The sequence below is a fragment of the Colossoma macropomum genome, unplaced genomic scaffold, assembly GCF_904425465.1.
Source record: "Colossoma macropomum unplaced genomic scaffold, Colossoma_macropomum, whole genome shotgun sequence".
Lineage (NCBI taxonomy): Eukaryota > Metazoa > Chordata > Actinopteri > Characiformes > Serrasalmidae > Colossoma > Colossoma macropomum.
Genome location: NW_023494805.1, coordinates 20,634,186 through 20,706,274, shown reverse-complemented (window position 1 = coordinate 20,706,274; position 72,089 = coordinate 20,634,186). Strand labels below are relative to the sequence as shown.

Genomic DNA, 72,089 nt, shown 5'->3' with positions numbered 1-72,089 from the left:
TTATTCTCCAGTGATGCCCCTGGTTAACACTGGTGTGTCATGAGAAATCATGTGACCTCCACACAACCTCCAGAGAATTCTGCCTACTTTCACGGTTCTGTTGCACAATGGAAATGGACACAGATACTAGAGCAAGGTACAGAAAGCTCTGGATTTGGATTAGTAAGCGTACTGCACTGCTCCATGGATAAATGCCTTAAGATAAATTTTTTGTTGTCAGTTGTTTTGATTTGAAACATATTCTAGGGATGAACCTTCCTGTGTCCTGTTTGTACATCAGTACCCCCTAGAAAATGTCTCAATCCCCAGTCAGTTTGCTACCTATGGAAAAAGGAGTTGATCTGAGACACATCCTCGCTTCTCACACATACTGATTTCTCTCCTATCTGCCTCTCTTGCACCTCTCTGCTCCTACCGTTAAAAAAGCTTCCTTTTTCATATCAGTGCTGCTTCTCATACAGCTGCCCTCCAAGGCACTATCTCTGGAGAACCACATATGGAAATTTCCTTGACTTAAGATCAAAGTTACAAGTTGTGAGGATCTTTTGACATGACGATAAATGTTTCACATGTTTCACATGTGATGTGATATGATCTCTCTCTCTGTTGCCCCCTCTCAATGTGCATACTCTCCCCTGTTTCAATATTGCCTCTGATCCAGCAGCCCTATGGAAATAAACTCAGCTTAAGATCATAGAGAAGCTTTAAGTTCCTATTAAAATCAAAAGCCAGAACCAAAGACATGTTTGAAATGCTAAAAGCAAATGAGACGCGTGTGCTTAAGCGTGCCTTCGGTCACATAAAATGTATGGTGCTACGTGTATGGTCATACATGAAAATGGATTCTACATGCAATGCTCGAGAGTTTATTGGATAATTTAACTGTGTAGTCAAAAAGCAAAGTGCATTTGTGAACACAGCATACATGGGCTCTAATTCTCACAAAGCACCATTGCACCATGCATGTTCAAGAAAATCACATCTCCAAGGTGAAATACATGGCTATTCTAGAAATAGCAAGCGCGCCTTGTTTTGTGTTGTGCCACACTATCAAGCCTTAAAATGTGTTGACATGGAAAAAATGACTGACAGGCTGAATTTCTACTGGGAAAACCTAGTTAGGAAACTGGTGGTGCTATGTGTTGGACTTGTAATGGAGTGCAGGCAGCAATTATGGCGACATGCAAGTTGACGATCAGTCAATAACTGTGACAGAAATCAATTTGGTTAAAAGAAAATCCATCACAATTACTGAGCTCCCTACACTGCACATTATTTTGAAAAGGTCATTCATGTAAGGAGATGGGGTTGTAAGAAAATTGATATATGCTATGGCCTTTTGCTAGCCTACATTTTAATATGTAAAGCTAATAACAACTGGCTCCTTGACTCGTTGGGTTTGTTTGACCACAGTGGCTTGAGGGGAATGACATGGGGCTTTTCAGTGGCTGAAACATGGAACTCATTCATTGAACCAGCCTTAATGGTGTGGAGAGCGAAGCGGCACTCAGAGAGACATTCCTTTCTTGTAATAATGTCCACAGCATCTGACTCAAACACAATAAAAAAATCTCGTAGAGGAGGAATTGGATGCCAAAGCTTGCCTTGATTTGAAAAAGAATACCTCTGAATGTCTATCCAAGAAATAAAACAAGGCACTCGTTCCAAAGGCTGCTTTCTAAAAATACTTGTGGCGTGAGTTGACTGTGGGCTGACGTCTTGGCCCTTCACACACGCTGTCCATCCTGAGAATCTTAAGACACTCAACCCAGTAATCAGTCTGAAAGTGTCTGTAAACAAGTGTGTAGACAAGTCTGTAAACAACCGGCTCCCTCGTGACTCAAGCAAGAGAGTTAGATCTGGAGCTGTCCTTCAGATAGCAAACATCAGGTACTGCAAAGCCCCTCAATCAAATGACAATCACTAGAGGACTGTTAGTGTTCAGTGTCGTAATTATAGTGTTTTGATCCTTGTGTACACAAAAGCAGACACACATTGTCCTTACATAGCTCTGTTTTTTCATAAATTTTCTTAAAGGAGTGGTTTCCTATAGAGTTGTCAGAACCCAGCAGTTGGACTTTCATTGCTGTTATTTTAATCGTTTCATATTGACAGTGGTTAGGTGACTTTGTGATTTCATTCTTTCGAGTCTGTACTCCAAAGCATGCATGTCTGCAAGGTTGCCTCGAGATGTTTGACTGTAGTTTGATGTGCAAGCTTGCTCCTGAACAAAAAAATATCAGTACAGACCCACTCATAAAAAATAAATGTTTTTAGTTTAAAAGAAAAAAAAAAAACTTAGACCCAAGCTTTAAACAGAAAGACAGGTTCAGGACATTCTTAAGCTTTGTATTTAATGATGACATGAACAGTGCACAACAGTTACTCCACTCGCTGACGTCTTCTGCCTTCGGCAGAGAACATCTAAGGCATTGTGTTCTTTCCAGCATGAAGGAAACGAATTTCCTTTCATTTAAGATAAACGAGACGTCTACTGCTTATAAACACTTATTTATGACCCCACATAACTGTATTTAAATTGCATTGAAAAATAGTGTTGTGTGTGAACCAAACCATTTACTATATTGATTGAGGATCTGTTTTCGGAGCAACAGGCCTGCTGGTCAATATTACCTTTCCTTCTCCAATGCAGTGGGCAAGGCTCCAAATTAGCCGCACTAAACATGTTTATTTTTTGCCCTCCAAATTATTCAGCAGGTGTGCGCTGTGCAGTGAGCCCTTTAGCATACTGTGCGAAACAAGCTGTTTCAATATTGACAGCAAATGACATCAGGAGGCCTGACAGACTATCTATTATTCAAGCCTCTATACGTCTTGGCAGATTGAGGGTGGGGTCGGACGCGCATCTCAATCTTTCCTGCCAAAACGAGCGATGACGAATGTTGGCGGCCATTTGGTGTATAAAGCAGCGGTCAAAGTGCTTCAGCGAGTGTCACGGAAGCTGTGGAAAAAACACATTTAAAAATAAGCACTATTTGCCCACACTGCCACTCTTTCCCTTGAAATCTTTACGGAAAAGAAAAAGAAGAAAAAAAAAAACCTCCCTTAATGTATCAAAAAGACTCTTCATGCGGGTGGCTGAAGTAGTGCATCACCACTTGAAGTCCTCTCAGCTCTATGAGGGAGGCTCTAATAGGCAACATGAATCTGTGAGTTTGCTCAAGCCCATGCTGGCCCGCTGTTCATTCGGCATCATTAATGCAATCTCCCTCAAGCCCCGGGGAATCAAGCAGCAAGCCTCTCTTAATGAGTTTTAATAAAGACTGTATGGCTTGATGTGTTACTGTACCTTTAAATAATTCTGCCCCATTGCCTTTTTGAACTTGCGTGATTTTTTTCCCTTCTTGTCCCAGAGGACGGCTCAAAAATTTCCATATGAGTGCAGACGCTTGACTCACACATATGTACTTAACCTCACACACTAAAAGTCTGCCTCTGAAGAAGAGGGTAGAGGTAGGTGTGTTAAAATGTACAATAGCAGCAGCCATCTTGAAGCCTGAATTTTGACCACTTTTTATAGATAACAGTACACTATATGGCCAGACCCATTGCTAACAGGTGTATAAATCAAGCACAAAACACCCATTTCACTCATTACAACATGAGTGAAATAGGTGTTCCAAACTGTCTCTGGAAGCACTATCAGCACAAGAACTGTACATCAAGAGCTTCAAGAAATGGGTTTCCATGGCCTGGTCCCCTTATAGGAATGATAGTCAGGTGTCCACATACTTTTGGCCATAGAGTGTGTTATAGTGTCGGAAATGACATGAGCAAGCCTGGTTAAAATGACTTAACACCTTCATGCAATTTGAAGAGTGTGTGATGATTTTGCAATTTAATTTAAAGTCAAAATGGTCACTGAGTACAATTTATTAATTTTTTTGTGTCTGAAAAAAAATGCAGAAAACATATTTAAAAGAAAATTACAAAGAAACCATATCAAATATTTAATTTTAGCATGTCCACGCTTTGTCTTTATTACAGATTGCATTCTTCCATTTTTTTTGTTACAAGGAAATCAGAGAAGCAACGATATTTTTCCACACTTCCTTCAGTCTTAGAAATTGGTTGCATTCCCAATTATAAATTCAGACTTATCAGTCCATAAAATCACTTCACATCTCAGATGTCCATTTTCAATGTTATAATGCAACTTTTCTTCTTTTTCTTCTATTTCATTTTCTTACTACTTACTTCTTGGCAGCTACACATCTTTTCAGGCACATAGTGTTACTGTCTTCTCACAGTGGAAGGATGGACAGAAACATGGATTTTTTTTAGAACTTAAGCAAGAGCAGAGGTTGATGTGAAGCTTTATTTTCTGTCTTTCTAACATCAAAACTTACGTTAGATGGGGCAGTTTTGGTGGTTTACCAGGTCTTGCATGGTTGTTTTTCCCCCCACTTATTTACCTTTGACTTTTCCCTTCCTTATGGAAGTGGATTATCTAATATATTTCCAGAAATATCTCCTTTAGTCAGTTGAGATGCACATGAGAAAGAAATTTGAAGGCAGCTGAGGTGTGTTTGGATAGTTGCTTGTGTGAATGTTATTGTTTCTTTGAAGGGGAACATAATGTCAGTGACTCTTTTAGGAACATTTTTTTTGGATACAGCTGTATCTGTAAGGTTTTAAGATTGGAAGGGTAGAAGAGTTAAAGTGAAAGTAGGGTGCAAAGAATGGACAAATAAATTACTGATAGGTTCGAAATCTACTTAGTTAGTAAATACATGTTTCCTGCTTTTTTTGGACACTGAAACTTTGGAAAAAATATACTTAAAGGCCGACTTGACTAGAAATTAAATAAATGAGTAGGCGGCCTCTGACTTTTGCACAGCCTTGTAGCTCCAGTCCAAAACTAAAGAAGCAAACTTCAGACACCAAACATGTCTTGGCTGTTTGATTACATTTGGGGTAAGGGTGAAAATTGTGTAAATTGGATTTCTGTCTGAACCATCTCCTTAACACTCCTCCTCCATTTTTGCCAATTAAAAAGCTGCCATTTGATGCAGTCAATCATTACGACCATGGCTAGGTCATCAGGGCCATCTGTGCTTTGCTCTGCTCCAAATGATTCCCAACCCAAAAAAAAGAAAGACACACTCCTCAAGAAACCCCTTACTTGCTCTCAAAGGCTCCTCTGAGTCCCAACTTCACTGACCTCATGAAAAATCCAACAGGGGTACCCTATTAAGAGCAGCGTGTTTAATATTTGCAAAAATGTCAAGCAAGAAGGAGAAAAAAAATCTGAGATAGGTCTTTCAGAATTAGCCAAATGCTACTCAGTGCGCCTTTGGTTTTCATTATTAGTCGCTGAGGGGGAAGCTCATTGTCAGTAGCTTTGCCCAATTGTGCTGCTTCTTATGAAATATTCCCTTTTTGAATGATTTACCACACGTTTCTAGTATGTACTCCATTTCTTTATGCAGTAGTGGTGCATATATGCTATACATCTTATGGAATATCAATGCTATATGCACACATAACAATGAAATTGCTCTGCAGACATCAAGCATATTCAGTTTCATTTGGAATGAACTTGTATAAATGCAGGAAATTATCTCCTGGCTTTTACCTTCTGAAGCTGCTAAATGTGTGTTCTTCAAAGAGCGTCTCTGTGTAAAATTTGTTGATAATTAGCCTCATTTGCAGCCAGCCTAGTTCACTTAGTTTTTTTTTTTCTTGTTCTTTCCTTAAGTCCACTGGCTAGTCTAGGCCTATTGAATAAATGTGACTTTTACCTTTAGTGCATTTGACTTTAAAAATTGCAGAAAGGTTAAAGAAATGATGATTTTGGTGTATAAAATATGAGCAGATTTGTAGTGGAATATGAATATTGTTGCCTAACTTGCAGAATAATGCATTGTTAAGTAAAGTGGAAGAATGAAAAAGGCTGAAAAGTTGGATAGCTTGGTTGGATAACAATGACATTCAAAGCGTGTCTGCTGAAACTCTTTACACATTCTACAACGATTTTTAGAGTTGAATTAAATTAGTTACATAACATTAGATCTACACATTATCTACTCCCACCCAAATCACAGACCCATATGAAACTGTATTTATTCAAGTTAGATCTCCAGCATCTAGATAGGGTGGGAGATATGGCAGAAATACCTGAAGACATCTTCATGACACACAAAACTTGCCACAATGTTTTGTTTTTCTGAGCTTTGCTAACAAGTTGGAACAGACACAAGGCACTAGTAAAAACAGTAGTGCCAAAGAATGCTGAAATACTACACACTAGCCCCTTCCACACATGCACTTTCACAAGAGAGTTTAATGCTAATTAATCACAAAGGGTTAAGTGTGAATGGAAGTTGGAGTGGAAATCCCAGTAAGACTGAGGCAATTTACCTGCTTGAGACCCAGAACAATTACCGGGAAATTACTGAGAGGGCTCATGTGTGAAAAGAAGCTGATAAATTACCAAGAAACTCAATGATGTCTTGATTACAGCCGTCAAAACGTAACATTTCTGTGGCACTTTTGTTTTCATAGTTAACTTTTCAGTTTTTGCAAGTGAAAAATGTGACAGGGAGTGTATTTTGTACATGATTCTACTAATAGTGCCTGAGAGAAACAGAAAAAACTTACCTCTGCATGTCCATGGTTGGCTAAGCGGAACATTTGTTTTGGGTTTTCTTTTTACACTCGCATCAGTTTTTGGGATGTCAAAAAATGTCAAGGGAGTGTAAGACGCTGAAAGACATAAATCCTGAACAGTACTAGTAAGGTATGCTGGTAATGTACTGGGAATTGAGTGTAAAAATGCAGTGATTTTTGTTACTTTTAACTTAAGAAACAGGAGAAAGAAAATCTAAACACTTTTAGCTGTTGTTTACAGGCCGTGTACAATTGGTCTAAATCCCTTTCATAAATTAAGCACGCAGTCGGCCAGTGTTATTCTGACGATATCTGCTATGTGCACAAGAAAGCTTATGCAGCTGTATGCAAATATTTGAGCACCAGCAATCAAATTAAATGTTCTATTGATTTTGAAACTGAGTTAATACATCCTCTACAAGGAACGACCAGAATATGCCATGTGTTGCTCATTTTGGTACTTCTATTTACTAGCTGAATTGAACATATTAGGAAAAAATCAAACATATAAAATATGTCTTAACTTTTGTACAGGCCACATGTCATATGTTAAATTCAGCAAATAAACAGTGACTATGTATCAAAATGTGCAGAAATGTGTTGTCTGTAAAGGATGTGTGCTTATTTTCACTTAGAAGATCAACATGTAAGGAGCAAGGGGGCCCAAACTTTTGCAAACGTTTGTAATCATGTAATTTTATCACAATAACAGAAACATATTCTCACATTGTCCCACCCCTACATCCAGATACGATTACTGACAAAATACTCTGGACTGGACAGAGTCTGAGCCTTTCCTCTGACATTTCTAGTTATTCAGCAACCTTCCCTGTATTGGCAAATCTCATGTTTCAATCCATTGTTGGACGAATAATTTATGGAGCATGAATTCCACCTTGCTCCTGTGCAGCCGTGGTGAAAGGAGGTAGGGAAGGATAGGTAACGTCCTTTTCTTCATAAGGAATGAGATTTGGCTTGTATTCTAACTGCTGCTCTAAAGCTTCTGGGGCACACAGTAGGCCTATATCGACTTTTCACCCTTTATCTGAGTGTTCAAATACAACCTCTATACAACAAGATGTCTAGCAGCGGGCTCACTGTATCACAGCAGCACTAACGGCCTCGACTTTGAATGACGGCCTAACTACCAGCAGCTTGAGTGGCCTTTTGAAATCCAGTCATGAAGTGCTACTTCCAACATTTCATATGCTACTGCAGAGACTGACATGGACTGTCTCGGGCTTTATACTGCAGTCTGCAAGGCTCATAGAAAATTAACCACAGCAGAGATTATTTGACAACCAAACATTTTCAGCCATCAATTATGTGTACATCCTTTGGGCCAAAAAGAAGAAAACAGGCTATATCTTTACTGATTAGTAGCAAATTGGTAATGTCCTACAAATATCCTTTCATATTAGCTGTGATTGCTCAGAGTCCATCAGCCTGGGCTCATTATCCCTCCTGCATGTCTGTAAGCTACCTAAAGGAGTCCTCCCTACTGACCACGTCACTTGGCTTACTGTGTCCCAAGAGATTACAAAACGCGGGAGATTTACACAGAGACAAATGAAGCCACAAAAAAGGACTCTCAGCTGGAATCCATTATAATTACTCTTCCTCCTCAGCCCCGGAGAGCCACAGCGCTGGGGGAACTTGCCAATTCAAAGTGGTTTGCTCTGTGGGGGGAAATTTCGAAGTCCTTTACCTGACCTTTCGTGTTTGTTGCGTTTGTACTTCAAGCACCAACGGCAGCTTATTTTAAGCTGTTTGAGTGCATGAATAAATCGAGTGTGGCAGAGATACATGAGAGAGAGAGAGAGAGAGAGAGAGAGAGAGAGAGGACGGACGATGGGGGAGTTTCTGAATTCCTGAACACGAGTTAAACAACAATTTCAGCAGCCATTTGCTCGCTCTCCAAACAGCGGTGGGGCTGGAAGAACGCCACGAGTGAGTTTACGCTTGACTCCTGTGCCTCGCTGTCATTCGCGATTTTTCCATCAGGGAGCTTCCGTATCTCAGAGAACGCGTGATTGGGCTGATTGTTCTCCATCTGCTGAGATGAAGAAGGCTGCCTTTTGAAACAGCAGTGCCAAGCAGTGACGACTGACGCTTCGCCTTCGTTTTCTGTTTTTGTTGATTCGCCCACAGACACACAGTTTAATATGTCATCTGTCATAACAAAATCTTACATATCCGAAATGAAACATTCTTACCTTGAATGAACGTACGCGAGATTTTATTCTAAATACGTTTGTGTCATTTCATAGCGGTCCATTCATCACAGTGTAAAAGGCTGCTGACATTTTAAAACAGATTAAAACAAATGTAATATGCCTTTTTCTTTTGACTGATCTATCGAATCCAGCTTTACACTGTATGGGAGGCAAATCCAGCCAAAAAACAAATTAAAATTAAAACAATAAAATGTAAATGCAAACCTCTTTTTGCCATTTCTTTTTCCAAACATCTGCGCAAATATCCTGACAAAATTGAAAATGAAATGAAACACCTACATTTGCAATTTCATTTTTCACACGAGCCATTTGTGACAAAAATAAAAATAAATGTAAAACAGCTGTTTGTCATTTAATTTTAGTCGTTATTCTGGTATTTCATGGTCAAATCTAAAATGAAAAGCTAATATAGAAAAGAACATCCAAGCTTCACTTTACGTGTCAAAACTAAAATCAAAATGCAGTGTTTATGTTCTTATTTCTTTTTCACAGCAATCGGCTGCAGATCTGACAAAATGAAAATGAAAATGCAAAATGGATAAATCAACAGCAAAGTGACAGTTTGTGTTTCAGTTTTCGGCGTCGACGCATTTAAGTGTCAGAATGAAAAGGCAAATGCAAACGAACATAAGCGCCACCTGCTGGACATTTACTTTACATTTTCCACTTTTCGTTTTCTTTTTCAAACTGACCAACATGCAAATATATGTTAATTAGCACTGGGCGGGGCTACGGGGTACATTTTAGGACATCCTTAGACCTCCGAGTCAGAACGGCATCTTTCCTCGTCATGACTCAGATCTCGTGAAACTGAACGTCAGCACAAACGGCCTCAGAGAAATGGTATCAGACCAAACGCAGGCCTGGTCGAGCATATAGTGGTTCGTATAACTTAGAAAACTATTATGTATCTCGATATAAATGCCAGTATAATATTTCCAGTTTTTTTCTGACGGAGTTTGTGCTGCCGTTCAGTTTCACCAGATCTGAGTCATAACGATGGTTAATCGTTTAGCTTGAGGAATGATGCCGTTCTGACTCGGAGGTCTAAGGATGTCCTATAATGTACCCCGTAGCCCCGCCCAGTGCTAATTAACATATATTTGCATGTTGGTCAGTTTGAAAAAGAAAACGAAAAGTGGAAAATGTAAAGTAAATGTCCAGCAGGTGGCGCTGATGTTCGTTTGCATTTGCCTTTTCATTCTGACACTTAAAGCGCGTCGACGCCGAAAACTGAAACACAAACTGTCACTTTGCTGTTGATTTATCCATTTTGCATTTTCATTTTGTCAGATCTGCAGCCGATTGCTGTGAAAAAGAAATAAGAACATAAACACTGCATTTTGATTTTAGTTTTGACACATATTCTGCATTTCATGAAGAAAAGCCAAAACCAAAGTGAAGCTTGGACTTTCTTTTCTCTATTAGCTTTTTCATTTTAGATTTGGCCATGAAATACCAGAATAACGACTAAAATTAAATGACAAACAGCTGTTTTACATTTATTTTTATTTTTGTCACAAATGGCTCGTGCTCATGTGCAAAATGAAATCGCAAATGTAGGTGTTTCATTTCATTTTCAATTTTGGCAGGATATTTGCGCAGATGTTTGGAAAAAGAAATGGCAAAAAGAGGTTTGCATTTACATTTTATTGTTTTAATTTTAATTTTTTTTTGGCTGGATTTGCCTCCCATATACACTGCAGTTCATCATAAAACATTGTACAGTAGGGTTGTAACAACTGGTTGGTGGATAAGTCGATAAGCCGTTGATGTTGATTATGGGATAAAGTGGCCCGTTTACTTCACTCTGTAATATTCAGAGGGTGGACATAATCATTCTGACAGATTGCAGTTCACCCAGGCCCGGCATCAGGCAATGCCCTACTGACCAATCTTCATGCCCCACTAAACCCCCTACATTTATTCATGCTTTTATAGCGACAGGCGGCAAAAAACAAAGTCAAACTAAAGTTCGTGCTCGCTACTATAGGATAAAAGGTTATCGATTAACAAAGGAGGTTGCATGCATCACTTTCTATTGGCTGCATTTTAGATGCAGACAGATTTACTAAATGGGTAGACTCTTGGTGATTTGCTTTGTAAACAGGGGTGGTCTTTGCACTAGGCAAAGGTAGGCAGCCGCCTAGGGCCCCCTTGATCTAAGGGCCCCATAAAAATGCAAATTAGACATAGTGTATGAGTTTATGTTCAGTAACTTATTCCGGAATATATACATTTTACAATAGCTGTTATTTGGGACCTTAGTTATTGTTTACAATGTTTATTTTATTATTTTGGAAATTTGTGAAAGTAAAACCATGTCCATGTCATGGAAAAATACATTTCATATTTTTGGAAAGAAAAGACATTTTGTAGTTTGTAAACATTGTGAAGGTTGGTTAAAACATTCCATTCACACCCCATCTCCAGATAGGCTCATACACCCCCAGCAAAGCCCAGCATTTGGACAGGGGCCAAAATGATGTTGTAAAAAGCTGTTGTCCAATAAGCGTTGATCTTTGCACAACTAAAACAGCGTGGATTTGAATCTGCCATTAACTCGTACTGAAGCCCAGTGTAGCAAAAATAACTGTGAAAAGCTGATGCATTAAGCATACAGCTATGGCCTAACATGCTGTGTTTGGGTTGAAGAGGAAAACTATATTCTAATGAAATTTAGCTAGCTGCTATGGAAAAAAAGAGTCAACTCAATTAACTCCTTTAGGTACTGTTAGGTAATGTTAGCAAAATAATATACAGACCTCCCATTGTCCATTTGAGTTACTAAATGCATCTACTGAAGGCTGACTTAAATACCAGGTTGCTAGGTTAAACAATGGATATACATAGATGCACATTTGTATGAATATTCTGTGGACTGAACACTGAGACAGTATTATAGTATTGTACATGTACATACATTATAGTACAGTGGACCAATCGCAGTAAGAGGGAGGTCTCAGAACGAATGACGGAGTGATTAGGACCAATCACAGTCAAAATAAACGACACAGTGATTAGGAGTTCTGTTTAGAAAGCAGCCATAACGAACTCTAACCACAGCAACGTTTTGGCCAAAAATGTGTTTTTCTTTTTAGTGTTCTGCCAGTTTTAGGTGTGATACAGACTTGTTTTGTTGAAATTTTAAGAGAAGCCCTGCGTTACATGTACGTAGTCTTGCATGTAGCAACATTCATATACTCCTTAACAACCTCATAATTCAGAGGATCCAGTGACATTTCAGGGAAAATGTAGGGATGGCAAAACGTATTAGCTTTGGAGCATTTTTGTTTACCACAGGATGCAACAGAAGCAATTTTGTAAAAATCATCATTTATTTTTCCCCTGCAGAGGAAACCAGCTTAGGCAGCTTAGGGCATGATGAACATGTACAGAACAAAAAATGCAAAAAATCAGGGCAGATACATACTTAAAGGGCATTTTGCTCTAGAGGTAGTAAAATCCTCAGAATGTGAAATAAAGATTTGCCAGGTTGAGTGTGTGTATGCATGTTGAGAGGGATGTGTGTATGTGTTTGGAGAATTAATGAGAACATCTGCGTGCAAGCCTGTCGATGTCGGCAAACGGCAGTATAGCAAATGGCATTTCGTCAGCAGACGGTGAGCTTTCACTGAAAGGTGGGCCTGCAGCACAGCAGGGCGGAGGCTATGCATCATTAACAAAGAGTGATAAGCGAATTGGCAGTATTCAACAACACCAAAGCCTGGTCTCTGCTTTCCTTCAGCATGCAGGATATAGTCTGAAATAACACTCAGTGTCCTGGACGTGTGGACCCAAGCCCAGGAGATCAGCATGCTGCTGTTGTAGACAAGGCATCAGCCCTCAGCAGAAAATTCAAGCTGTATTTGGAAATCCAATGCTGGAGATATTGTAAGATATGCACTGTGTGCTGCCTCAATTCAGTAGGTCTGAAGAGGAAAGACAGCGTGATGGAACAAGGCTACCCCCTACTGGAACATTCCCTCGCTCTCGGAGTCTGGAACATTTTGGAGTCATGGACAATATGCTACTGTTTCAATGTCCTGTCTTTATTGTTTGTATAAAATAAATGAGTACAGAAAACACTATAGCAATAGACAAACATACTATAAGTGTGAATGATAGCATTTTCAGGGATGTCCAGTTCAGTGTAGCTGGTGTCCGGCACAGTTTCTGATTTCCTTGCTCAGACACGCCTACTAAACCTGATAAAGAACGGCTGATGAACTAAAGCCCTCCAGGACCAGAACTGGACACCACTTGCGCTTTTAATCTTGACAGCATACATAACATTGATCTGATGGACATGTTGGAGGTTGTTCAGTTGCCTCTGTAAGACTTTCTCATACAGCTGCTGTGTAATTCTTTTATGAAATTGGGTCACACTTCTACTGCTCAGAAGCAATCACCAACAGCAAACACTGAAAATGGACAGTGACCGCTAGAAACCCACCACAGTCTCTTTCCTCCTTTTACAAACAGAGCTTAACAGGCATGAGTTACTCTGGAAGATGGAGCAGAATGGAACGGTCAGGGTTGTTTGTCCTCTCTGCTGTCCACACTAGGCCAGACCACAAAGATGTGGTATGGCCTCAGCTCCTCCTCTGACACAAAATCAGGAGCATGGCTCATGAGGTCATAACCTTTGAACGATTTGGGGAAGGCAATAACGTCCCTGATACTTGGAGCCCCCACGATGATGGACACCAGACGGTCTAGCCCTGAAGGAGAAGAATAAATCTAATTTAGAAATACTGACACAGAAACACTCACAGTCCTTTTACTGTTCATGATCTTATTTTCAAACTAGTGTTGAAATGTGCATGAGCAGCCAAAAAAAAAAAGTAACATCGTTTTCGGTCAGATGCTTTACTAAGGGCATGTTCTTAAGCTCAAATGCACACCGGGACAATCTCACTCAAGTCCTCGAACAGTCACAGTCCTGCCAAGTAATCTTCATCGGACAATCAATTTTTGCCCAGAGCATGACCGGTGCCGGCTGATATGAGGAGATAACTTTAGAAAGTCTTTCAGTCACTGCAGCCCTGCTATGACCTTGTTTTTTTCAGACTGATGGATCTGCAGTGTCTGAGGGTAGCAGGTGTCATGGTCTGAGCTTACCTAATGCGATCCCACCATGAGGAGGGGCTCCAGAGTCCAGCGCTTCCAACAGGTGTGAGAGGAGAGATGGATCTTCCTGTAAGCACAAAGCACAGTGGTCAATCCGCGGGTCATAAAACAGAAAATGAACTCTTCTAGAGATGGGCATGGTTATTTGAATATATGGTATTTTTACTCTTTTTCTAAATGTTTTTGACTTAGTGTGCAACATAGAGCCACAGAGAATGTAGCGATACAAGCAGCTCATCTTGCATCTTACCTTAAACTAGAAATCAAAACTGACCTTTTTTACCTTGTTAGTCTCCGTGAATACAGTGTCACCATACGATATGAATAAAGATAAAATTAGTAATACTGTTTACTGGGTTGGTGGCTAGAATGTCAAGAGCACGCTGAGGAAGGCAGTGTGCTGAAACGCACTTCAGCTTTTTTCTGTGAGCTTAATCAATATTCTGTAAATTTTACAGGTGCTGTCCAATTTTCTTCTACCTATTTTTTTTGGATTTACCACTTTATAAGCATCTTTTTATGAGAAGGGTAACCTGTTCAACTGTTACCAGTAGTTAATGTCCCTAGTCATTTTAAGCATGATTCACTCTATATCATTTAAAAACAAAATGTTTGTTTTCCAGTAATCTTCCAACAAAATGTAATGACTTTTCCTCACCTCTAAAACGTATTCTGATTTCTGATTACATCATAGTGCACCAGCAGGCATGCAAAATAATATCCTGTTTCCCCACCAAACTACCTACCATAAAGTGAAAATACTCAGCTAGCTCTGAGGCCCTCCCTAAAACTGTATTTCACTTGAAAATACGCATTGGTCTTAAAGGAAAACGCAGTGTGATTTCATCATCATGCTGGCTTTAAGGGAACATCTAAATGAAGCTACACACAAGGAAAAATTTCAAACCAAATTATGAAAATTCAAACAGCATAAGCTGGGCAAGTTATTGTTCTGTAGGCCAACTGCAAGCTTAATGCTAAACCTTATGTGTTTTTTATTCATTAAACTCTAAAATACTTTCCCGATGGAAGAGTACCCCACAGCTTTGGTTCAAAAAGCACTGCAACAGAGCTGCCACTATACAGCCTTGAAAGATCAAACCGCATAAACCTGCAGTCCCACTTTAAAGGAAACAAAACAGACTAAAGTCCCTAAAATAGCTTTGCCGTGTGGGAACAAATCTCAAGGTACTGTGTAGGCACGTATAAAAGCACTAAGCTGTAATGTTCCTTTTGCCCAGCTCTCAGCAACTAAAGCCATTGTTTAAGCATTAAATATAGCCTAGCGGGTTACCACAGCGACGGAGCTGTGAGCTGATTGAAGGGAGTGGGGGTGTTAAGTGAGAGAAGCGCTCAGATGAAGTACTGGAAAACACTGCTCTAGGAAACTGTGGCCAGTGAACAGCCATAAGGGATACTCAACAGCCAGAGTGCACTTATGAACTTATTTTTTTCCATTGCAGATACTTTACTTTGAGGATGTTCTCCAAGACGTAGAGCTGCTGGCCTGAATTGTGGATGCGGATGGAGCCTCCACCAATCTCACAGCCATTCAGCACCAGGTCGTAGTGTTGGCCACGGACCTGAGGAAGTAGTTGAGGATAAAATAGAAGGATCAGCATAAATGTAATTCAAAAAGGAAGCGCAAAGGTTTTGCCTCGCCTCGGGCAAAAACGGGTACCGGTGCTGACCACTGCAAAGTGGTGTCAGATGGGCACTGAAAGCACCGGCAAAAGGCTGCTGTATTGTTCTCAATTTCTCTCCCTCTCCCCTCAAGGAATGTGATGATGATATGAGTCAGAAGATTCAGCTTTAGATTTATGAAAACAGTTCTCCCTGCAAACTCTCCTGGTTACAGGACCATAACACATAATGATGAGGGACGTGACTGGAGTATGCATGTAGCGGATCAAAGCACTGAAGTGCACAGACAGACCTTGCTGGGCTGGGTGTAGAGCAGATGGGTGTCCTCTGGAACAGGGGCAGTAAATGGGTGGTGGGCAGACTCCAACTGTGCTGGATCATCTTCTTTGGGCAAGAAAAGAGGGAAGTCTACCACCCACAAGAAATGAAAGACCGAAGGGTCACGAACAGGCATGCCATAGCCCTCCAGCAGCTCAGCAGACTGCAGTCTCAGCTTCCCTAGAAGGGTGCGCTGTCAAGGGACAAAATAGACAAAACAGCATGGAGTCGATGCCACATATGGTCATTGGCTTTATTTGGCCTTATAATAACACAAAAACACTGAGCTCATTTTGTGTATCTGCTTCATACCTGCACTTACTGGCAATTTTATCAAACATTATTCATATATGTGCACTTTGTAGATTTAGTTATGGACTATACCCCATCAGTTGCTGTGCAATTTTTGCCCTGCCCATCAACAGAAAATGACCACCACTGACCAGATACTATTTGGGCAGTCAGTAAATATAAAAAATTTGCACTTATATGGTACTGTGCAAAAGTCAGATACCGGCTTTCATTTATTTAATTTCCAATCAAAACAGCCATTAAGTACAATTTAATATTTTTTCAGAAAATATTTCTGAAGCAATTAAATAATCCACTTGCATAAAAAGGGGAAAATAAGTTAAAAATAGGAATTTCCAAAAATGTTCAAAAATATAAAAAAATTGTCACCATTGGATTAAAAACATCAGATAAACTTAAACCTTTCAATCTTTAAGAGAAAATCAAGCTCTGTTCTAGTCTAAAAAAAATCCACAGGTGTTCCTGTCCATCTTTCCATTGTGAGCAAAGTCTGAATGGATGTGTAGCCGTCAAGAAGCCATTACTGAGAAAAAGAAATATGCAAATAAAGATAATTTGCACATTAAACAAAGAAGCTGCTGGTGTTCTCAGGACAATGGACTGACCACCTCAGAGCCCAGACCTCAGCATCAGAAGAGAGTTTCTCTGAGAAGCAGAAAATGCAACTAGCTTCTAAGACTGAAACTGAAAGCATGTCTCCCAAAAATATTTTTTCCTTAAGCTGAAAAACCTGCATTTAATGGCTGTTTGGACTAGAAATTAAAGAGGACCTTTTATTGAGATTATGCACATTTTCGGTGTTCATAAATTTATTTTTGGGGTCTACTACAATAGATTTACATATTCCAGAAACACATTTTCTCATACTATACATCTCTAGTCACCCTCTATCTGAAATGCTTTGTGAGAGCTCCTGTGTCTCTAAGCCCCCCTCCTGATGTGTACTCTGATTGGTCACATCACCCACTCTGTTCTGACTGGTCAGCCACCAGAGCGGTTGAAAGCAGTAGAAGCATCCTGCTACAAGTCTCACCCCTGTCTTGAAGTTAGCAGACAGACCCTTCTCTCCTGAGCAGCTGTAAACACTGCTGTGACTATTCTTACAATGGCGTTGATTCCACCGAATCAGTTTGAGCCAGAGTCTGATCCTGAAAGTCAGAACAAATTCTTTCTGGCCTCCAGTAGTTGCTGTGCATAGTGTGAGGGTATGCCAAGCTTGCCGGTAGGTGGCCAATAAGGATTGTGTCAAGAGATTCCGTCGTCTTGTAACATAGGAAAAGGGCTGGAATTCCAACTTCTATCAGGCAGCTGAAAAAAGTTTCCATGGGAGAGAGTTACACTCTCTGGTGTGTACTTTGGGCTTTGTAACTTTTCTGTTTACATGCACAAAAAGCTATGTAGCACTCTAAAGGAAAGGGAAAACCGGAAAAGCACAATAGGTCCTTGTTAAACAAACAACTCACAGTACTGTATGTGGCAGGTGTTTTTCAAAAAACTGTATATCCATATACCTAATAAACCAGCAATTAGTATAGTGTAATTGTAATATAATACTCATTCTGTCGATTAGATGGGCCCAAATGTCAAATACCAAACTGAAGGCATATATGAAATTATCTAATTATGTGTTACGGAAAAAAACCCCCCAAAAAAAAATACGTTTTCAAATGAGTGAAATGCCATCATAACAGCATTTTCAACCTTGGAATACTTGTGCCAAGGGACCATATCACCATAAGACTGTGCTACAGCCCTACGCACCAGGGTATCCTTATAATTGCTTCAAATAAAGAAAAGAACCGGATGACAAAACAGTTTAGTTTCACTAATGCTGTTTTAACAGGGGGACGCCAGTAGAAATATTAACCTTGTACATGAGCAATGTTCTCAAAAGGAGGTCAACATAATTGGCTTCCTGGTGCTAAGGTATAAGAAAACAACAATATTATTTACTGGTAGTAGGTAATAAGAATGTTTCATGTGTCCATGTAAAACTCTTATAATGTAATGGTCAGGGTAACACTTTTGCTGCTCTCGTCCCATCGGGATATGAGGTCATCTACCAAATATATTTTCAAATATGGTACAATTATGGTTACTTGGTACACCTTTACCATAAAAAGCAAAAGATTTTGGGAAAACTCCTCTCCGGTTTCCCAGAGGTATGTGCTTTGCACAGTGGCATTGTAATTCCTTCCACAGCCTCCAATCACAGAGGCTGCCACTGATCCTCAGCCATTGCCACAGATCTGTGCTTTGTGACTAAACAGTTAGCTTGCCCGGCGCCAAGCACACCATCTGCACCAGCTCTGAGCGAGAGAAAAACACTTTCAAAAGAAAGCGATTGGATAATGTCAGCTTTTACCTTCCATCAGATTTCTGCCTCTCTTAGTCATCAGTCATTCAGGGGTGGATGTGCCTTTGTGAACTAACTGAAATGACAGGCCGGCAGTTGAGGTCAAGAGGATGTTTTGGTAGAAACCGGGAGTTTTAGTTATTTTGCCTCATAGCTTCAGCTGGATCACATCGTATCAATAAGCAACTCTTGATGAGTCCAGTGTTTGTGCAGAATAGTTCCTCCATCAGTATTGTCAGAGAGCAGATACAATCTTTCAGTTCTAAAGAACGGTTGATGGGTAGGAAGCTCTATAGAACCGCTGACAGTATAGGTAGTTCTGCAGAACTGTTGACGGGATAGTTTTATGCCATGGTCAATCATGGCCAACTGTAAAAAATTCTATTAAGTGAAACAAAGTCCTTTAACATATTGTAGTAAGCCATAAGCCATATTTTTATGGGGCCATATAAAATAAACATTTTTCTTATTTTTCCCTTATAACATTTTGGGGTTTTATGCAGCAAAACCAACAGTAACTCATTTTTACATTACTGTGTCCTCAACCTGAATTAGAATTCACAGAATGCTACTATGCCTTTAAAATTAATATATGTAAATGGCCTCTGTTCTGATTAGCTGACCCCTTCACAAGTGCCCTGTAATGTGTCTTGTTTCAAAAGCATTATATGTAAATGTGTTTGTGTTATGTCACAACCATGTGGAATTCAAAATGTGCTGTTTTTGCAGCTTCCATTCCATATGTGGGCTGTATAGACAGGAAAAGTAAATGGGATGTTCTGAAACTTTAACAATGTGTACATAATTAAAAAAACAAAAGCAGGGTAATTTTTCCATTAAATTAGTATTTGAAGTCCAGCAGCTGTATGACATATTTTGTGGAGCACTAACGGGCAGATGACATGTTTCTCTGAGCACTAATGAAACTAAATCGGCTTATGTCAGTGTGATGAGTGTGTGTGGTCTAGTTCAGGTGCTACGCACCACCCGCTCCTGGGCTCCAGCAGCGATGAGCAGCAGGTCTCCAGTGTTAGCGTGAGTCGTCTGCAGCAGGTGCTGCCTGGCCGTGTCCGACATCAGCCGGCTGAGAGGAGACTTCCACGAGCCGTCTGCCCTGACCAGCACGCTGCTCACCTCCTACACAGCACAGGACAGAGACACAGTTCTCAGCCACTGCAGCCAGCAGGCCATACTTAATCACAGCAAACCCAGGGCAGTGACACACAAAGCCTCCTACAACAGTGGTTTGCAACTCCAGTCCTGGGGACCCCCTGCCCTGCACAGTTTCAACTATTCCCTGCCTCAACACACCTGATCCAGCCCATCAGCTAATTATCAAGCCCTTCATGAACTGGATCAGGTGCAATGAAGCAGAGAATACCTGATATACCTGCAGGGCAGCAGGTCTCCAAGATGAAGCCCTATGGTAAAACATACAACACACAACACACAACACACTGCACACTAGGGATGGGCAATCTGACAATATGTTAACATTACTGTGATAAATGACAATAGAGTATATCATGGGTATCATACGGGTAAATTTTTTTTACAAGTGCATTTAGTGATTTACTTACGGCAAACCATTGCAAAACAGTGGTATACCCACTCATAAACATAAATGATGACTGATGTGCTATTAATGTAGGATACCACATTTGCAAAAACTTGCAAAGTTTTTTTTTTCTATGTGCCAAAGTGTTTTTTTTTTTTATCTTGCACAAACAGTTCTTAAACTGAACATGAAACACAGAGCATCTTTTATACTAATAGACTGCTCTTTCTTGGAGAAACAGAGAACGCGTTACTTTACTTTGTGAACAGCGCACTTGATAAGTCGACATAAAGCGCAGAAATGAAACGAGACAGCGCATCTTTGTATGACTCACTTCAGACAGAAATGCCAGGGGCACTGAGTGAATAAGATGAAACAGACACTAGAGTCGTTCCGTGTCAAATCACTGGGGCTCCATGCCGCCCATCACAGATCCCGGAGCCGCAACATAAAAAAGTATCAAAGATGCACTTAATATTTCCGTATTTAAGATGCTGAAGTTAGTTAGACTTAGTCACGCAAGTTTGATTAGTCATTTGAGAGATTCACTTATTTTGATTTAAGAAAAAAAACTTCTAAAATGCTTTCAAAGGCTGCACTGGTAATGTACAGATTACACTGGCACAAGCTTATTCTGTCCACTGCCAACTTGGCTTACTGTTCTATTCTACAAGGTTCACTGTCGCCCCACTCACTCTGTAAAAATAGATGCTGTTAAACATGCACTCATGTCTGAATTCTTATTGAGCAAATAAAGTTTAATTCAGTGTTGAAGAGGCTTTGAGTGATTATGAAGCATTTTGGAATTGAACTAAGGTTCATCCAAATTTAGATCATGGATCACAGCTGCAAAATCACTGCATATAAAATCCTCTCAAATCCAAAAGACTGGTGTCTATTCCAAATGCACAATTTGTTTTATACTATATAAATATATATAAACTTTTCCACCAAATTTATCAACATTCTACCTCTGACTTTCTTCCTTTGTTTTGCTCAAGATCTGTGGCAAATGTTGCCAAAACCTCCTCTCTTCACCTTATTTGACATTAATCAATACCTTCAGTTTTGCACATGAATAACCCATTACACCAGGGATATCCATGTTTGCTCCTGGAGATCTACTGCCTAACCTTGTTTAGCTCAAAGTCTAAATGGACACATTAAAAGGTGCCTGAAGATCCTGAGGAGAAACACCAATACGGAACTTTAGGCTAGATAACTATAACCAATAATAACCACTTTCTTGTGGCCAATTCTGATAACAGAAGATATTGAATAGCTGGATGAGGCCCGACTTAGAATTTCAGGGCTGATAACCACAAATGATAATTAAAACTTTCTTGTGGCCAGTACTGATAACAATATTGCATGTATTATCTCACACTACGAGACAAACCAATTATTGTTAGCATTTAGAATCTGTTAGCATTTACATATTTAGCACATCTTTTGTCACATTTTATATACAGTACTGTGCAAAAGTCTTAGGGACCTAAGCAAATTTTTAAAACCATTTAATTGGACAATAAATGTGTTTTTGCTTGAAAAAACACCACATAACATTAGAATAAGTGCTGTAAAAGGTAACAAGAATTTCTTGCTTATAAAAAAAAGTAGTCTTATGAGCCTATTAGAAATACCGAAGTCTGTTGTCAGATTTCCCCCTACAGCCATTGCATATATTTGTTAAATTCCAGCCACAGCATGATTTTATTTCATGAAGAACTGATTCGCCAAATGATAACTTCAAATAATACTGGGCTTCCTTGATGATAGGTTTGGAAATAGTTAAGCAAACACAATGACATACATAAAATTCGAGTATTAAATGTTGTTTGTACTAATATTAATGTTTTTCTCAGCAAAAAAGGCTTACTGCCCAGCTTTTAAATATAATTTTCTCAGATGCTATAAGCCCTTGCACTAAATCTATGTATATGTTTTTCTATGTATATTTAAATGAAGCCTTTTTGAAGGCTTCCTACTTTATCTTTTTGGAATCATTGAAAAGCTATGCAAGGTTTATTATTGTTCACCTAAGGAATCTTCTTGGGCCAAGAGACTTTATCTTACAATCTAGGGAGTCTTCCCCAGGCCAGATGTTATCCAGTATGTAATCTATTTCATTAGGTTTGAAAATAACAGAAATGCTCACCATTAGTGGCTGCATGTGTGCCAAGCACAAATGGGATATCAGTTTATTGAGTGTTGATTCTGATAGGGAATGATAATAAATCAATTTTCCCATTTATCAGTGAATGATATATAAGCCGTCCTGCATGTGTCATACACTTGACAGATTAGGTTTGAAACTAAACAATGCATTAGTCGATTCTCCACAAGCAGACTTTGCACTATATATTCCCTAAACATCTTCAACGTGGCATTAGCAGCCCCCCCCCAACCCCCTGTATAATTACCATCTCATTACCAACAGATAATTACAAAAGGAGGAATCATTATCACCTATTAATTAATTATTCAACAAAACAGGCCATGGACTACAAATTACTGGCGCACGTTTGTCATTTGTGTGTGCGTAATGGAGACGAAGAGATGCGATGAATTTATCATTCTTTTTCAAACCACGCACGAGGGGCCTCTACTATGGGTTGAGACTCGGCCCTGTAGTGAGGTCTACCATTGCCTGGGGGTAAGTACACCGTATGCTGTGCCTGACGCTTTTACCTCACTATAATCCTGCCTTATGGATTACCTTTCAGATAAATATTTCATGAGAGCTGTCTGTATCTCTGCTGCTGTGTGCATTCTAAGTGCTGGTGATGCTTCTGTAATGGAGAGAGAGAGATGGAAGATAGAAATAAGGAATGAGGGAGACGGAGGGAGAGAGAGAAGGAGGAAAAAGGGGAACTTACCTGGTTGAATTGAGTCTTGGCTGCTTGCTGCAGTAACTCCACGTCCTTGCCCTTCAAGTGCTTCTGAAAATGCAAATACCACATGCAAATCAGTTTCAAGCAAAGCTCCTGTGTTTACTCTCATGTGTCACTTACAAAATGTGGAGATTCATGGCAGTTTTTGTAAATGTTTGTAAGATGTCTAAGAGAATGCATTTACATTAGCACCATCTTAACACTGCAGAAATCCTTGCATGTATAAGTTTGCAAAACAGTGTACACTGATCCCTGTATGATTCAAAACTGGCAATATTTAAATATATTTATAATTTAGATACACTAAATTCTGTTTCAGCAAAATATATAAAATATACAATGAAGCAGCAGCAAGCCTTTAAAGAGACCAAAAACAAATCAAAAACACTCTCAAAAAAGATATGAAACTACCACTGGGATGGTACCATCAAAGGTATTTTTTTAAAATAGGTTATTTTAAAAAAGTACAAATATGCACCTTTCTCCTGGGAAGGTGAATGTAGCGTACCTCTAAAACATCTTGAGAACATCGGTTGTACCTTTAAGGATACATTTACATTGTTTGTACCTTAATTAACAAAAAAAGTGTCTGAATAATATTCTTTTTCTCTGAATTTTAAGCTATACTGTGCAAATGTCAGAGACCACCCTTCATTTATTTAATTTCCAGTCAAAACATCCATTAAGTACAAGTTATTTAATTTTCAGAAGATATTTCTGGAGAGATTACATATCATATAATCCAGAAAGGGGAAAGTCGGCGAAAAATAAATGAAAAATAGGACAAACGAAAATTTTTAATCATTTTTTGAAACTGGTTGAAAAAATGATTAAAAGAAATAGAGAAAATGGGACTCAACAATCATGCAAGATCTTGTAGACCACCAAAACCTTCACCCTCAGATGAACAGTACCTAAAACTTTCATCTATGAATGATCAAGAGAAAATGATCTTTGAGAGAGAGGAGAAAATCAACCTCCACTTTTGCTTCAGATCTGAAAAAATCCACAGGTGTTTCTGTTCATCCTTCCACTGTGAGAAGACAAATCAATGCTATGGAACTGAAAAGACATGTAGCTGCAAAGAAGCTGTAAAAAAGGCAAAGGGTGGACACACTAAACACTGAAAAATTATTTTATATTTCATAATTTTGTAATTTTCTGCTTTTTTCCCTCCACACATTTGTAATGGCTGTTTTGATAGGAAAGCAAATAAATAATAAATGAAGGGTGGTCTCTGACTTTTGCACCATACTTTATCTACGGACCCCCTGTTGAAGAGCATTCACATAGTGGCTGGAAATAATTCGAATAGGTATGGGATGACTCAGCTTTTGAGGAGAAAAAGTGAGAGCAGAGGTCTCATCTTCTACTCACAGCTCCTTCTGAAACACAGATGGCCTGGACACAGCCACCTGGCTGGATGATGGCTTCCCTGATGAACTCAATCTGTGTGTCCTGGAATGTCTCTGTGACATCCACCAGCTATACATACAGAAGCAAGGGCTTTGTCAGTCTACAAATTTATACAATAATGGACCTTCTGAACACTTTGAGAATCAGAAACAAAGACAATTCACATTGTAGACACATGAGGACACATTTCAGCTTTACCATCACTGCACGACTGGCTACCTGTTTCTTTTAGAATTAATTGCAAAAGTGTTTTACTGCTTTTATTGGGGTAGAACCTTCATAAATATCAGAAATCCTAGTAGACTATGTTCCAGATCAAATTTTAGCTTGTCGAACATTCGAAGAATTAAGACTGGTGAAGCAGCTCAGTGGTGTAACTAGGGTCTTACAGGTTCCAGTGCAAAAGTGCTGGATTGGCCTCCTGAAACTATAAATGGTTTGTTTGCTCGTTATTACTACGTCTCCACCAAACTATCCAAGAGTCTTGTTTAGCTCCCAAATGATGGCACATCTTGAGTTCAAATTTAACTCCCTGCTGCCCTCTTAAGGTGTTATAGCACCAGGAAGAAGTTATGTTAGCCAACTTTTGTTTCCGTAAGACCCATTATGTTTCTCAATAAATGTGTTTTCAGCTTTCTTTTATTTTTTTTCTTGTTCAAGTCCAACAAAGCCAATTTAGGGGGTGGGGTGGAAACCCCTGTGCTATGGCCAGCGGTGCTATTTCCCTACTTGCACTGCTGATAGTTATACCACTAAAGCAGCTTTCTGCTACTGTGCACCAACTCTTTACTTGTTGATATTTGTCAGACACCCATCATTACTAGTTTGTGTAAAGTGCAGCTGAAAACACATGTATTCAATTTCTTAGCATTTGCTGTTCATTTAATATTTCCACATACAATCTTAAATATTCTTATTTACACACACCAAGAATGTACATTTGTATGTATTAAAGGGCCTTTTTACTTATTTGTTCATCCACTTGAGGAGCTCACTACTGAAAAGCAAATGTACCTTCATTCCAAATCGAGTGTCAGGTTTGTCTACACCGTAATCCCTCATGGCCTCCTCATAGGTCATGCAGGGGAAGGGGATGCTGAGCGGCTCTTTGTCTTCAGGCCAGGAATACTGCAGCAAGCCCTCAATCAAAGCCCTGATTCCGGCCTGCTCCACGAAGGACATCTCAATGTCCACCTGCGTAGGCAGACACGGAGATGTTATAGAGGCAGACGAGGCTGACTGAGGTCTAGGCTTTTCTGCCTTTTTTTCATTCTGACTGAGTTTCCTGAGAAGCCTATTAGCAGGGCGAGCAGCGTGTGTGGGCGGCAGAGAGAGACACATCATTAAAAGCCAACTTGGCATTCATCGGCATCCAGGTCAAACTCCATTCCGTTGTGCACTCTCAAACTCTCCGAACGGCTGATCTTGCTGTTTGTCACATCCTTACCTGTGTGAATTCAGGCTGTCTGTCGGGTTTGGAGCCTTCGTCTCTGTAGCAGCGTGCCAGCTGAAAGTATCTGAGATTACAGCAGTCAAAAAGACAAATACGTGTAAGCGTGTGTGTGGGTGTGCGTCAGTCCTGTAACCTCTTTAAGTCAGACATCTCAGACTAAATCTAAATGCTCCTTTAAGAGGGCCAGGGAAATGAACAAGCAGCAATGTTTGCATGACCCACTTCAGATAAAAGCGTTGATGGCTGTTTGACTATGACAAAAAATGTGAAAGTTATTCAGGTTATAGCCCACTGAAGCAGGTCTATTCTTACCGATCTAGACCTGCCACCATCAGAAGCTGTTTGAACTGCTGCGGGCTCTGCGGGAGACAGTAAAACTTCCCTGCTTCTCCAGACGGCACCACAAACTCTTTGGCGCCCTGAGAAATAGAGTGACAGCTGAATTTGAATACAGCCTTAATGCCTCTCAAATGCTACAGACTATCCAATACATATTACAACATTAAAAAGAAATGAGATCTTAGAGGAACGCATAATTGTTTGAGAGACAATATAATGTGCCCTGCAGCATAAATGTAAATAAACTGAAAAACTATGACAGAATATATAGTCTATACTATATAATAAAGTCTACACACAAAGTGAGTACATCATATTTAAACCAACCAGATACAGTATCAGTCTTTCTTCTAGACTTTATTTAGAAGTTTTTTTACTTCATGAGATCCCACCTACAGCATTACATTTACTATTTATATTTTTCTTAAAAACAAATTTCAAGCACTTAAGAACAAGATTTAAATCAAACTATATTTTTAAAAAATATATATACAGTCAGCTGTGTACTATATACGGTACTCAGTTAACCATTCTGGGTGCCAGTTTTCAAATACTGAAATCACTATTGGGTATTAATTTATTGCAGAAAGTAAGGGAGAAAATATACAACCAACAATCCAGTGAAACACCTTTATGTTTTAACATGGCTGTGCAGTGCAGCAGTTTTGCTCGTATTAGCAATTAAGTATGTATATTATACTTTGCTACAACATACCACAAGTTCTTTAATGTAAGCAAATTGCCAAGGATGTGTTGACAAAGACATGCTGTTTAAGTCAACCTTAAATCAAAACTGACCAGACTTTGTGTTCTCGTAATCTTTGATCGAAGTGTATTGAATTTTGCCTTTTTATTTTAAATAATATCACATTCACGTTCCCCCTCCCACTACCCCTGCCTATTATTGATTTAAATGCTCAGCTAATTTAAAGAACCTCCCGTTCACTCAGAAATTCATTACAGTATAAAAGGAAAATACGTTATGATTTCCAATTCAGGCTGATTTTATGTACAAAACAGAGCAAGTGAGTCTGTAATAAGGCTAACTATTCTAGCTGGCACAGAACTAAAAACAATGGGCTTCATTAACCAACCATTCGTGAGAAGAATTTTCTTTTTAAAACCCACTTACACAGTTTTCACGAAGTTTCTGACATTCACCACTGTTTTCTTATTTGGGATTTGTTTTTAGGTAAGAACAGAATCTACTCACACTCAAGAGCACAAAGGTGCAAATAATTCTGTGGCTTAAGAACGTGTCATGAATCTGACACAGACTTTTTCTTAGGACCTTTCTCAAGAACAACTTTAAGAAAAAACTTAGGAAGATATTGGTCAAACAGGCCCATTAAAAAATATTTCTCTGCCCACAGTGTTACCACGACCAACTAATATGTTGGCACATCATCCACTGATGAGAAAACAAATCTCACCATGGAACACGGTCATTAACTGGTGCAAATGGTGACACGCTGGCCCCACGCACTGCTCACCCCTTACTAGTAGCCTTAGCTCAGGGGTCGGCAACCGAAATGTTAAGAAGAGCCATTTTGTCCTTTCAACAGAAATGAAACCGTGGGAGCCACAACATTTTATGTCCGTTTTACCATCTCGGCTGTAAATATGTCTCAGTACGTACTGATGTGCTAGTACAGGCTAAAAATATAAACAAAAACACATACTTACTTTGCTCTGCTTTAACCTTTAAGTCAGCTGTAGCCGCTTTTCTCCCATCTCAGTCAGGAAAGTTTTCCGCGAAAGTAGAGTATCTTGTAATTGTCTCTTAATGTTTGACTTTTTACAAGGCTGAAGCCGCTTCTCATTCACCAGGTTCTTGTTCGAATCGTCCCGTTCCACCTTAAATGGTGCCTGAGGAGCCAGAATGTACTGCTGCGCCATTTAAGGTGGAACGGGACAATTCGAAAGAGAAACTAGCTTTAGCTTTCTCGTTGCAGATTAAACGTATCAGTTCGTCTTAAATCTTTCTCTTTGCCGTTTCTTTAGCTACAAGCTAGATGAGACTGTTATCTCAGTTGCTGTGTGACCAGCAGCCTGCGCGTCAGTCATCAGCACTAAAGGTCGATGAATTAGCAGTTATGCTAACTCCAGTGTTAGTTCTGCTGTGGAGCCACAACAGGGCAGTAAAAGGGCCACGTGTTGCCGACCCCTGGCTTAGCTAAAATGGAAAAAACATTTTCCTAAAAGACTATAACTAATTGTACTCCGTAGAGTCAGGGTCACGATTAGAATTTTGGAGCTAAAGTGTTGCTGAAGTTTAACAAAGGACTCTGAATGTCATGTCTGTACATATCTTGCTGAAATGTTTAAATTGGAGCACTTTTATTTCAACAGTTGACAGTGCTTTGCACAAAACTGTTTGGTTTGTATGCGTTTATTTTTGTTGATTTTTGTTAGGAAACATCTGGAATGATTGACTTTGCTTTTACTTAGTCTACATTTTTGTTGGATTTGATTGCTGGTTACATTTACACTGACTTTTTGGTGATCTTTTTGTATATTGCAGCTTTTCAATTATACGTTTCTTTCTGGCACCTGATTAAATGCAGTGTCTTGTTCACACTTTCAGTTGGGCTTGTTTGGTGTGTCAGGTGGAGATTCACAAACATTCTGACAATCACGTTTTGAAAGTAGGTAAAAAGTAGTGCACTACTTTTCAAAAAGTAGCTAAAAAAGTAGCCACTACTTTTTCTGGAAAAGTAGCTAAATTGTAGCTGGCTACAAATTTGGGGAAAGTAGCTAGAGAGTACCTAGCTACTAATTTTTCAGTAGCTATCCCAACCCTGCCTGTTACCCTATCAGACTACCGGTTCAATCCGCAGTGACCTATTTTCCTTGGCTATTTGTGAATAATAAAACATGTTTGCTTGATTTGTATGATATTTGCTTCCCAGCACCAGCTTATCAGTTTATGGTTTTGTGTATTATGAGTAAGAACTATTATACATTAAAATTAGACAAAAATCTTGTTTCTTTTTCTTCGGTATATAATATCAAAATTAGTCACAATGCACATTCCTAGTACTGTAACTGTATACATACTGATATTTTAGAAGGGTTCCTATCTGACTTTTAATAGCATCAGTTTAACGGATCAGATCAATTAAACAGGAAGAGAGGAAACTTACCCCTGGAGTCCTTTTAAACAATGTTGGGGTCTCCACATCTACAAATCCTACAATAAAATGAATAAAATAATTTTATTGATGATTCCATTATGTACTCTACATCCCAAATTCAAACGTAGACTGAAGAATGAAGAGTTTTGCACCTACCATGCAAATTGCAAAGGTACTCTCTCATTTTCATCACAAGCTGTGATCGCAGTCTCAGATTGTATTGCATTTGAGATGAGCGAAGGTCAAGATACCTATATTGCATCCGGAGAGCCTCAGATTTCTGCCAAGAGAAAACACAAACAGCTTTAGATGCATCAGGATCGGATCATGTTGTAGCAACATGCTCAAGCACATTTCCCCAAGGATTTAAATCAATACCAAACTTCTACAGATTAAAAAGTCTACAACTTTTGTTTTTCAATAACTCTCTGCAGCAGAAACGCAGAATCACATTGTATTGTAGAACACTGCAGTGAAACGCACAAGCTGCATGCTAATGAGAAAACGTTGAATGCTAATTCCCCATAAACATTAAAGGACACAAAGGAAAGTTTTCAGAAAACGTATAAAATGTGCTTCCATTGTAATATACAAGGATATTACAAATCTTACCTTGACAAAGTCTTTAATCTCAAAAGGCAATTTCCGGCAGGTGTTCAGCACTTCCATGCTCTCAGCACACACTTCAATTTCTCCTGTGGACATGTTCTGAAATTCAGGACAACACATGCAATAGTCGGCTTCGCAAAAGCTTGTCATTTTTGGTTGGCTTGGTACTTTATGCTTAAGAATGTTGAAAATGGGTCTGTGTTCCAGGGCTGTGCAATTATGTTAAAACTGACAACCGTGATTATTTTTGACAGATACTGTACTTCTGAGTATTAATTTCATTTCATTGCAGATTAGTAACACTTGGGTGCACCGTAAGAGCGCATTCTGTTGGAAATGTGATATTTTAGACAGTACTGATACACACTGTGGTACAGGAACATAGTGTGCCTGACCACCAGTTACTGGTAGCTGTGTTGTCATCTGTTCACAAGCTCTGAGTTATTAGGTTAAATGTCCCCTGGTTAAGACAACATTATTGATAATGAAAACTACTATTAAAATTGCAGCACTGGTGACTTGAAAATTACACTCTTTTAAATTGTGACTTAAAAACTAATGTAAATGATATTAAAATGAACAATATTTCAGCCCTAAGCCCATAAGACAGACCTTATTTTCCTGGCCAGCTGGACGAGGCCTGACCCTTCCTTTGATCATGACGACCGACTCAACAGATAACCTGCAGAAAGCATTCTTCAGTTCTTGCTTGGACTGAAATAAAGGAAAAACAAAGAGCTCAGGCTGAGGACATCCAGCAGCTTTACAGATGACAATTATTTAAAAATATGATTAATTTGATGCAATAAACGTAAAATAAAGAGTGCTGTGCTGCTACCTCATCCTGTGGGATAAGAACTTGCACCAATCCACTGAAGTCCCTCAAAATCACAAACAGATCCTGTCTGGTATTTCAAAAGGAAAAAAAGAAACTACTTCATATGCCAACATAATTTTAAAGCAAAAGTTCACAGAAATATCAGCCAAAACATGTTGGGTGCCTGATTCATAAAGCTACACTCTGTAAGTTTTGGGAATTTGGAGACCTCTCTGGTGGAAATGTGTAATTGCACGAATGTGCAGAAGAACATTTTGTGACATGGGTTGTGTTTCAGACCCCCACAAGCAAATTAATTTGTGTGTGAGCGCCTTAAAAGAGTTTTCAAAGAGAAATCCAACAAAACTTGGTGAAGGACGTGTCAAAAAGCATTAAGTAACGGATTCCAATACTTAAAAAAGGAATGTATTCAGAAGACATTTAGAATACACTTACAATACATCTTGGTAAGCCAGATGGATTTTTTTTCCCTTAATTCATACTGTTCCTCATTTTCACTGGATGGTAGTTTTCTTCATGTAATTATTTTGTTAATATGTTTCTTGAAAAAAATCTTTATCATTTAAAAAAGAAGTAAGAGATTTTAAGATTATTCACCACCTGCTTCAGTCTACTGCTGCTCCCACAATCCCCTGAACAGATGTCCAGTACAATACCAATGCTAAACTTATCACTAGCAAACATGTCCACTCCTGAGAAGATTATTAGTTTGATCATACCTTTGAGCTCAGTAACACTGACACTTATAACTGATCATCACACTGATTTATCAGTTTACTCAGGCTTTAGTACGAACTTCAGTGTTTGTGAGGAAGTCGTTATTTGAGGTCCTCTTTAGAGCTCATCTAACAAGCATATTTACTACATGTTTTGCGCTGATTCTAAAAAAAAATCATAAACAAGTTTTCATGGTGTTTCTTTTGAATATTGTGTGTTTTGTTTATTTAGTAAGCATTCTAAAATATTCTCCTAAAATGTAAAAAGTGGCTGTGTTTTGACTACGGTCTTTACAAAATGTAACTTGAACTGAATACAGATACTTAATTTCTGTGTTCTAAATACATTGTATTCCATGTCATCCCAACCCTAAACATGATACTGGTTGATATTTTTCCCTACCCGCTGGTGCACAGTGACATAATCAAAAGTCAGAATACGTTTGCAAGGCTTTGATGAAAGATTTCAAGAAAACATGAATTTCGTCTTTTAAATGTTATTGCACAATGACGCCTGGTTAACATAACAGGGACATAAACTAGTCAATTCTGAATTCATGTTGACTTGAAACAGCAACTTATCAAACCTCAGGTACTGAACCCATCCGCACAACGTGACCTCCTCTCCTATATGACTGGAACGCAGCTCTCCACATGTGTGACTTCGTATGGACAAACTGCTTTGTCCTACAAATCAGACAGTGACATTCTTCAGCAACACTGAGAAGCTTTAATAGTACAAAACAGTGTTGATTTTTGTGTTTAGTTACCTGAAGTGAAACTGGCAGCATGTCTGAAGGATGTAGTGGTGCTGAAAGGCGGAGCTTTTGAAGAATAAATCTGCTGCGTGGATACAAATAAAGCTCTCCTGTTTAACACACACGGTCTGTGGCGTGGATGTCGAAAAATGTGACGAGCTGCTCTCAGCAGTAAAAATGTATGTTTATGTGTCATTATCGAAAGATGTTAGTGTGCGATTAGAGAGAAAGATCGTGCTATCACTGTACACGAAGGTAAACATTTAGGTATCGTCATTTACTTACAATGCTTGACCAGTTGTCAGCAAAATTTATTCTAGCGCTTAACTTCCTTATAGCTCAGAGAGGGAAGAACCGCCTAAACTGACCACGAATATGAAAAAAGTTGACAATTATACAGTTGTAAAGCACTGTAAGCCACAGTGACATGTAATTAAATGACAGCTAACAGAGAGAGCTATAACTCAGTGTTTGAATGAAAGAGCCCGAGTCAGTCAGCTAGACTCCACCACCAGCACGGTCACCTTCCATTTCCACATTCTCTCTTAGCCCTTTTAGCCAAAGCCTGCGACGTGTGTGTCCGTATTCACAACATTTAACGTCAGAGATGAATAACCAGCTTACTCAAATAAGATATCAGGTCAAGTGCGACGAGGTGTTCTAATTTAACAACAGAAAACATACACACATACGAAAACTTCTGCATCCACACGCTGAACGGGCGCGTTTACCGTGTCATTCTCGGACTCGACTAATCACTCTCAGATTTAATCGAGCCTTTACCATTCTGACATCAATACGAAAGCGGCTAAATCCACCCATCTTTCAAAAAGTCTGTATTACTCGGTCATCGAAATGTAAACAAAGTTATTCAGTGTGCTTTGACGTGGCTTACTAACTCAATGATTTCTTTATAATGGTGTTGACATGAAGCAGGGATTGTGATATCTACAATGCAAATATAGTCATTTTGTTTAATTATTATTATTTTTTTTATTTAAAAAGCCATTTTATTTGCGACCCGAAAGGATCGTTGAACCTGCGTGTGTCGTCTGTGATTTTATATGTATTGATAATAACGGTGAACATAGTGGTAAATCTGAAAAAAGTTTCTTTGGATAACTTTTTTGCCTTGACACCCTGTATTTTTTTCTCTCAAAAAAACAAAAAAAAACATCTTAATGATTACATCTTAATGATTTTTGCAGACATTTAGACACATCGATGGAATGCCCCTTTAATAATAATAACAGGTTTATATATATTGTTCCTTTCACAATCGCAAAAGCGCTTTAGAATAAGTACAGTAATTTTAACAACAAAAAAGAGAAACAAACTAAGGCAGTGGAAAAAGAAAAGTGTTGCTTAAAGAGGACAGTCTTCACAAGATATTTAATAAAAGGACAAAGACGGTTCGATTTGGGATGGGGAAATCCACGGTTTAGAGTTAACAGTAACGAGTAAGACAATGTAGTCAATATACATAAATATATTTATGTTGAAATATTAAATTTAGTTCATTTGAAAACAAGTCCCTGACTGAAATCGCTGTCAAATGTTTTCAGCTCTTGATTAGTTCTCCTAGCTGGCTGCATGATGGGAACGCGGGCTGTTCAAATCAGGTCATCTCCTCGGCGGCGCGCGGTCGGTCATGGAGGGACAAAACAGGTAGACTTTCTTTTACTTATTTCATTTAATACACTTTATATGGATGGAGTGCAACGCACTGTACGCGATTTAGGTGTCGTTCCGCAGAAATTAGAGGGTTATGTGTTGAAGTTGTAGCTAGTGTTTTGCTTTGTGTGGCTAGTTAGCATTGTGCTAACGTTAACTGGTTGACCGGAGATTCGCGAAGACTAGCTTCAGCATTAACAACCATGAGAGTAGAGTAACCAGAGCAATATACTTTTATCTCCGCCATTGATATAATATGCAAATTATGAATTGAGTCCATTATGCGTATATTTTATGCTACGTGCCGTTTACAGTGGTAATTAGCTAATACACGAAGCGCTCTGTTTTCACAACTGATGAACTAACGTTAGCGTTCAAGAAACGCTGTGCTTTATGGCGACTGTAAAATGGGCACATTTTTCTGCTTTGCACAGTGTTGTGAATACCCCAGCACACAGGCCTGTTACAAGAAGAAGCAAGAGTTACGGGCGAAGCTGTGTGGAGCCTCCGTCCCTTTTCTGGCAGACCCCGGGCCACTTAACCACCCTCGGCCACAGGATTCCAACCAGCAGAAGGGCTGCTAAGTCCCGTAATATTACTGTAAGCAGTTTCCATGTATATTTCATTTATGGTTTCCTTATAATGGAAATAACACCACTACCATTACTAATAACCATCGTTAAAGGGATGCACTGATGTGGGAACTGTGAGCTTATACTGATACATGTTTTATATACACACCTGCCAGTGTCTATATACACATTTTTTAAATGTGAAACTATTAACCATTTGGGAGTATTAGCGCTAAAAGCAAAATAAAGCACTTATTTCTACAAATAAAATGTGTTAATTATTTAAAAGCATACATTTTAGCATAGCAACCTAGCGTCATTTAAACATTGTTGTTCCCAAATGCAATAAATAATTCAATATTTAATGAAAAAAAAGGTGTGATGCTGGTAATTTTTTAAGCAACTATCGTGCATTCTTAATTTATATAGCCTCTTTATCAAACTCGCAACAGATAAAAGAAAAAAAAAAAAGTGAATGATCTATAGCATGGGTTACCAATCCTGGTCCTTGAGTTTTACCTTCCTCCTGAGAACCTGTCCAACCTATCAGATGCAAGTGGGAACTAAACTGCAGGAAAGTAGATCTACAGGAGAAAAGTTGGTGACCTCTGCGCTGTGAGGTAAATCAGGGGTACGCATCTCCAGTCCTAGAGGGCCGTTGTCCTACTCAAAACACTCCCACTAAACATGGCAATTAACAGATTAATTGAACCAGGAGTGACTGAACAGGGAAATCACAAAACTGTGCTGGCCTTTGGCCCTCCAGGACCAGAGTTGTGCACACCTGAGGCAGTTTTAAGTAATGAGGAAAGCCAACACTGGTACATTTAAATGGAAGTATAGTCACACAGAGAATTTCATAGTTTGTGGGGCATGACACATTGATTGACCTACCGAGGATACAAATGAGGCTGTAGTAAGGAAGGAGCTTGGTTTAAGATGTTTTTTGTTTGTTTGTTTCATATTGAACAACTAATGTTATTTTGTTTGAACCTCATATCTTCACAGACTAAGGTTGACCCAGAGCAAGTAGCTCTTTTGATCAAAAATGAATGGAAGCTGTCCTATGTCACCCCTCTGTACCGATTTCGACACACGCAGCTGAAACTGTACTCCAAGCACCTTGCTGCTTTCATCATAGCAGAGAAACAGCAGGGTGTTGCAGTTGAAGTTGGACTAGAGGCTGGTTTTAAGGTCACGTTCTCCGCTGTTCTTGGAATGGCTGAGACAGAGGAGGATGCTGAAACTGTTTTCATGCATGTGAGTTTGGCCACAAAAATACAGTATGAACTTCAGTGAAATGTTGGGAGGCATGCTAGGCGTGTAAATTTCTGACCTCATAATTTTATTTGATTAGGAAACAATTTAGTACATTTAAAATTTCTCAAATTTCAACACAATTTGAGTTGGTTTGATGCTGAATTATAGAATACGCTGAATGCACAAATGTGACTAAACCAGACTGTATATATGTAAAATGCTGACATTTGAAAATAGCTTTGGAATTTTATTTTGACTGTTAGCAAATTAGTGTTATGATTGAAGCTGAATGGATGTCGATCTGCTTTCTCTCCTTTATATCCCAGATACATTCTAAGCCTTTATTTGCAGCGGATACTCCAAAGGCAGTGTGGCGTGGTTGGCTGACATGTGTTAACGGTGATCCAGAGTACCTGAGGTCGCTGCCACCTGACTTTGTTAGCTTGCCCTTGTTTTGCAGCAGTGGGCCGGAATACCTTACAACTCTTGTCAAGTCCTGGTTCGAGAGGACGTTCGACTGTAATTTTGGCTCACTGTGTCTAAATTCCACCACACTAAATTGGCTTGCTGCTTTGTGGACTGGCTGCCATCCCAGCAGTAATATCAGATACTTAAAGTTGGCCTGGAACATGCCCTCTCAGCCACCTTTGGACATTGCATACACAGTCAACCCGCAGGACGCCTGGGAACTATGGAATAGCATTCATACAGAGGACAGCGCAGATGACCAAATCAATATTGAGGAGGTCCAGCGTTTTATGAATGGGCTGGAGATTCACTTCTTCAGACATTTTAAAATCTACCTTTCTGCCGGGACTCTCACAAAGGTCTCTACTGCCCTTGGTTCAGCACATCATGATGGGAAAATAAAGGTAATTTGCAGTTATTTTGCTAATATAAGCAGTTATGTTGTTAGGAATTCACAATCGGTCATTTTTAGTCCAGATACTACCCCTTAAAATACTCTTACTCCTTACTGATGCCACATTGAAGGTGGTAAGTGTTACTGCTGAGTGGCAAAAAATTTATCTTATCATGGTACTATAATACATCTTCTTAGTTTTGGTAAACCCTGTCATTTTGATAGCATTTTTATTTTTAAAATATCAAACTTATAATTATCAATTATGATTTCTATTGAACATTTCACACATTGAATTGTATTAAATCCATTCAACGGGGCTAATTATGCTGTTTTTGTGATGTAATCTTTGGCGAAAATGATAGAAAGATGGAGGCTGGGGGTGAAAATGTTGGAGTATTCCTTTGATGTAATTCAAGGTAGTGATTTGAAAACTACAAATATTTCATTCATTGTGTTTAATAAACATATGAGAGTGCATGGAATACTGTTGTTTATGCAGTCCAGACTTGTATGACTGTATGCCTGAGATCGAAGTCCTAATGAGAGACACCAGTGACAATAACTTTGGTTGGGACTTTTCTTTTTCAGATTGGCAGCAGTGACTACATCACCACCTTACTGACCCTGCTAACGGAATGTGCCCTCATGAAAACACCTGTTTGAGTTGTTTTATTTTGTTCTATATCTGTGAATAGTTTATTTTACTGAATAAATAGTGCATACAATTTTGTATACATCCTAAACTGCAAATCTTAAGTTTTGTATTTATTTTTGTTTTTCTCAGTCATAAATATGTAACTGCTCTTTTATTTAAAATAGGTAAAGCCTTAATGCACAGAACATAAAACTTGGAATGAACTGTATCTGGATGGGCCTTGTATGGGATTCTGCTGATGAGGACATGAAATATTACAACATAAGTGTTCTACACTCAAAATCAAGACTGGCAACTGTAAAGTCCTAAATGCATGTAAATCATGTGCTTGCAATTATTTTAGAAAGCCCAGGAATGTATTTACGCTTGCTGTTTAATTCTTTCACTTTTTAATGCTGCACATCTGCCCTTTTAACATGTACATTTATAGTTAACATTTACTCATTTATTTTTCATAGTATGTACATATCTTGTGTTTGTTAACTTCAGGCTACAGGCAAATTAGACCTTAATTCATTTGCAGTGACAGTAATTGAGTATTCATTATTTCATTATTAGACAGGGGAAATCACTTTTTTTTTTAATCAGTCACTGTAAATTGTTTGATATAACATTGCTTTTAAGACAACACTTTATTCTGTGACATGCTGAGTAGTGTCTCATTTCTTTGTTTTATTTTTGCCATCTATTTGTTGATTAAAATAAATGAAATGTATGTGAACATTCCTCAAATCCTTTAAAACAAGGCTAAAACCAAGACAATTGTATGCTCAACCTTCTCACATCAAGATTCATTCAATTTCAGTAACATCTGTAAAAATATTTCATATCTACAAACCCAAATCCAAAAAGGTTTGGACAGTATGTGAAATGCACATAGAAACAGAAAGCAGTGATGCGTAAATTCTGTTTGACCAGTATTAAATTGAAAATGGTACAAAAATACATTTGTTTTACCATATGAACAACAATTGTTTAAATATAATTTGATGTCTATGACACATTCCAAAGAAGTTGGGACAAGAGCATGTTAACTACTGTATTACATCATCTTTTCTTTTAACAGCACTTAATAGTGAAATAATCGTGGACGTTCCTGAAAAAGTGTCTAAAAGGCAGCATTTTGCTGCTGTTGGGAAAAACCTTGTACCTCCAAAATGGTAACTTTACAAGAGAAGGAAAATAACACTTTGCTTTTAATAAACGTCAATGTAACCAGACTTGTTTCTAAGTAATTCTGGGCAATGTAAAGGGCAACAGGCATTTTCAAATATGTCAAAAACTGAAAAATGGAAGATACAAGGTTTTGTTCTGACAGCATGCTCCAAAATGTGTGAAGCATTAATGGCTTTTTCACAAATATGGTAAAAATCTGGATGGTCTGTTTCTTCTTTAATGCAGAGCCTGCAATGTCCATTATTTCAATAAACAATTTGAAAGACTGACTTGTCAAACCACAATACATGTTTCACTATGCATCAATCCATTTCAAATGAGCCTGAGCCCAGGGAAGTCAGAGCGTTTCTGGAAACTGTTAATGTTTGGCTTCCAGTGTGCATAGCACAGTCTTAACTTGCATTTGTGGGTACAGCGACAGACAGTGTTTATTGACAATGGTTTGTCAAAGTATTCCCAAGCCCATGTGGTGATATCCATCGGAGAAATATGCTGGTTTTCAGTGCAGTGCCATCTGAGGTGTTGAAAGGTCACAGGCATTCATTTTGTGGTTTTTGGCTTTGTACTTTCTACACAGAGATTTCTTTGGATTCCCTGAATCTTTTGATGATGCATAGAAAGTGAAATACCTAAAATCCTTGCAGTCCATGCAATTTTTAAACTGCTGGAATTTTGCAGGATGCATTTTTCTGAGCTTTAACACATCTTTGCCCAGCCCTTTCCTTTTTTATATCTAAGCATTATTACATCACCTGTTTAAGATGTTCTTGAACATTTCAGTCTTAAAATAGTCTTAATTGTCCCTGCCCCAGTTCTTTTGGAACATGTTGCAGGCATCAATTTTAAAATGAACACGTAATTATATTAAGAAAAAACAAAAAAAAACCACAATGAAGTTGATAAGGTAAAACATTACATATCTTAATACTGTTGTCATTCAAATATAGATCAAAGTAGATTTACAAATCGCTGCTGTTTTTGTTTTTATTTGCATATAACAACTTTTTGGAATTGGGTTTGTATGTAAATACTTTCATGATAAAACAGAACCGTTCTATCACCTTAACCCCTTTTCCACAAGCAGAGTATGACAGTTTAACAGATCAAAATGCATTGCATCCCTTTTATTTAGTTAGTCTCAACATTTAGATGCAAAGTGTGCAGGCCAACACTGAAAACTGTTTGTTCTTAATGTCTCAAAAAACTGCCTACGGTCCACTGCTTAAGAAACTTGCAATCTAAATGCATAATAACCTTTTTAAAAGTTGACATGTCCGTGTTTAAAACAGTGACCGTACTTCCTTCTAAAAGAACTTGTCTTGGGTTAAAGTGCACAGACTGAATCAGTGATGCATCCTGTGGAATAAATGCAAACAGCAAAACAGCTTACTGATGCAGAGGACTTCATTAATTTGCAGTGTCTAAAGACAGGCTTGTATGTCCCATCTACTACAATTCCATGAGCACCACTGTACAAAAAAAAGCATGCATCACTGGATCAGTGGGGCCAAATTATGGCAGGTGGGAAAATATTTTAGAAAAAGGAAGAAAAAGAAAAAAAGTATCACAGTGCATCCAATTCGTAAGATTAAAACACCATTCAGACAATCTACTATTCATATGAACAGGTGGCTGTGACGCCAACTCTCCCAACTTCAGGTCACCATTAGGAGTTTCAAATGCGATGCAAAAGTCAAACAACTGGACTGGCAGTACAGATCCTTCCAGAGAAGTGTATCCTTAAATGCAACCATTGCTTCTATTGGTAACAGGGGTGGCACTGCAGGGACAGAGCTTCTCTGTTTTATCTCTTGAACAGACACTGGCCTTTGGCTAGCGGTAGGTACTATGGTAAGAACGATGAACTGTAGCCCTACAGATCAAAGTCTTCACAGATCAGCTCCACACAAGAGTGGCAGATGGATATCCTTGGCTTAGCGATCTCAATGACTTGAGATGTAATAGTCTTACATATGTAGTCTTTTTTCATTCATGAATCACAATGTGTCAATGAGAGGCACAAGCTATGGTGAGGCATCTATGGGGGGCTGAGGGATGGTGGAGTGTATTACCATATATGTGATTCACAGTGAGTCATTTTAATCACCCCAACCCCACCTCCTAATCTCCTGTAGTTCATTCCACCATAGAGCCTGAAAAAAGAAAGAAAAACCGATTAGTTATAGTTCTCAGCTGGTAATCCTTTTAAATGTTTCACATTTATCTAATTACCTCCATGTGTTAGCATCAGGGTCATAGACTTCTATTGTTTTTAAGTAGGTAGTGCCATCAAATCCCCCTACTGCCATCAACTGGCCATTCACAACAGCTAAACCAACCTAGAACATGAACGTCAAAAATATATACAGTGAACATACTGAGGTCTTAAGCACGAGGCAAGTTTGGACCAAACTGCAGGAGAGCCAAGCTTACCCCACTCCGTCTGGACGTCATGGCGACCACAGGAGACCACTGATTGGTTCTGGGGTTGTATCTCTCGGCGCTGCTCAGTTCTGTGGTGTCGTCCCGGCCACCCACCGAGTAAATCATGTCTTGATAGACAGCGCAGCCCAGGTGTTTCCGCCGTGTGCCCATAGGTGCCACCGTGTGCCAGCGGTTCTCCTGAGGGTTATACCTCTCCACTACAGGCACCAAGAACAGTGGAAAAACAATGTTTCTTTTAGAAAGACAGTCTTTTCTGTGTTCCCACATGTTTCATATATTATTTACAGTCACATGCAAAATCTTGAACAGCACTTGTCCAATTACTTGTTATGTTGCTTTTCTAAGTGAAAATAATCAGTTAAACACATCCTCTACAGAGAACAGATTTTAGTGCACAATTTCTATTTATTTGCTGAGTTTACCACATTGAAAAAAATACATAAAATGTGCTATAACTTAGCACAGGCCACATTAAGATGTATTTTTACTTTTTTCCTCAATATGTTAAAGTCAGCAAACAAACAGTAAGTATGCATTAAAATGTGCAGAAGTGTGTTGTCTACAGAGGATGTGTACTTGTTTTCATGTAGAAATAAGTTTAGTCTTATTTAAATTATTGTTCTAATTATTTTAATTAAATTATTTAATTATTTCCTTTTGGTTTTTATTAACGCTTCTTATTTGTTTAACCTTTTTACTGTTATTACAGTAAATCTATGTTCTTTATTTTTATGCTTTTTGACCATAAATTGTTTTGCTTAAACTATTTTGCGAATTTCTTAAAATGAACTGCAAAGTACATACATTTTCACATATGAAGGACACTGAATAAATACAGTTTATATTATTAGTATATTCGATTACATGACAATCTTGATTCTTCAAAACACCTACAGAAACACGACAGGAACGGTGATTGGTCAGAGTGCTCTCAGCTAGGGGTGGGATATGGCAAAAATGTTATGTCACAATACTTCATTTTCAAGACATGATATATATCACAATATTTAGTTTTTCTGATTTAATAATTTAAAACAGACAAAATAGCACCTGTAGTGCCACATATAAACATACTATAAGAATAATAATAGTTCTACCAGTGTTTTTTATTCAATGTTTTTCAAACTCCACTTTTTTTCAAAATCCACTTAAACAGGCCTAATTATGCTTACTTTGTGATAAAACATGGAGTTAGTCAGTATCCACTATATGTTTACAAAAGCGTATTGTGGCATATCACGATAATGATAAAAAATCTTTCTCTTGCCCACCCCTACACACAGCCCATAATTTGCAATGGCCAATATCGTTAACAAATGATATAATGTGCAGCCCTAATACTGAGCAAAACCTAATTATAATCATGTCATAGGAAGCAGAATGCAAAATGTAACCACTGTGATGGGTACTTTGCTATGCTGTAAATGAAGTGTACCTGTATTTAAGGGGGACGTGCCATCTGAGCCTCCAACTGCATAGAGAAATCCTCCCAGAACTGCTACTGCCACTCCTAAACGGCGGGTGCTCATGGAGGCCACCCGGGTCCATTTGTTCTCCTTAGGGTCATACCTGTGCAGCAGAGCAGAACTTTACCATTCATCTGTAATAAACACTCTGAACCCTCAAATCACTGTGAGTTCAGAATACGACAAATGAGACACCATTCTAAAATACATATGCATGTACACATATACCCATTTATTTGCAATCTTATTGCTCTACCAACCTTTCTACTATGTTGAGACATGAGACGCCATCCTGCCCACCAACAGCATACAGATAACCGCCTAACACGGCTACACCCACACTGGTCCTGCATGTACTAGTGGGCGCCACATCACTGCTCCACTGGTTAGTCTTAGGGTCATACCTGAAAGGAACCAGCAGATGGCAGCATTGAGGTGGCTTTCTAATGAAACATTCGAGAACAATATTATGGACCGTATTAAACTGCAATAGTTGGCTGGGACATCTGTACATTTCATTTACAACATATTCACTAATGTTGTTTAGGCCCTTTAATGGTAAACAAACTAAACAACTACTCCAAAAGCAACCTCTCTTATACAAACTCTGTTAAAAAGTTCAAACCAAATCACTGATTATTTGTTTATCCTCCCATGAGTCTCCTCTAATTTAATGACATTTCATTTGAGGAAGATCTGACACAAACTTGGCACAACTCAGATTAAATAAGACAAATGATTTTATCTGGGTGTACATAAATCCAGTTCTCACCTCTCCACACTGTTCAGGTAGGACGAGCCATCGTGTCCACCAACAGCATATAGCAGATCGTCCAGGACACTGACACCCACTCCACAACGCCGCTTGCTCATTGATGCCACCATTCTCCACTCATTGGTCTGGGGGTCGTAGCGCTCCACACTTGAAATGGCATCGCCACTACACCATCCTCCTACTAAGAGATTCACACAAACGTACAAACACAGATCACATGGCTCACTAAATGCAGTAATGTACTGATAAAAGCGTGAACAGTTTGAGCTTCAGCAGATTCAATACAAAACAAAACAGTGTGGCTTTTGTTTATTAATCACAATTCAGCTGAGGAGGAATCACCTACCAGCAAACAGGACTTCTCCACAGCGGATAGGCTTGCGTGGTCGGGTGCGAGGTCCTTGCATGAGGGGGCGCTCTTGAGGAAGGAGAAGATAGTTCTTTGCCTCATCCACCAGGTCCCTACAAAGGAATAATAACACATTAATTTATTTTATTTCTTAATTGCCACATATGGTTACTTGCAGTCCTGGTGAAGTCATCGATGATGTGCACTCCAAGTTCCTTGATGTGTACATCAATGATGACCTCAGGTTCCTTGATTTGCACATCACTGATAAACTCACCTCCCAATTACATCTTCACAACATTTTACAGGAGGACAACAGAGAGCCTCCTGACCAGCAGTCTCACTGTCTGGTACAGTAATTGCCCTATCTCAGATTACAGAACCCAACAATGGATTGTGAACACTGTTGGCCAGAAAGTTTGTGTGTCACATGAAGGTCATATGTTGCATAGCTCTGGAATGAAACGTTTGAATAACAGTTGGCTGAGTGTGTACACACCTACATTCCTCATCACTCTTGATTAGTGGATCTGAACCCACCGTTCCCACCAGGAACTTGGGGCTCAGAAGAGGAAGACGGACATGCTGGAGGACCTGTATGTGTAGTGAGAAAAAAATAATGAAAATGTAAAGATCATATTGTGAACCAGCAGACCAGCCAAGACATGACTGGTGTCTAAGGTTTTTCATTAGTTTCGCTGAGGATAATGTGAATAACTTGTTTATGTGGTACCTATCATGGTATAGCCCTATTCAGAGAGAATTAGTTTTCCATGAGGAGGTGGGGTAATGCAATTTTTACCAGCACTTCTCAGCGATTTTAGTGTCTTCCCGATGTGCCATGTCAGTTATTTTCATGGACCACCTGCTCCTTCATCAATAAAGATTCGATCACATTTTACTCAGGATAAAGCGACCAGTAAAAAATAACCACAGGTCCACAGAACCCAGTCCTGGAGAGCCACAGCACTGCATCACAGTTTAGCAATCGACCTCATTAAACACTCCTGATTTAACTCTTTGGCTAATTTAGCAAGGTCTTTATTAGTTGATCTTAACATGTTAGAAGAGATAAAATGCTTATCTCTGCAGAACTTTGGCCTGCCAGGAGTATACTACAGAAAATAAATTGCAAGAACTTTGACAGACTTTGAATTAAGCATAGCTGCAGACACAGTCCCACACTATGAATGTTGTGAGGTAGTACTGAGTAAAATGATGCTGATAATATATGTGAATATGTAGAACATTGAAAAACCTCTATAAACAGCACAAGTGAGAGTGTAACAGTTGTGCAAGCGACCTGGGGGAGCTGTGGCCGGCGTTCTTGGATGCTGTATTTGACCCAGGCCATGACGGCATTAAACACCTGCTCCTCACTGCGCACATTCAGCTCGTCACTTGAGATGATGTCAATCAGCTGATTGGCTGGGAGCAGCATAAACTCCTCACTCTCCATCACCTGGGATTAAATAAACAGAGAGGGACTTTGGTAAAAAAGTTAAATCTAACTTGGAATAAAAAGGACTTTGTGACCAATCCCTAGTGACGGAGTCATTTGGCAGAAGAGGGGCATAAATTACCTATTTATGTAACTCACAATATGTTTTTTGAAGTTGTAAAACTTATGCTAATACTGATCTTGCCATGTTCTCATATCTAACACTCTGTATATATCAAACTAGGGCTGAACAATTTAAGAAGGTCTTTCAAGAAGACGAGCACATTCATTTTTTCCGACTTTGTCTTAAACACTCAAAGCCTACCAGTTCCCACACAGCCTACCAGGATTATTTTCCCACTTAAAAATTGTTAAGACAATGGTGAATAATGTAGGATATAATTAAAATGATAACTCTTGCGATTTTAAATAATTAATAATTAAATAATTGTTAAGCCCTACATCTAACAATCCATAATCCACCAGATTGATAGGCTAGCATTGGACACTGTAAGATCTGACTGGAACACTTGTTCTACTTCTACCATAATTCCATCAGACGTGGCCAAGAGGGGAGGGTGTATTCCTGTTTTGAGTCTTTGTTCCTCTCAAACTATGTTTATATGTACACCAATGGTTCAATATTAAACTGCTAGTCTAAACTAAGACAAGATCCTGTAAACAGCGCAGTTCGAATGTCACGGCACAAATAACGTCTTAGTTGACCTAAGCTTAGTCTGATTCAAACATGTGGTTCAGGCTGTCGGTAGCCAGACTATTAGAGGTTGTACAAATAAATGCTTACAGAACATGTGCAAGCAGAGGAAGAATTCTGTTCGTTCACAAGTGCCTCGCCACTTTAGAGGCGCGTCAGTCTACAACTCAATATGCAAATGAACCTATAAAGCAGTTTTGTAACATCTAGAGAAGAGTTACTTAATTTCTCCAATATAAACTATAGTAAATGAAAACAGCAGACTACAGGGAAAGCTCCAAAGATCAGTAGCACAACTTGGGAAGATAACCTGACTCCAGAGAACAGATTCAAACAGATTCCTTGGAGTTAAAAATAACACAGGGTTGCGCTGTCATCCATGAAACATGAAGCTAACGAAAAAAAGGGAGACACATAATACAGTTTATGACCAGGGAGCATGGCTAAATTTAGCACAGGGGATACCGCACTCCACTTATTCTTACTCACGCTGAGACTGGTAACCAACATACAAGTCACAGTAAGGCTTGAGACCTACAGATTGCATTATCTAACCTTTAGTATTACTTAACAGATAACAGTCCTTTAACATCATCATGATCACTAACAAGGCATGGCAAGCTAAACAGAAGGTATAGAAAACAAAGCAATTGTGTATATATGAGGGTGTGTGAGACTGTGGGAACGATATCGAAAAGATAAGACTAGGCAACACATTGTACCAAGCTTATGAGAGGATCAGCACCAAGCTAAGAATAAACCTCATAATTCACTATGATTCGATTATTTTGTTACAGTGCGCAACTATTTTAAAAGCACACAAATGCATATAAAGTATTTGCACAGTATTGGAATATAGACATTAATAATCAATTTTTTTATTATTATTTTTTTACAATTTAACATTTGAAAATAGCCTGAGAATTTTATACTGACCAAACAATAAGCATACCATACAATGAGATGTCCAAAAAACATGCATCTCCAGTTTTCTCACTTTTTATTTTTCTGCATCATTAGAGCACAGCAGCTTCTTTTCACATTGTGTCAAAACTTGAACCAATATAAATGGCCCAAATTACAAAACAGGACAGCAAAGTAATATTTTATTGATAATGAACTAAATATAATCAACTGTCAAACTGATGCAGTCTAATCACCACCTTCAGATTAATATATCACTATTGATCTGTATTTTTACACCGCTATGCTATCTTTCAGAACCAGTATCAAGAGAGCAACACTAAGGAAGTGAAGCCTCTGCAATTTTACCATGCTGGAAAACACACTATTGAAATATGTTGCTTCTTCTATCTACTAAGGATGTGCATTTCAGCTAGGGGTGAGGAATAATGTCAATATTTTATCATTATCGTGATAAAGTATGCCACAGTGCACTTTTCTGAGCATATTATCAATATCTTCAGTACTGAAAGAACACATCCTGACGTGGGAGTGGGTGGCTTACCTCCTGAAAGTTATGCTGGGTGAATTTGTCTGCAATGCGCAGCAGCTCTCGGCAGGAGTGTGTGTCGGCAAAGGCCCGGATGCCCAAGCAGTTGGAGGGGTCGAGCTGGCGCTTGAGGAACTCGCAGCAGGCCTCCTGAATCTCAGCCAGCTGAAGCAGGCAGGCAGCGGGCAGTAGGGTCTGTACGTTACCCTCCTCCACGGTCACCTGCGCACCACAAACACATGGGTTAGTCCTCACAGTACACTAATTCCACTAACACATACTAGAGTAAGTAGCACACTCATCTACAAAGTAAATGGAAAATCTGCCTGTTAACACAGAGATTCCAAACTTTATGCTCCAAAAAGAAAGTACACAAAGATTTGTAGTGAAAGCAACATTTCAGTGAAATATTAAAAATTCACACAATTTTACCTCAAAAGTAATCCATGAGCAAAACATATTTGGTGAGAAAAGTACAGACAAGATTCAACCTTCAAGAAGGCTGAAGACAACTGTTTTTAGCTACGCTACATTCTTTCATAGATTTTAAAGGGTTCACATCATGTACAAACAAACAAATTTTCCTCTCTTTTTAGAAATGAAAGAGGTTGATGTAATATGTAAACACTGTTGAAGTGCAGTCCACATATGGAATGTTTTGAATTCACTGTTTCTATAGTTATGAAAACCAAGATATTTACACATATCCACCTATTCAGCCTATAGCAGTTTAGCCCTGCCCATTTATGCTGAAGTTATAAGGAGTGTTTCAGCTCAAACTGCTTTTTAAAGGAGGTGTGATATAGGGCAGTCAATCAGAATAGATCTCATTTACATATACCACAGTAACAACAATTCTAAGAGAAAAACAGAGATCGGAAATGGTCATATAAAAATGAATTCTGACTATTTTTGGTACATCAAATCATACATATGTTCTAATTGGACCTTAGAAAATTGTAGGATGTGGGCCCCTTAATAGGTGATAGCTTGTCTTACAGTGCTAGAAGCCATATAAGCAGTTTATTTGTTTATTACTTAACGAGTCAACATGGTTTGAAGTTAGTGTGTGATGATTTAGATGTTTGCATAGTTTAAGGGTGTAAAATTTCATTACTTGTTAGATACATTAGCCTAGTAGTACCATTACAAAACTAAAGTAGCAAAATTCAGATACCAAACATTTTTTGGCTTTTGTTGTGATATGTAGCACTGATTATTCTTGTAGGCTATTTGATAGATTATGTCTTGTTGAAGTAATAAACTTCATAATTTCATAATTTAAAAAACACTTAAAGTCCACAACTGCATGTAGAGCCCAACTGACCTGTGAGGTGTAGGCAAAGTCGATGAGCAGCTCCATGGCACGCTCGTCAATGTCACGGATGACCACTTCAGTCTGCCGGCTCTCAGCCAGCTCTCCAGTAAACATGGCCCTGAAGTAGGGGCTGCAGGCAGACAAGATGACACGATGCGCATAGATCTTCTTGGCCCCCACCACCAGCACCACGTCACACAGCTCCCGGTGCTTTCGCAGCAGGTTGATGACCTCCAGCGTCTGACGCGGGTGCTTGTCTGAGACATAGGGCATGCGGGCGGGCTGCGGCACGCCCTCCGGCAGCTTGTTGGGGTCACCCAGAGTGCAGCGGCTGGTGATGTCCATGGCGGCGGTGTCCGAGCGCACGCTGGTACCCCTGAAGGTGCAAGCAAAGTTTGAGGAATAAGAATTATAGGCTGAGGACTGACAGACTATAGCATTTCAATAAGAGGGTCGCTTATTTATTCACATCAGGGGTTGTGTAGTTCTGGATCTGTAAAGCATCTCTGCAGAGTGCAGACACAAAAACAACCTCTTCCACACTCACACTCTTACTAGGCCTGCACAATATTCCTTCACTAGTCATTATCATGACATTTAGGGAAGCATCCCCTTGGGAATTGATTGCTGATGATATTTGAAATTTTTCATTTATGTACATGCCATTGCTGATACATAAACAATTTTTAAATGCAGACACCAGAACTATATCTACCTGGATTAGAATTACAGAGAAATATAACATTTATTTATACAGCGTTACAAATGCAGCAAAATGAATAAAATGCTGATATTTTAGCACAGTAGCCCAGGATCACATGCTCCTCCAGAGTCCAATAAATATCTGACAAAAATTTAGTTTGACATATTGGCCAAATCTGAACATCTGTTGGACAATTTTGTTTTGAGCAATTATCTCCCAATACTGACAATTCCAGGATTATTGTGTATTCCTAAAGATACTGCCAAGAAGGCTGCAACATGCAAATAAGCCTTCTAACGAATTACAGCAAAGTATTGTATTGTATGCCATGAGCATCCCAATCAGATGATCCAGACCAGACTATATGTTTCTGTGCATGTTTTGAAAAATCACTTCAGTTATACTGCTCTATACTTATAATAGGTCCCAAGTAGTAGAGAAAATTAGTGTACATTAATAAGGCTGTTTCGAGAGCACCTATTCCTGCAGACTTTGAAAAGCATAAATCATGCATCTTTTAAGAGAGCTCTTGGTGTGCATGCCAATCAAGAGCAAAGCATCTGCAGACCCCTGGCACTGGATAGATGCTTCAACAACCACATACACAATAGCAACGGCCACATATCTACCGCATAGCTTGACTCCACTTGAGCACTTGTATAGGCACAGACACATATATTTCAATTCAGTAAACAGCCTGGATGGTACAAGCCTGCACTTTATCACCTTTTTGTCTTTGTATCAATATGTAAAAAAAAGGGGTACAAAGAACAGAATAAGTTCTCATGTTTTTTTAGCAATACTTTTCTCTTCACTGCCATGAACATGTGGATTTCTACCAAAAAACATGCATGAGAGATAAATACTTGAGATAAATGTAGCATTTTGCAAATAATGCAAAGGCATCATTCAAACAAAGTGCAGCTCACACACAGATATGACAAAAGGAACAGAAATTAGGGGTAGCAAACATAAAACATTACAAAACTTGAAGCTATTATCATGATTAATGATATGTATCACAATATTTTGTTTTTCTGAGGCTTACAAACAAGTTAGAAAAAAGAGCCACAAACAAGTAATGCCATATTTAAAAAAGGGCAACTGAGAAACAGAAATATAAAAACTATAAAATTAAAGGCTTGGATGTGCAAGAAAACCATTTAATTTGTAGAGAACATTACACTATAAGAAGCTTATTTGAACTTTAAAAAGGTTCACCACATTCATACAAAAATTCTGTAGGGTATCAAAAGTGGTTCTTGTATGGCATCGCTCCCAAGAACCATTGTTGGTTAACAGTGTATTGTGATCATTTATCAAGATCACAATTATATGCCATCGTATTGCCTACCCTTGACCTAATTAAACACATATGCAACCTACGTCCATACTGACTAGAGAGTGTGTGGATTAGACAGAACTATTGCACCAGAAATCATTCAGCAAGTGGAGAGGGTATAAGCTCAACCCTGAGAGGGGGAGCTACAGCAAAGCGATCCAGATGCTGTTACTAACAGAACAGAAGGAAATTAAAAAGAGCTGATAACTAAAGGCGAAATTACACGATGACTAAAGTACAAGCTAACTAAATGTGCTTGTGTTTATACTTGAGTGTGGAAGTACTATTTCATCATTTAACGTTACATATAAATACAAATCAGCATGTTGTAGCTTTACGAGTTTTTTTGACAGAATTAATCGGTAACAATCCTGGTGTGTATCAACTGTTCACTTTTTTCACTGTAGGTCTACTTAAAATCAAGCACAGCAAATTCCCTGAAGACTGCAGGTTAGGAAGAGCAAGAAAGAGTTTGTGGATGAAAGCAGCCCCGAACAGCCACAAAGTTGCACTTTTTTAGTGTAACGTTACTTCTTTTCCAAAACCTCATCTGAAATGTAATATTTAGCTAGCCAATGAACCAATTGAGCAAAAGACCAGCTAACTTAGAGGTGGTGTGGTGGGCTGTGAGTTAGAATGTGAAACGTGAGCGGGCCATATTTATTCTAAGTAACAAGAAAATACTGCTAGCTAGCTGGTTTATTATCAATCGTTTCTGACTCAGATGTAATGTAGATATAAAAGAAAGAACTGACATGACTGTTAAAAAGATCCACTTTAACTCGAACTAGGGCGACAGCTCTGCGTTTGAGTCGTCAGTAACTGAGCTTGCTGTGAGCTAAATCTAGCTAAGTGGCTAGCAAACTGCTAGGCGGTCCAGACAGGTAGCTGTATAGCCAACAAACGTGCAAACAAAGCATTTATTTATACAACAGAAAATGTTTTTTGTACCTTATTTGTCCATTCAAACGGTCCAGAGTGATATTTAAGTCGTCGACAGACAGAGAATAAGCATCAAACCCGACGAGAACGACACTGTTAATGACGATAATAGTGTGAATTCAGAGACCTTAGAGGAATTTTCAAAATGGTCGCCGTAATTATTTTACTTCAAAATAAGGGACTCAAAACGCTCAAAAGCCTGAAACAAAAGTGAATGATGCATGAGGTGGCAACTACAGTTTTGTAATAATTTTACTTATACAGGGGTATATTTATATGGAATGTAATTTACTTTTTGCTCAGTTTAATTTTTTCGTAATTCATATTTAATTCCTAATTCCTAAAAAAACTTTCGTTTCTATGCTGCATAGATAGTGGATGTAGACGTTGATGGATGTACTAAGAAGTTCAACTGTATTTCTATAAGTAACTATGAGTATCTATAAGTAGTTGAAGAGCTTTTTTACACTAATACTGATACTTTTTTCTTTTTTCCCTCTGTTCAGGTTGTTTTTGTAAGCTATAAAGACGTCTGCTTGTGCCATTGTTTAACTGAAATAAGAAGACTTTTAAGATTGTAGCATAGCATAGCAGGATAAAAAATCCATTACATTTACAGGAAAAAGACAGAAATCAGGTAAACAGTAACTACATTAGCAAGAGTACTAGCCGCATTACATTAGTCAGGTAAATTTCTTGCCTGTAGTCATTTCGATGACCCAAACCTTCATTTGTAAGAAGGCTTTGTTTATCATTTTAAAGCTAATTTCTGCTAGCACATCTATTTGCAATGCCAAGCTAACTTTAGTGTAAGTTCATGGTTCAGTGTAGTTCATGGTAAAAGTGCCATGTGCACTGATTGTGAGGTAATGGTATCTAGTTTTCTAGCTTAGTCTGCTAATGTCAGCAATTTACTAAGACCAAACTGGATATCTTAAGGAACGAAAATGTGTCTTCAAAGAAAAGGTAATCAAATTGACACTGCGTTTTTGACATTTTAGTTTAATAGATCACATTTGATCAAGGCAGTCTATTTCATCTACAATAGAGGTGGTTTTAAAAAGTGTTTTGTTTTTTACTTGGATCCTGTAGTCTGTGTTGTTGAAAATCTTGTTTGGATTTTCATGTGTTGTGCACCTAGTTAACGACAGTTGCAGTGGAAGTGTCATTTACCTTTTTAAGGAATGTTTTTATATGGTGCTGTTATATGGTATATGGTGCTTGACTTTTAGAATATGTCATAAATCGATTTATGAAGTTTATGAACCAATTAAGTGATTTTTTAATTAAAAGTAAAGAGCCAGTTTTGTTCCCTTGTTTACACTAAAATCAAGGGAGGTGAAGTCTTCGAAGGAAAAAACAGTCATGCTTTCAGCTTCTTGACTGAATTCCTTCTCATCTCCTCTAAATCAACTCTCAACAAAACTGGCTCTGTAATTCTCTTTACACCTGATCTCCATCATCTACAGAATTCTTCTGCTCACATACAGAGCTCCTAACAATTTCACTCCTTCCTACTTGTCTGATCTTCTCCTTCCCTATAAACCCAAACATACTCTCTACTCATCCACAGCTGCATTAAAAACAGGCATGATTCTGTAGATGAAATCACTGCATTGGCTCAGAAACACTTCTGAAAACTACTGTCTGTGAAAACAGTTTGTCACTGCATCCACAAATGCAAGTTAAAACTCTAAATGCAAAGAAGAAACCATATATAAACAGGATCCAGAAACGCCGCCACCTTCTCTGGGCCTGAGCTAATTTAAAATGGACTGAGGGGAAGTGGAGAAGTGTCCTCTGGTCCAACGAATCAAAATTTTAAATTCTTTTTGGAAATCATGGACGTCATGTCCTCCAAGCTTAAGACCACTCAGCTTGTTATCAGCGTACAGTTCAAAAGCCAGTATTCATGATGGTATAGGGGTGCATTAGTGCACATGGAATGGGTGATGTGCACATCTATGAAAGCACCATTAATGCTGAACAACATATACATGTTTTGACAATATATGCTGCCATCCAAACGACATTTTGTTCAGGGAAGGCCTTGCTTACCTCAGCAAGGCAATGCCAAACCACATTCTGCACGTATCACAACAGCATGGCTCCATAGTGAAAGAGTCCAGGTGCTAAACTGGCCTGCCTGCAGTCCAGACCTGTCACCCGCTGTAAACATCTGGCATGTTATGAAATGAAAAATGCAACAAAGGAGACCCTGAACTGTTGAGCAGCTTAAATCCTATGTTAAGCAAGAACGGGAAAACATACCACTTTCAAAACTACAGCAGTCGGTCTCCTCAGTTCCCAAATGCTTACAGAGTGTTGTTAAAAAGGTGATGAAATTCAAAAAGGACATTTTTTTCAATAAACAATAAAATTTCACAGTTTCAACATTTGAAATGTTGTCTTTGTAGTATTTTTTTATTTACATATAGGGTTTACATGATTTGCATATCACTGCATTCTATTTTTAGTTACATTCTGTACGGCGTCCCTACTTTTTTGGAAATGGGGTTGTAATAATAATGATAATAATAATAATAAGAAGAATAGGAATAATAAGAAGAAATGCAACACATACCAGGTTCCCCCAGTAAAAAGTCTTCTGTAAGCCATAATATGCTGATCATCTCAGATGTGATCTTAGTTTTCATTCTACCTAGCACACCACATAAAATATACAAAACATATTTTATAGAAAACTGTAAGATGCCAAAACAACTTCATTGACTAATGGCAATGCAACAATAAATAGAATTCCTTCTGCAGACCTTATTATTTGTATATTATCTGATGTTGCTGTAAAGTCTACTACAATTAAAACCTTTATATTTAGAGGCTGTAAACCTGGAATCATTTAATAGTTGCCATTTAATTTAAAATGATAACTTGCATAATGTAGATTTGAGTCTACACAAAGGTATGTTTTATTTAATATTTTGAGTATTTTTGGCATCAACACAAATTTATGAAATGATCATATACTGCAATTCTGTCTTCCTGTCATTTTGTCATGTGTGGTATTGTACATTTACATGTGTTTCTCACATCAAAAGAAATGAGAGGAATTGTGTTCACCATCTTTATTATTGCAGTGAATACAGCTGTCTTCTGCTTTTAATTTGTTGGCTACATTTCATCCAGTTTGTTTTGGACCAGTACTCTCTTCTCCTCCAAGAAGCTGTCAGGCGGTTTTGTGAGTCGGATGTAATATCAACACCCTGATCTTCAATGACTTGCTTACATTTGGCTGCGTTACAGCCATAACTTCTCAGATATTTACCAGCTTCAGATTTAATCCCCAAGTAGGCTAGTGCCATAAAATCTTCTTCCTGTGTGTTTGGCCAGTAGGGAGGTAAAGCTACCTCATCCTGTATTCCTCAGAAATTGAGGCAAATGAAAAATGAAAAGGGCAGCACCATAGACTTGGAACTTCAGAACTTCAGGGATTTTTGGCACATAGAACTTCACAAAGTCAAGAACTTGTGAAGTTCTGATTGCATTTGGGGAGAATGGGGATTTTTGGCAATGTTAACTTCTGGGCCAGTTGTGGGAGCTCTGATCTATCTATCTATCCATCTATCTATCTATCTATCTATCTATCTATCTATCTATCTATCTATCTATCTATCTATCTATCTATCTATCTATCTATCTATTTATCTATCTATCTATCTCCCTGACTAAATACATTACAGGAATGTTTTAAAAGGAAACTACTAACAATCAGCTATATTTTGATTTATGATTTAAAAGTCAATGATAACCAGCTTACTAACATGAAACACAAAGATTTGTCCTGGTGTGGGAGGGGGTTGGTTGTTGTTGTTGTTATATATAAGCCAATTTACATTAAATTTTTTAACAACTTTTGATTACCTTTAAGCTTAAGGCGAGGGGTTCTTAAACCTTTTCACAGTGTGACGCTTGTTTGGGGTTAAAATTATTGTGTGAACCCCTCTTTGACCACCCCCTCCCCTTTTCACACACGTCAGTATGCACATTAAAGAAATTACAGTTGAATAATAAAATAGCAATTGTACTCATACACTTTAGCCTGGCGCTCAAAAAAAGTTCAGTTGTCAAGTTATCAAGACCCTCCCTCAGTAATGATCTCACCCAATAGAAATTCATAACCAACATTAGCCTGTCCTCCACGGCCTGTAGGTGGAGCCATTTAGCAGAGCTTGTATGCACTTGTCAATAATACATTAACACATAAGATATATGTCTCTCACAACCCCCCAGGACCATAAGGAGGGGTCCAGACCCTCAGGTTAAGAACACCTGCTTTAGGCCATTTGTAGGCCAGAACAGTCTATCTCAAGATAAAACTTAGCTTATAACTTAATGTATTTATTACATAAGAATTTTTAAAATGTGAAATATTTACTGTTCGATGCAAGCAAGTGATAAATAAAACATGGCTTATGTTTAATTGATTTAAAAGTGTTATTTGGTTGCCATATAATGTTGAAGTTTGTGTTTTGGTTTAAATTAAAAGCTCTGATTATTTCTATTTGTTGCTTCATTATTTGAAATGATAAAGTTTTAACGTTGTGCCAACCATCCCCATAACGTGTGCCACATGTTGGTGCACAACATGAGTTTAGTCCAGGAAGCACTTATTCCAGAAAATATCTTCTGACATTGTAAGTGTCTGTTTTTTAGGTAAGATGTTCAGCTTTCGTTGCTGCTAGCTGAATTATCCTAATGTAGGCATGGCTGGGATTTATAGCAGAGAGTGAAAACTGTGCCAGCCAGTCCCTTTCTCCTCTTCATTCATAATTTTCTTCCTCAAATATCACATGGTCATCTGAGCTTGGTCAGATGTTGTGTAAGGGCCACAGGCCTTTCTGACCATTAGTTCTAGGTCATGTTTATGGTTTCAAGGGGTCAGGGGTGTGTTGTTGTAATGGCCTTGTTAAGCCACTTCGGCCATTTTTTTGGCTTAGCATTGCAGACCATCACTGCCCCAAGGCCTCTCTGCCACCATCTGGTGGGAAAAAATTATAAAAACACCCCACTTGACTGAAGTTTTCAAGGAAAAAAAGCATGAATTCAATAATTTAACAGATCAAGCTGGAAATACCATTGCATGTCTACAACGGTACCATAGCCAATTCATTCATTCTCTAAAACAATCAGTGAACCTGCACGTGTCTTTAGAGTTATTAAAGGTAATGTTGCCAAAAATGATAAAATAGTGGCAAATAAAAAAAAACTAGGTACTGTTTGTAAGTTTTGTAAAACAATGTTTCAGGCATTGTACAGCAAATATGTAACTATTTCCTATAATAACTTTCTATGAGGTAATTTTTAGAGGCATTAAACGCTTCTGACATCTGGTTCCTATCACCACCACTGTGAATAAATCTGAGCTGGTGAGTTTCTCTAGATAGACCATTTCACATTAAACCAGGTGGCATGGTGATAATATAATTACGCTGACATCTTGGAAAATGTGTGGAGTTCCTTGGAGTACTCCGTGGAGTCCTTTAATTAAAAAAAAAAAAATCCTAATCCTAGGTCCTAATCCTAACCCTAATACTAAAGCTGTTGAGTATCAACTGTGTTCCTCCAGATGGTTCATTAATAATTTGAACATCTTTAGATAATGTAGAGTGGGCTCACAAAATTAAATGTACTGTAAAGTAATATAATGTAATATAACATCCTAGCCTATACAAAATATTATGAACATTGACAAATATCGATGTGTGAAAATGCAATTGCTCTGAGCTGTGAAGTAAAATAAGGAACATGTAGAGGAATGAGAGAGAGTGGGAGCAAATATTCTGATATTTTGTTCCCTCATTTTTGGTTGAAACATGTTGCTGCTGACATCTAGTTTGGCTGCTTTTTCTGTTTTTGTTTTGCTCTGTGTCATTTCTTTGTGGTGTGTGCCTGTCTGACTTTGAATAGCACTCTTATGGGCCTGCATTCTTCCACTCCTCAATGGAATGTTTACAGAGCGGTTTACAAGCTCGGCAATGCCTGCATGCTCTCTCTCTCTCTCTCTCTCTCTCTCTGTCCTCTCTCTCTGTCTCTCTCTCTCTCTCTCTCTCTCTCTCTCTCTCTCGTAAGGATATCTTATTCAGGCCTTTGTGGAATGTTTGAGTGTGTGCGGTTGGTGGCCCCTGTGCAGCACTATAGAAGATGTGGTTTCAGAAAGGATCAGAGGGGGAAACAGCAGCACCATGAGGGGAAACAAGCCCCCGAGTCCTGGGGAGCAAATCATTCCCCTCCCTCTCCTGAGCAGATATGTCACCATATCAACAGAGCCAACAACAAGGCACTTTCATTTACAGTAAACTGTGCCAGCACCCTTCGGTGACTTTCAGTGTAGGAAAAAAAGTGAGAATGCTGTGCTTCACTGTTACACACAAACAAACCTAAGCTGACATCCTCACTTCTAGTTGCATTTTGTCCTTTTTGGTGCTATTTTGCTAATTAGACTTCTGAAGTTGTACGTTATTCTCTAGTTGGCGCATTGCCCATATTAGGAACTCTGTATCTAAGCTGGATTTTGTAATGACGGTACCTGACATCAAACTACATTTGAGATGCACTTCAAAGGTAGTGATAAGTCACGTCATTGCAAAGCCAAGATATGACAGCTTACTGCTAGCTGTTAGCATTTTTTGCCCGGAAAAAAGCCTTTAAAGAAGGCTAGCATACTGAACATTTTATTACCAAAATAAAAAGTGTTGTATTTGTATACAAACTGCTCTCTCTCTTCCACTGTCTGGCATTTTCTGCTATTTTTTTTCCTATCTGCATCAGTGCTGACCCTAAGGATTATGGGATATGTAAGGCAACTACAGAATGACAACATAACTTCAATGAACTAAAACTTAAAATGACTTTTCCCCTTCACTCCAAATGTAACTTAGTTGGTCATCCAAGACGTGTTTGGTCTCTTAAGTTTTTCACTGTAGCTATGAGGCTATTGTAGCTTACAAGTTTAACTAACAGCACTGTAGACAAAAATATGAATAGAATGCAGGATTCAAGATGGCTGGCACTACGTTTTTAGCTATATGACACACTTTGTCCATTTTCGTAGATAGCACTTTTACAGTTTACATGTTATACATGTTTATAGGCATTTAGTTAGTCAGATGCTAAATGGTGGTAAATCTTCCATTACTTGCTTGCTACATTAGCCTGTATGGTGAAATTAAATACTTGTAGTTTTTTTGTATGTGAGATTAATTTCAAACATCTTATTTAATTCTATTATGTAAACTTCATTTTGCTTAATATTTAGGCCACTTTCATATATTTTCACATGTACTTCATAAATACACCTCGCATGTATTTCTTGTCCATATGGGCTTGTAGCTCCAGCGGAAAAAATAAAGAAGCAAACTAAAGACACCAAACTTATCTTAGCTAATCAACCAATTTGGTACGAGGGAGAAATTGTTCCTATTCCTAACCATTAAGAGATTTTTAAGAGATTTTTAGGCAGTATTTATTCTTCATATTAATAAAATTAACAGAGATATCAAAAGTGATCAGATAAAAAAGGCATTTTATTTTGATATATATGCATATATAAAAATTATGTGTCATATTGTCATACAGAGCATTTTTTGCATTAGCGTTCAGGATTAGCAAGTAGACAAAGTCTGTGTAGCTAATTTTTAGTTCCTTGATGTTGATCCAGGAATGCCTAAGGGCCTTTTCCTTAAATTTTTGATGGAGTGGTGTGATTAAACACAGGGCCTTGAACTTGCTGCAAACAGACAGAAGAGCATATAAAGCCTTACAGGCGGAGGCCTTTGTGTGGTACAGTCAGATGTTCAGATGGTGTGTGCTTCCACAGAACATGAGTAAGTGTGGAGAGCAAAACGCCAGGGTTTGCTTTGTAGTGCTGCAAGAGAGCCACCCTCGTTTTGTTTTGGAGAGAAAGGCACGTGGTGTGATTGGGAGGGGTTGGAGGGGGGTTTAGATAGAAAGTTTGGTACAAGAGCAGACGTAGTGTGTGTCATCCAGACTGAAATATTCTCACAGCCACATGCATGCATTCAAACACATTTGGAGTCAACATTTGACATATCACTTTCTGCTTTGTGATTCTGGCCCACAACTATGCACACATGCACAAACACAGACACACACAGAAACACAGGTCACTTCATGTCTGTTCAGCCTGATATCAGAAGGTCTGTGTGGACTTTTATTTTATTTTTTTGGAACTTTTGTTCCCTCCTCCTCCCTCACTCCCCCTCCTCCCCCTCCTGGGAAAACAGCGACAACAAATTAGCCTTCTTTTATGTCGGGGCCTAAGGACGACACTTAGACAGGCCCGAGATTGTCCTCATGGGTTCCCATGAACCTCACTAACCTTCCCTTTCAGCGGCAAAGGAAGCAGCCATTGTGCCAGCACCTGTTTCTGTGGAAATTGGTAAAATGATGGCTTTGTTAGGCATCACCCAGGCAACCAGGAGAAAAGAGCAAGGAGGGGGAAAAGGAGAAGGAGAAGGAGAAGAAGGAAGGAGAAGTGGAGGGGGGTTTTGGGGGGGATTTGTGTGTGTGTGTCTGTGCTGGACCTTAAGTGTCCATGCTGAGGGTACGGAGATAAGGGGTGTGCCTCACTGCTCCTGCAGGGGATTATGGCACAGCAGCTTCTTAGCTTGGCCTGTTGGAGGTTAAGCTAGTTTACTGGGCACTGTTTTGACCTTGATCTTTGGCAGAGATATGATTGGCTAATTCGGGCACATGTGTGCTTGTCTGTTCTGTAGTTGGAATTGTAATAATGGTAATAAATGGTTTCCTTTATTTTAATGGCTGTCTTACCTTGTCTTTAACTTAGACTAAAATAAATAGCTTTTAAAATCACCTTATCCTTTTTCTGTCCCTAGACCTAACATTCACTCTGACCCTAACCTTAACTTCACTATAAATACAAATCTAATACTCACTCCACCTCTAACCTCACCATAACATCTAACCTTAAAGGGGAATTCCATAAATTTTTCAAAACTGCAAAAAAAAAAAATTGTTGAGAAACAAAGTAATTCAGAGTGATTTCATTTGAAATGCTGCCTTCTAAAGAAACTTAATGAGTCAGGATTCTTTACAGTGGTGGTGATAGGATCCAGTGGTTGTGATGGCTGTATTTACGATAAAGGCATTTTAATTACTACCCAAAATGACAAAAGAACCTACACATGAGTTTTTATACGTAATGCTGATAATAGTGAAGTTGGTGTAAATCTGAAGAAATAAGTTTACTTTTGGGATTTTTTTTGCCTTACAACACCCTGCATGTACCTCTTTGTCATGAATGAGTTTAAAAATACATTTTAGACCAAACGCTTCTCAAAATCATGACTAAGCAATGTCTCAGGCATTTGGCAGGATAGTCATAAGCGTTTCATGTAATAATTTTCTAGGAGGGAGCTTTTAGAGACAGTAAACACTCCAGACAGCATAACCACGACCATGAACAATTCTGGCTTGGTAAATTTCTGTAGAATGGAGCATTTCACATCAAACCACTCTGAATGGCTTTGTTTACATCTAAACCTTTTCATTATGCAGAAATTCAGAAAAACCTTATCCTAAACCTTATCCTAATCTGAATTCTAATACTGTTGATAATCATCTGATTCATCTGACAGTTTGGTAAGAATTTGAGCAACTGTAGATCAGCCAGAGGTGATCCATTTCCTCACTTATTTAGGTATAAGTAGTGAATGTCTGTAACTGTTCCAGTTACAATACTAACACTACAGCAGGGGTGTCCACAGGGGAAAGTACAAAGTTCATCTGTAGTTGAGTAAAAGTAAAAATACTCTTGGTGAAATATTACTTGCATAGAGGTATTCTATCTATTTATATATGAGTGAAAGACAAAAGTATTTGATAGTGATTGCAGTTAAAGGGGACATTTTTTTTCAATAGTTGAGATGTAAGCAATGGTATTCAGTGTTTTGATGTGAATTGGTGCTTTGTAGAAAAAAAAACACTGCCTTGGATTTCTTTACAGTGGTGGTGATAGGAATCAACGGTTGTGATGTCTACAACACAAATATAGCCCTTTTATTTATTATCCAAAGCACTGAACCTGCATGTGTCTTCTGAGTTTAGAACTTCGCCTCAAAACTACTGTAAACCAACCAACCTTGGACGTCAGGCAGTAGATTCATAATCATTTCACTACAATAATTTTCTGTGAGGTAGCTTTTAGAAGCATTAACACTTACAACCCTAAGGTAATTTTGTATAATTGTTTTGGTATATTGGTCAAGTACAATTACAATTACAAAGTGTTTACATGAGGCAATCACACACGCTACTCAGATATGTCAATGTTTGATATGTAGAACCCTGTCCCAAAAGTTGGGACGCTGTGCAAAATGTAAATGAAAATAAAATGCAATAATGTGCAATCATTTAAACCTTGTATTAAATTGAAAACAGTACAAAGACAACATATCAAATGTTGAAACTGAGAAATTTTATTGTTTTTATTGAAAAATATATACCCATTTTGAATTTAATGCCAGCAACACCTTTCAAAAAAGCTGGGACAGGGCAGCAAAAGACTGGTAAAGTTGTGTAAGGCTAAAAAAAAAAAGAATCCAGAAACACCACCGCCTTCTCTGGGCCTAAGCTCATTTAAGATGGGCAGAGGCAAAGTGAAAAAGTGTCCTGTGGTCCGACGAATCAAAATTTGAAATTCATTTTGGAGATCATGAATGCCACTGGGCTAAAGAGGAGAAGGACCAACCGGCTTTGTATCAGCACATAGTTCAAAAGCCAGCATCTGTGATGGTATGGGGGTGGATTAGTGCAGGCATGATATATACATTTTAAATAAATGTTATTATTCAGATTTACATGGACATTTACTATTAGCGATTTACAATACTTGAAATCAAAAGAACTTGAAAGATAAAACGGAATAATTTTTTTTAAGCGTGTGTATTATTGTTTAGAATAAGTTCACATTGTCTGATACACTTGAGCAGAAGTAGGTAAGAGCTCACAGCTCTCCTGCTCTCTCTCTCTCTGTAACCTGATCAGCCCCGCCCTCCTCTATAACCATAACAACTACAAGGAGCTAACAGCATGCTCTCTGCAAGTGTTTGAGCTCTCTCTAGGATCAGCTCTGTACCCTGATCGGCCCTGCCCTCCTCAGTTACCATAACAACCACCATGTGGACACTGTCAGGCTCCTCTCCTCTTCTCTCCATCTCTTCAACTCCAGTCAATCTATGCTCTGATCACTCTCTACACGCCCTACAGAGACATCAGGATATTTTCCTGGACCAAAACACACGCAGCATGTAAAGTTTATGTAGAGTCAAAATAAAGATATCACATTGGGATATGGAGCAATTTTAGGTCAATTTTTGCAGATTGTTCTGATATGTGTATCATGCTTGTATCTTTGACAGTTTTTGAGTTATGAAGCCAAAAAACAGAGATATAACATCATGATAGTGAATGGATTTGGGGTTATTTTCCGAGGCGGATTACTCCCAGATACTTGCCACTCAATGACCTCACCCTAGCTAGAGGGCAAGGTCTGCTTGCTCTGAGTGATGTGATATGTGTACCATCTGTATAAGATGAACCTTTATGTCATTATTATATCACTTTAAATTACTTTGTTTACAATGATTTAATTATGCAAAGATTTTGAAATATTGATGGAATTCCCCTTTAAGTTTTTCAAGTCTGCAGTCACACTGATTTCCTTAATCATCAAAATAATATGACACAATATCTGCTTTTACTCTTCATGCTTAGTTACATTTACAAGCAAGTACTTTTGTACTTTTACTCAAGTAAAAATATAGATAGAATACCTCTACTTCTACCAAGAGTATTTCTATTTGTACTCAAGCACAGAAGTAGCCTTGTACTTTGTCCACCCATGGGTGTCTATTTCTAACTATTCTGTAACCCAAACCCTCCATCATGGTTTTCTTAATTTGTTTATTTAGGCTTAGGAGGACTTAGCTACTGTGATTCTGTATCATTGCAGTTACACCCAGAACACTAAATTCTGAGTAGCTCCCCCTGTTGGTCCGGGTTGAGTCATGTGTTCATGCTAGTCAGACAGGAGGAGCCGACTGGACGTGAGGAGAAGGGGGATGACAGCACTCAAACTAGAGCCATTCTCCTTCTTCTATTTGTACTTTGGTTCCCTTTTTAGTTCTGGTTCACTTTTGCATTCACACCGATATACTAGACATTGTACAAAAATACGTAAACACAATTGAATGGGCAGATTGTATGACTTGCATTTGGCAACAATAACTGAGACAATATCTGAGTCATGCTGGTTCATATTTCAAATGAACTGTACCAGAGTTTGTTTTGAAGTGGATTTCTTCAGGCGTTCTCGGTCTTATTTGGTCTGATCCAAGGTTCAAATGGCAGCGTCACTTGTTCTAATGAACTGCACTTAACATAGCAGTCTCACCAGGGTTTGTTTTAATCAAAGTCAATTGTGATCACATCGTTAATTCTTAATTTCCTTCAGTAAGGATTATCCTTTTTCTGTAGGCCTGGAGGAGTAGAGTTAAAGTGTGAATGTGGGTGAACATTTGGTTTTAGTTAGCATTTAGCTAGGGTTTTATGCTACTCATGGAAACAGCCTGAGATGAAACAGAACAGAATTTTGGTGATCTCCAATATTATATAATGAAAACCAAAGCATAATTAGTCCTATGGGCTCACTGTTGGTGAGGGATTAAGTTACAAATCCTGAGCTCATGGCTCTTTTTTGGACCCTTTGTAAAGCTCTGAGTGATGTTGCGGGACCCTCCCAGCAGATGGCAATCATTTATCAGTAGTGGCATAGCAGTCGGCTATGAGGAAACATCCATCTCAATCAGACATTACAAGTAGTATATTTTTGTTCTGAGTATACACGCTCATTTCATACAGTATACACTCTTTGTTAAAAACCTCCACCCTGTAGCTCCACTGTGCTGGTGTGCGGTCAGAAACTGCAGTCCATCTCTTGACTTACAGTGTGCATTACTCACCCTCTAATCCTTCATCAATGGTCAGTTTCTAACCAAAGAGCCGCTCTTGGCTGGATATTGTTGGGTGCTGGACCACTCTCAATCTCAAGCAGTGACACCAATGTGTGCAAAACTTCCAGCAGAACCATGACAGTGTCACCGCTATATTAAGAATGGTTAACCACGCAAATAGCATCTGGTCAACAGTGGTCCTGTGACAACAGGTGGGCTACAATATGTAATTTTACACCTATTAAGTAGAGCTATAAGGTAAGTGAAGCTCATAAAGTGGTCAGTGAGTGTAAAAGATCGGGACTTCTAATAAAGTGGATGATAAATGTACCATATTCTGTATCAGCATCATTTTATTTAAGGACCTGAATATCATTATATCAGAAATAATAAGCAATTTGTGTCAGAGCTATCAGCTTGTTTAATTATCAGATTGTTTAATCCATAAATGACACTTTCTATACCCCAGTGCTGTGCATGAAGCAGGCCTATATTAGCCTTTCCACTGTTAAACTGTGGTCAGTAGATTAATACAGTAAAATAACATAACCTTATATCCTATATAAAGTTACCTTAATGAGCTGTGGGTATGGTCAGACACAGCAGTACAGTGTGGTCAGATGTGGAAAGTTCCTACCACTTTCCCTGCTGTAGGTACATAGCATGCACTTTCCTGACCTGACCACATATGAGCCATCGATTGGGGGACCAGCTCCACTAATGATGGCCTTAAATCAGCAGAAATAAAACTAGTCTGTTTGCTTCAAAACCAACATTCAGTCATGATTCATTAAACCTCCAGGAAGCCCTCGGTAGCCCGCAAAGGGTGTACTGAAGTTGTACAAAAATATCAATAAAAGTCTACCTTGAGAAAAAGAAGTTACATATGATACTCATGAGTGTGTCCTCAGAAAGACTGAGTATGCTGTGATATTCAAATGCAGCCGGCTAAAACAAATGATGTGTTTTTACAGGATCCCCCAGAAATGTTTGTGTTGGCCAAACCTGCCTGTCCTGAGACATATGTTGAGATCAGAGTGGCAATCAAAAAAATACAAAATCACAGCACACATACCTCAATAGTGGGCTGCAGTTCATCAGCTGTAAGAGTTAAAGCTAAAAGAACTCAAGTGAATGCACAAAATTGTAGCAGTAGCAAATGCCCAAGAATAGAATTAAATTATAGCCTTTAATTGACTTCAGGTGCATAATACATGCAAAGATTAATGTAATATTTTTACATGCAGATAAGTGAAAGTATAAAGAAACTGTACTTAATAAAAGTATGAGTACTATGTCAAAATCTTACTCAGCTAAAAGTGAAATGTAACCAAAGATGTACTTGGGAGAAAGCATAAAATATATCTATACTCAGGTATATCAAAGTAAAATGTAAATACTTTAACAGATAAAATGAAGAGTCAGGACATGCTTCATTTTTTTGTTGGTGTGAGGTGTGGACACTAATAGATGGTGCTAGTCCTCACACAAAGATGAATTAGAATAGTTCCGGGGAGTTTAATTTTATACTAATAAGAATTTGTTTGGATATTAAATAAAAATAATACTTTCAAATGCATGGGAGTTTAAGAAATTGGCATAAGAAGAAAGGAAAATCATTGCCTTTGAAATTAAGTTCTTTTAAGGTCTAAAATAAAATGTAAGGAGTAAAATAATTATGCCTATGCAGTTTCAATAATACTTGAGTAAAGTACAAATCTTCCAATCACTCAAATATTTTCCACTCCTGATTAATCAATTTTTTTTTTCTCATATCAGTGATCACCTAAAGGTGCAATGGATGGTATAATGATCTTGTGTGAAATCAGCAATGGCAACATTGCTGGTGTATTTATCTGGAAGTTCAGAACTAGCTTTTTAATACAAGTCAAATGTTCTTAGTGTGAATGTTTAAACCAGCTCAGTCAGCTTTTGAAAGGCTGATTTAGGACCACTAGGAAAATGTTGGTTAGTGAATTTCATTTAGCGATTGTAAGCATTAATAGCACTTACCAATTCATGATGACAAATGCAGCTGAATTGGTAAAAGCAGCGAGAAAGAGAGGACTTTTTTAGCATATGAGAATGCTGTAGATACTGCTCTGGCGAGAGAGAGAAGGAGAGAGAAAGAGAGAATCGGCTGTTTCTGTTGTTTCAGTTGTTCTGTTTCTGTGCCTAGCTTGGCATGAATGTACTGCACTGTGGTGAAGTATTAAGTAGTATGCGGATAAATTGCGGACTTTTGACTAAGATTGATATATATTTACCATAGATACCAGAATCTGTGAATGCCATACTTCATTTCAAGGAACACCCCTAACTGATCAGCCAAGAAATGTGCAAATTCTAATGTTTGCTTCTTTGGTTTGGCACTACAGCTATGAATGTAATGTAGCTAACAAGTAATGGAGGCTTTTACATCTCTAACTTCTGCATGTGTAAATTGCATGAAACTGTGTTGAGCTGCTAAGTGATCTGAAGTAGACTTGTTTATGTGGTTGTCTGTACTTCTGTCCATTTTGGTAGTCGGTATGCCACACATCTGATCCATGTATGGGAGTACCTAGATGTAATAAGAGCATAAATGTATATGTATTTAATACACACTGTTGTGATCTGCACTCTATGTTGTCCTGTGTAATGTGCTGCTGTTGTGTGTGGCAGCACGGGGCCTGAAGTATGACATTTTGTTCCAATGTGTGCAAGTTATCTTGAGGGGTGACAACAAAGGCTACTTGACTTGATTTGACTTGACTTGTCATACAGTGTCATAATAAGCAAGTCTATTTGAGATTATTCAACAACTTGACATGGTTTAGGGCATGTGTGAATAATTTTTTGCCCAACTGTGCCTTTACATGAAAAACTGCACAATGCGACAAGCTGTCACATCAATTCAGTAGGACGCTAATTCAGGAGGGTGGTGGTACAGAAGGGGGGGCTTGTTTGTGTGTGCTTTCCTGCCTTTGAATGAGCAAGTATCTTATAAATACACTTCAGGGGGAGCTGTGAGAATGATGAAAAGCTTATGAAAGCTACTAAAAATGTCCTCACCACTGTCACGCATGTGTTATTTATCCCTGATGTGTGAGGCTTTACCTTTGTCTCAGAGAGAGAGAGAGAGAGAGAGAGAGAGAGAGAGAGAGAGAGAGAGAGAGAGAGGCAGAGCATCTGGAGTACTGACTGCAGGCCCAACCTGTCTTTTCCATAAAGCTCTCGCTCACAGGCTCTTTTGTGTGTATCACACTCTCTGTGTTTCTGTGAAATATTCTGTGTGCAGGAGGGGAATAATGTTCCAAAGAGTGGAGTAAAAGGCACACACACACTGTTCATACATATGTCCCAAAAACCTTGTATTTCCATTTTTATCACATTTGTTTTTTCTGCATAATTTGAAAACACCAACTGCCCTTTACATTGTGTAAACATTTCATGATGTACAAACCAGAAGAAATACTAATACGATTAATGTAAGAAAAGCATTTAATATATACATATGTTATATAAATGTAACTACATGTAGTAGGAATACATGTGTTTATGTATTCATTATGTTTATTAGCGGTGTAACAATACAAAAATTCTAAATTTTGATTTGATACTATACATTTTTCAGCTGAATATGTTTGCACCCTGCCTTACTACTACTAGTCGTGTAATGATGCACATATTTTCAGGTTTGACACAATCTTTTAAGATTCAATTAAATTTTTGTATATTTTTTGATATTTTGTGTGTTCAAATTATCCTGACTCAGAGCTCTGTTTACTATACTACCTTCTCAATAGAATTTTTTCATTACCTGCTGCAGCAGCTCTCTAGCAAAGCGAACCCCAAAAATCTCAACTCTTAGAATTTATCATTGATTTAGTCTTTTGAGCATGTGTGCATTTATAATATAAGCTCCTCCCCCTCCCTGCCCACTTTCCTATGATAGAATGCACTTTGTAGGTATTAGTTTTGACTACTGATGGTGGTTTCCCTGAAAAACAGCAAAGGAGAGATCCTTGGAAAAATATGAGGTATATCAGTGAGACAATTTAAATTTCAATATAGATTTCAATGTATATGTCACATTGCATAATGTGCTTGTTTTGATCAACAACCAAAGAGCAAAAAGCATCAGCACTAATACATTTCTAAACTAAGTTTTGTTATATATAACAAGGACACAAAGTGTCATTGAGTGCGTATACATGCACTCAATAATGTGATCATAATTGGATTTCTGCAGTTATCCAATTATTTAAATGGTCATGTAAACACCATACTCCAATCTAGAAGTCCAATTAAGAAATCCGATAAAGAGAGTTGGATTTAAGCTCAGTAATCAGATTTCTCAGTGCATGTATACTCGTACTCCGATTTCAATCGGATTTCTCAGTCTGTGCATGCACGAGAACAGACAGTGGATGTCGCAAGATGGCTGCAAAACACTTTTGGAGCAGCACTGAAAACAAACATGAAATAAAGCATTTATATGTTCTTCATCTTCTAAATGATGTATGCTCATATTTTCAGCTAAAGTGGCGCAATGTTTTAAAAAAAACAGCGCCATGAAGTTTGACTTTTACATAACGTTTACGTCACATCTTCTTCTGTGAGTTTATTGGCTGGTTGCAAAGTAGAAAGCTGATTACTGCTCATGTAGATCTAGAATTTCCCATTATCTGATTACTCAAGAGCATGTAAACGTGTTGATCGGATTACTGACAAAATCTGATTTTTTGCAGTTATCGGATTATTAAGTGCATGTAAACACACTCATTGATGAGAAGCACCAGTATGTAGTAGCCCATAGGACGTCCTGCTGGTCTGGACATACACAGAACTTACTACAGTGCCAGTGAGTGCAGGACTAATTAGGCAAGTTGGCATAAGAAATGACTCAGGAGGAATGACTTCCTTTACCCAATGACACGGCAGGAAATAGGGTTCTCTGTTATTAATAAGTATCAATACACAACTGTTGCTTTTCTTAAGCATTAGCGTTACAACACCACACCATAGAGTCAACAATATCCTAGTGAACTAAATGTTAAATTAAAAATACTAACTTAAACAGCAGCGTAACAACAACAACAACATCTATTTGTATAGCACTTTTTACAACTAGTGTTGTCTCAAAGCAGCAGAAAAGCAGTTTATGGAAGGATTAAAAAAATAAAAAAGATAAAAAGAAAAAAGAAAATAATAAAAAAAACACTAACACCAATGTACCAACACCAACAACACTTACATGGAAACCAAATAAAACTGTAATCTGCACTTTACTGAGATTAGTCAACATATGTGGCACAAACCTAACTGCAATGAATTCACAAACAGAGAGGACACACCGTGTTGTTGATGCAAATTGCCACTCTTACACAGCCAGGGGTGGCACCACACCTCCAAAATTGGTAGGCAAAACTTATTGTTTCCACAAAAAATAAAAAAAAACAAATAAATAAATAACATCGTATTGTTTAGAAAATGCAGCTAGCTCAGTGACAAAAAGCAACTAGGTCACTGACGGACCAACTACCTTTTATGCCATGCTAATAACACATCTCTATAGACCTACTGATGAACAGAATCAGTGTTTGTTTGATCCTGCACCTCACTGGGTTCAGTTTTAGATAGCAAATCCTACTAGCTAACATCTCTGAAGAACATGTTTTCATACCCATTTTCTAAAGTTTTTGTGATATTAAATCTTCTATTTGGTTCGGTTGGGTTCGCACCGCGATGGCTAGAGTGCACCAATTTACAAATGCAGGTGTTTGTGTGTTGGTCAGAAATTTTACAGGGATAGAAGCACTCTCTTAGTCTGACATTTAACACCATGAAAACAGAAAAACAGAAAACAGAGATGCTTGTCTTTGATGTGAGTAACAATCAAAGTGATAATAAACCTGACTTTATATCACCTTCTTTAAGATTGTTTCAATTCAAACTGGTAAACCAGTCAAATATGTTCAGCGATCCATGTGTCAAAGCATGTCTTCGTGGTTATTTTATTGCTCGTTTGCTGTTATTAACAGCCGCTTTTGCATTTCACAGATAAAGGGGCTATAATTTCAGAAAGGGTCTAAATAGCATCGCCAAGATGCTACTCCCCTGTTAAAATCCTCCCTGTTGAACAAAGAGACATATGCTTTATATGGTGTATTATACGCACAAAGTTAAGTCACCAGAATAAGTTTGATCTGAATCAGACTTTAGGCCCCAGAGATAAGGAAGAGTATAATTTCAGAAAAAGTAATACTGCAATGTCATGTCATCTGTGGTGAACTTATAGTAAGTGTTTTACTGCTCCAGACTTGACAATGAAAACTGTATTTAAAATGTTGTCGTAATAAATATCATTACGACTGAACGGCATTCAATACCCCGAATGCCCCCGAATAAAAGACTTTAGTTTGTTAAAACATTAAATTAAACTATCAAATTAAAGATTAACCATGTGAAGGGCAGAAGGGAGGTCGGATTCTGCCGAGGAACCAGAATTCGGCAGGTAGACAGCAGCCCTAATTCATATTGTTTTTGCCCTTTTGAATGCTTAATTACTGCACACAGACAAAAAATAAACAAACCTTCGTCCTACTCTAACTTAGCTGTGGCTTACTCATGTGTGACAGACTCCTTCTGTGCTTGCTGAAAATGTCTTTTGATTTGGAAAATGGGTTTTCACACATTGCTGTGATTCACTGCAGTATGTATGGAAGGTGTTGCTGTTAGACTGGAATGATAACACTAACCTATCTGTTCATAATACTCTGAGGTGTCCACAGTTCTTGTCCAGATGTGTCAGTTTCTGTTTGCCGAATCTGTCTGGAGACTCAGCTTCTGCTAGGTCTGATGAAGCTAATGCTAGCTTTGTGGATGGATTAAACTAAAGTTGAATTAACTTTTTTCCACTGTTGTTTTTATTGACTTTGTTGTTAAGATTTGCAGTGACGTGGCTAATGGTTGGTGGAACGCTGGAGAAGCTAGACATCAGAAATCAAGTTGAGACGACAAGCTTTGATTCGTCAACAAAAAATGAACTGAACTGATGGCAGCATGTAGCTCTGTCTGATGGGCTCAATAAGCTCACATCAGGCAATTTCCACTGAAGAGTCTGAACGTCTGTCTCAGCTAGAAAGTCCACGTAATTCATGCGAATGCAGTTTGAATACGCTACCCTGCAAAAAATGAATAAAAATAAAGTTGAAGTTACAGAACAAATAACACCAACACAAAGCTCTTGTGGCACTAGGCTGGGTGCCAGTAGGTCCCCCTTGTGGACAATCTTGGTAAACGTGAGTGAGTGAGTTACAAGCCAGGTCCATGAGCTGCTTTGCATCTAAAAAAAAACAAAAAACTGAGACTTAAACCAGGCTCTGTAGTGTTCTTAGAGAGTTGCAACTCTGAAACTGATAACAGATAGCATAGTGAGTAAGCTAATTATAATAAAGCTAAATAAAAACGTGCTGTTGAAAAGAGTGGTTGCAATATAATGTAAATCACATTAAGTATCATTAACTTTCATGATACCCTTTTTCCCCTTGTGCACCTGACCCCCAATATAACTGTGAATAGGCATTTTA

At 38.4% G+C, this 72,089-nt stretch overlaps 3 protein-coding genes across 3 annotated transcripts; 1 reads left to right on the top strand and 2 right to left on the bottom strand.

The window, feature by feature from the left end:
* Nucleotides 1-12,196: 12,196 nt before the first annotated feature.
* dars2 (aspartyl-tRNA synthetase 2, mitochondrial) lies at nucleotides 12,197-33,096 on the bottom strand. The gene is made up of 17 exons (XM_036597383.1): nucleotides 32,364-33,096; nucleotides 32,181-32,280; nucleotides 30,878-30,944; nucleotides 30,652-30,753; nucleotides 30,043-30,138; nucleotides 29,587-29,710; nucleotides 29,440-29,486; nucleotides 26,267-26,373; nucleotides 25,949-26,018; nucleotides 25,516-25,695; nucleotides 24,463-24,570; nucleotides 23,071-23,133; nucleotides 19,618-19,770; nucleotides 15,940-16,158; nucleotides 15,476-15,586; nucleotides 13,995-14,070; nucleotides 12,197-13,594 (listed from the first exon to the last, which is right to left on the bottom strand). The coding sequence occupies exons 1-17, from the start codon at nucleotides 32,545-32,547 to the stop codon at nucleotides 13,404-13,406; spliced, it is 1,998 nt and encodes a 665-aa protein (XP_036453276.1). The 5' UTR covers nucleotides 32,548-33,096; the 3' UTR covers nucleotides 12,197-13,403.
* Nucleotides 33,097-33,961: 865 nt separating this feature from the next.
* Nucleotides 33,962-37,415, top strand: cenpl (centromere protein L). The gene is made up of 5 exons (XM_036596631.1): nucleotides 33,962-34,019; nucleotides 34,460-34,625; nucleotides 35,606-35,857; nucleotides 36,184-36,729; nucleotides 37,311-37,415. The coding sequence occupies exons 1-5, from the start codon at nucleotides 34,003-34,005 to the stop codon at nucleotides 37,383-37,385; spliced, it is 1,056 nt and encodes a 351-aa protein (XP_036452524.1). The 5' UTR covers nucleotides 33,962-34,002; the 3' UTR covers nucleotides 37,386-37,415.
* Nucleotides 37,416-37,732: 317 nt separating this feature from the next.
* On the bottom strand, nucleotides 37,733-51,642 carry klhl20 (kelch-like family member 20). The gene is made up of 12 exons (XM_036596630.1): nucleotides 51,512-51,642; nucleotides 48,525-48,891; nucleotides 47,213-47,419; nucleotides 44,892-45,050; nucleotides 44,088-44,182; nucleotides 43,586-43,701; nucleotides 43,237-43,420; nucleotides 42,725-42,868; nucleotides 42,434-42,567; nucleotides 40,987-41,195; nucleotides 40,786-40,892; nucleotides 37,733-40,706 (listed from the first exon to the last, which is right to left on the bottom strand). The coding sequence occupies exons 2-12, from the start codon at nucleotides 48,858-48,860 to the stop codon at nucleotides 40,622-40,624; spliced, it is 1,776 nt and encodes a 591-aa protein (XP_036452523.1). The 5' UTR covers nucleotides 48,861-48,891; nucleotides 51,512-51,642; the 3' UTR covers nucleotides 37,733-40,621.
* Between the last annotated feature and the right edge of the window lie 20,447 nt (nucleotides 51,643-72,089).

Bases quoted from the DNA above. Each gene is read 5' to 3' on its own strand.
- klhl20 (XM_036596630.1), bottom strand. From the start codon at position 48,860: ATGGACATCACCAGCCGCTGCACTCTGGGTGACCCCAACAAGCTGCCG. The intron at 44,183-44,891 runs GTCGCTTGCACA...CTACACATACAG, and splicing joins GCCGGCCACAGCTCCCCCAG to GTCCTCCAGCATGTCCGTCT. The intron at 42,568-42,724 runs GTTGGTAGAGCA...TCTGCTGCACAG, and splicing joins TGTCTCAACATAGTAGAAAG to GTATGACCCTAAGGAGAACA.
- dars2 (XM_036597383.1), bottom strand. From the start codon at position 32,547: ATGACACATAAACATACATTTTTACTGCTGAGAGCAGCTCGTCACATT. The intron at 30,945-32,180 runs GTTTGATAAGTT...TTGAAATACCAG, and splicing joins GGATGGGTTCAGTACCTGAG to ACAGGATCTGTTTGTGATTT. The intron at 30,139-30,651 runs GTCTGTCTTATG...CCTGAATTTCAG, and splicing joins CAGCTGGCCAGGAAAATAAG to AACATGTCCACAGGAGAAAT.
- cenpl (XM_036596631.1), top strand. The intron at 34,626-35,605 runs GTAAGCAGTTTC...ATATCTTCACAG, and splicing joins CTAAGTCCCGTAATATTACT to ACTAAGGTTGACCCAGAGCA. The intron at 36,730-37,310 runs GTAATTTGCAGT...TTTCTTTTTCAG, and splicing joins ATCATGATGGGAAAATAAAG to ATTGGCAGCAGTGACTACAT.